This window comes from Argiope bruennichi, chromosome 4 (assembly GCF_947563725.1).
Source record: "Argiope bruennichi chromosome 4, qqArgBrue1.1, whole genome shotgun sequence".
NCBI classification, from domain to species: domain Eukaryota; kingdom Metazoa; phylum Arthropoda; class Arachnida; order Araneae; family Araneidae; genus Argiope; species Argiope bruennichi.
Genome location: NC_079154.1, coordinates 22744988 through 22817076, shown reverse-complemented (window position 1 = coordinate 22817076; position 72089 = coordinate 22744988). Strand labels below are relative to the sequence as shown.

General features: G+C 30.6%; 1 protein-coding gene across 1 annotated transcript; it reads left to right on the top strand.

Annotated features, from left to right (window-relative positions):
• The first annotated feature begins 38355 nt into the window (after window positions 1-38355).
• On the top strand, window positions 38356-69858 carry LOC129965954 (peroxisomal sarcosine oxidase-like). Its single transcript, XM_056080263.1, has 8 exons — window positions 38356-38561; window positions 50301-50449; window positions 52913-53135; window positions 56650-56838; window positions 59950-60090; window positions 65295-65450; window positions 66556-66631; window positions 68826-69858. Exons 1-8 carry the CDS (start codon window positions 38454-38456, stop codon window positions 68942-68944), a joined length of 1161 nt encoding a protein of 386 aa, XP_055936238.1. The 5' UTR covers window positions 38356-38453; the 3' UTR covers window positions 68945-69858.
• Window positions 69859-72089: the final 2231 nt, after the last annotated feature.

Below are 72089 nucleotides of genomic sequence, written 5' to 3'. Positions count from 1 at the left end.
AGTGCTATTTTAATAAATGGATAAATAAAAAAAAACAGACAAAAAGTCGTCTGCGAATAAACTAGACGATTCCCCCCCTCCCCGTAAGAGAGAGCGGGGTGAGAAAAAGGGGAGATTATTTGAAGCCTTCCCCTTCAAAAGCCATTCGTACTTTTCAATAATCCATCAGTGGGGACTTAGGGTTAGAACAGCGCTTCTTGCATCGTTCGCGCGAAAGTGTGCTTTTGAAAAGTCCTCTCTAAATCCCCTCCCTTTCGCCCCCTCCCCTGCAGATGTAACCCCATGAGATCAGAGTTTATGCGGAAGCTACATACCACATTTCGGTGTAATGTTGTAAATGTTTCAGTTGTTGAAAGTTGGTGGCTTTGGAACCAGAACAGATTTGAATTTCTTTTTAGGTGGGAGGGGGAATTTTCCGTGTCTTTTTTTTTTAAATGGGGGAAAAAAACATATTTCTTATTTACAATTTGAGACTGTAGAAAAATGCGATATTTATTAAGCAATAATAATTGACAATAAACAATAATAATAATGTTATAATTTAAATTAACAACCATAAGACTTTAAATATACACGCCTTTAGCGACTAGCTAGCTAACTGGGCTATCAATTGTGTTTAATTACAATTCAACCTCTTAGGTATAACTTCATGTCCATGATTCTATAAGCATCATATTTTTAAGTATCAAATTATAAGACATTAAGGACGTGCTATTTTAATAGTCTTGCAAATGTTCTCTTCATGTTGTAAAAAAAGAAAATGTTCTGTTCATGTTGTTGTTATGATGTAAAAAAAAAAAAAAAAAAAAAAAAGGAAAGAAAAGAAAGAAAGAAAGGAGCCACCAAGCTTTATTTCGGCATCAATCATCGTACAATCATAAAAAATATATCATTCTAAAAGAATTAACATTTTCTTGGTAAGAAGATTGGTATTTAAAAAAAAAAAAAAATTATGTTTTAAGAGAGTGTAAAAATTATTTTTGTGAAATAATATATAGTTTAGAAATTCAGAAATAACTTAAGAAAAATATGAATTAAAAATTAAGTATTTTTTCGACATAGAAATGTGCAGTGGTCATCCTCTTGCCTTGAAGAGCACGTGCGCCAGATTCCATCATGATTGGACAAAAACTGTTTATAAGAGCGTTCAAACAAAGTTTATCTTTAAATAGATTATAACTTTTAATGTCATTTTGAAAGTGAACGGTTAACCAATCTTTCACATAGTAAATGTCAACTTTTCAAAAATGAAATATTAATTTGCAATCGTTTATATTTTTCTCAAATATAGCTTTAACAAAATTGTATAAAACTGTCAATTTTGCACCAAAAATGAAGTCTCAATACCGCAAAAAAAACAACGTGCAATTAAAAAAATGGAATGCCAGTTAAATACACTTTTTAACGGTACTAAACTTATATTTATAAAGAAGGTTCATGTTCACAAATAAATGAACACGTTTAAGAATCTTGAAATAACATGGTTTTATCACAGTTTGATGCTTAACATATTTTATTCAAGGAATTATAAATATCAAACTGCGCATAAAAGATTAAATTTAAATTAAATAGAATCAATATTCCCGGCAGAGCAGATAGTCTCCAAAGGCGGCTAGTAATAGTTTTAAATCTAAATGACATAAAAATACAATTGAAAAGCAAGTTAAAATAATTGCTACTTAAACAGTAACTCTAAAAAATTCTTTTTCCGTTTAATAACAATAATGCACGAATTTATATTTTTCTTCACAAGAACCTTAATTATATCCTTGCGAATATTTCCAACTCGTAATTTAGTTCTTTCTTTTCTTTACAATGCTTCTTATTTTGTTTTCTATCATGTATTCATGTCATGCATATAAAAAAACATACACAAAAAAATCTTTTAGTAAGTCTTGAAATATAATCAAGCAAGAAGGTTTATTTCTTTTTGGAAAAAAGAACTACGAATTTTAAAATGATGTATGAATTAATGAAGGAAAAATTGCTTCTGCTGAATCATTCTTTTTCCTTTTACCTTTTTCTTTCTGCATCTTATTTCTTTCTTTTTTTTAAGTTTCAATCCAAAGCGCATTAGCATTTCCCTCATGGAAAAATCCTATCTTAATAAACATATTTAATAAATCATGAATAAAAAACATTTAAGAACGAAAAGCTGGAAAAAGAAAAAGAAAAAAAAAAAAAAAAAAAAAAGAACAAGGGAAAAAAAAAGTATGAATTTATAAAGCAGACGATTTTCTTCAGCCATCGCAAAAGACAATAAATTAATATAATGCGACGGTGGAAAAAAAGTAGGTCGAAAACTAATTTCAGATAATTGATTAAAAATGTAATTCATTTAAGAGACAAAAGGCGTCTTTAACAGGACCATTAGCTGGACGAAAGTGAAGTCTGTGGATTTCTAATGAATGAAGCCACCGTATAAAATAATTAAGAAGAGTGTGACCAAAAGTATCACCGGTGAATATTTTAGCACGGCTTTATGATGTAATTAAATTATGATATTTAGGCATTGCGTGTTGGCAACATGATGATGTATTGCTTCATTTAGCTCGTAAGCTCTTCATTCAGATTGATTAGCTTTCTAAAATTCTTTCTCTCTCTCTCTTTTTTTTTCAATATAGAACGTAATTTTATTTTTTGACGATCGATGTATTTCGCTAGTAATTTTGACAGACTTTTTTTGTTTATCTAAAAACTTATGTTTAAAATTTGTCAAAATTAAAAAAATCATTATATTTGCATAAATTAATTTAATAAAAATTATTATTAAAAATTTAATTTATATATTTTTTTAAAAAAATCAATAAATATTATTTTTTAAATTATAAAATAAGAGAATGAATTTATTTTAAAATTTGCGGATACATAGAAAATTTTTTGAAAGTTTTCTTTATCAATAAAAGAAAAAAAAACTATACATTGTGGATGGTATATAGCATTTAAAAAGGCACATTCCTATGTGTGACCTGTACACACACACACACACACACACACACACACACACACACACACACACACACACACACACACACACACACACACTATTATTATCTACTATAATATATACAGTGGCTCAAAAAATTGAGAGTACACCTTACGTTTACTTGATGAATGCGACTTTCAATATAAATAACACATTAACGGGAAGTGCAAACTTGTTTTTATTTTTACACATAACAAATGGTTTAATTTAGAGTAAAAATAAAGAAAAATCAACGAAAAACTCTTAAATTGAAAAGTTTCAGAAGCATTTTAAATAAACATACGCAGAATTTTGCCTCAAAAAATTGAGAATACACCAATGAAATTTTTGCAATATCACGCATAGAAATAAAGTGTCACTATTAAATTGCATGTCTTTTGGCTCTTATAATGGTCTCTAAACTTCATGGTACCGATTCGACCCATTTTTGGTGGTATCTGAAGATATTTTACCCCATTCTTCTTGCACCACTTGTTTTAAATGGGTTTTGTTTTTAATTTTGTATTTTTGAACCACTTTTTCGAGTATGGCCCACGAATATTCAATAGTATTGATGTAAGGGTACTGTGGTGGTGTTGTGTAACTGTTGTTTACAATGAAAACGACATCATATTTTGACGTTACGTGCATTCTGTTTGGGGTCGTTGTCCTGCTGGAAAATGGAATTTCCATCTAAACCCAAATTTTTAACACTTTCCTTTAGATTGCTGCTACCATATGGTTCATCCAACTTGTTGCAGAAACTTTTCAAATCATAGGCAGAAGTGTAAGTGCTGAAACTGTGCTAAATGCCATTAAACAAGGTGGATACAAAAGTAGTATTGTTAGAGAGAAACCGTTCTCCAGCTTGCAAATTCAGAAAAAGCATTTGAAGTTTGCAAAAACTCATCAATTGAAGACCAATAACCTTTGGAAGAAATCTATATTTAGTAATGAAAGAAACCTCAACATTTTTGGCAGTGACAACCATCTTACTGTATGGAGAAAGCCTAATACTGCTTTGTATCCAAAAAATTTACGTCCTACAGTTAAACATGATGGTGACTCCGTGATGATTTGAGGTTACATGGCTTCATCCGGGATAGGAAATTTAATTTTTATAGATGGCATTATAAATGATACGGTTTACTTGGATATACTTCGAAGCAATCTAAAAGAAAGTGCTAAAAATTTGGGTTTAGATGGAAATTTCATTTTCCAATAAGACAACGACCCCAAACAGAATACAAGTAACTTCAAAATATGGTGTCTTTTTCACTATAAATAGCAGTTACACACACCACCACAGTACCCCGACATCAATACCATTGAATATTCGTGGGCCATACTCAAAAAAGGGGTTCAAAAATAGAAGAAACCCATTTAAAACAACTAGAAACCAAACCATTAGAAACCATTAGAAACAAAACCCATTTAAAACAAGTGGTGCAAGAAGTATCTTCAAATACCACCAAAAATTGGTCGAATCGGAACCATGACGTTTAGAGGCCATTATAAGAGCCAAAAGGCATACAATTTAATAGTGACACTTTATTTCTATGCGTGATATTGCAAAAATTTCATTGGTGTATTCTCAATTTTTTGAGGCAAAATTCTGCGTGTGTTTATATAAAATGCTTCTGAAAATTTTCAGTTTAGAAATTTTTCGTTGATTTTTCTTTATTTTTACTCTAAATTAAACCATTTGTTATGTGTAAGAATAAAATCATGTTTGCACTTCCCGGTAATGTGTTATTTATATTGAAAGTTGGATTTATGAAGTAAAAGTAAGGTGTACTCTCAATTTTTTGAGCCACTGTATGCATATGGCAGATTTTGAATTCAAATACAGTACAATAAATAAATACAGTTTTAAATCTCCTTTCATTTTCCGATCAGATTTAATATATTTTTTTTCCCTTCTACATAGTCTGAGCTTTTGAAAATTGCAATAGTTATAACCGAAAAGTTGATGGTCCACTAAAGCTTTAAAAATAAATTATAAATACACTCCATTAAGCTTTAGTTGGAAAAGTTAAAAATAAATTATTAATAAATACATTCCATGAAGCTTTAGTTGAAAACATTAAAAATAAATTATTGATAAATACACTCTATTAAGTCTTAGTTGCAAACATCAAAAAAATATTGATAAATACATTCTATTAAACTTTAGTTGAAAACTTGAAAAATAAATTAATCATAATTACACTCCATTAAGCTTTAGCTGAAAATGTTAAATATAAATTATTAATAAATACACTCCATAAAAGTTTTAGCTGAAAACTTTAAAAATAAATTATTGATAAATACACTCCATTAAGCTTTAGTTGGAAAAGTTAAAAATAAATGATTAATAAATACATTCCATGAAGCTTTAGTTGAAAACATTAAAAATAAACTATTGATAAATACACTCTATTAAGCCTTAGTTGCAAACATCAAAAAATTATTGATAAATACATTCTATTAAACGTTAGTTGAAAACTTGAAAAATAAATTATTGATAATTACACTTCATTAAGATTTAGCTGAAAATGTTAAATATAAATTATTAATAAATACACTCCATGAAAGTTTTAGCTGAAAACTTTAAAAATAAATTATTGATAAATACACTCCATTAAGCTTTAGTTGAAAACATTAAGCTTTATAATTCGATATTTTTTCCCCTCTGAATTCAGAAAGGCCAAAGTCAAATTTGAGAAAATTATGTTCAGATAGTTTGATATTCATCTTTTAACGTAATCATTTAACGTAAGCGCAACTGGCAAATAGCAAATTAGATTGCTGTGTGTTTGTTTTTTCGTTTTTCGAGTTAATCTGTTTACAGACATGAAATATTTTCGAGTTTTTGTTTACATCGATTAAACATGTATATAATTAAAAATGTACTGATAAATGGAACAATCCAAATGGATGGACATTTTTCTTATCGTATTTCCTATGCTTAAGAAGTTTGGAAAAAATCCAGAATTGAAATTGAAACAAAAATTTGACACAAAACTTTTGTAGTCACAAAATCCCATATCTAATTTGATATCTGTAAGTCATTGCCTTTATGAGTTATCGAATTTGTATGTTTCTGAAAGTACAGACCGTACAAATAGACACGTTGTTGGTTTCGGTTACACTACAAATGTTAAATCTGTGTACCGAATCTTATCTATCTAGCTCTCTTCGTTTTGAGCTATCGTATTAACTTATATTCTAACAATCGAACAAACTAAATTCCCTGGAACAGATTTTACTTAAAATTTGATTTAAAAACCGTATGTTAAATTTCAACTGTCTGCCGTAAAGTGTTTTTAAGTTATCTTTGTCACAGACAGATAGACAGATGGTTATTTTCCAAAAATTTGTTTTACGAACTGTGGGAGGTCTAAAATGTGGTGATACGTCAAAATCTCGAGTTCGAAAATTTTGACGATTATTGTACTATCTCTGTACTACGTATGCGAGAGAGTACAAAAATGATTAACAAAAATGTAAAAGTTCTTTCTATTATTAAAAATCAATAAAAATGAATCACAATTTTTTTCTTCTTATTTTAAACGACCGAAATCTTATTATTGTTTTTATTTTTCCTATTTCTTTAGCTCTATTTCTTTAATTTAATTAATCGTGAAAAATTGCCATCACACTTCAAAATAAGATAACCTCTAGTGGGACTATTAAGCAAATACTTTTGTTTAAATGCGTTAAATATTGCTTTAAAGGAGCGAACAATTTTTTTTTGGACAAAAAAAAAAAATTTTTATTTTTTAAGGTAAAAAAGTGTTTTGAAAATCTAGACAAACGATTTTTTTTAATAACAAACAACGAAATTTTATAAGGAAATAATTCGAGAAAGGAAAAAAAAAAAAAAAAAAAAAAAAGGAAGGGAAGAAAAAAAAAAAAAAAAAAAGAACCCGTGAAAATTTTCTTATCTATTTCTTTGAAAATATTTATTGAGAAAGGGGGAAAAAAACTATTATGAGGAAAAAAAATGTCGCAAGAAATTCACTTTATCATCATAAAGATTAGAGTGTAATCCTTTTAAATGATACGTAACCGTGTTAAAACTTTATTTAGATTTAACATCGAATGTGAAAAACGGATATTGAATTTTTAAACAGTTCTAGCACTGGATTTGAGGTTAGCCTTTTTATTGTCTTATTTTTTTAATCGTTTTTCGAAGAAATATTACTTCTTGCTTAATCTAATGAAATTATCTTTAAATGAAGTTTGTTTAGTATTTCAGACTCTTCTATACGAACAAACGGAAGTTTAAATAATCGTCTTAAATGTAAAACGGTTTATTTTTTTAATTGAAAATTTTCTTTCATTCATTTTAAAAATCTATTTTTATTAAGATAACATTTTATTGGTTCTTTGCATTAAAATGTGCAAAAATAAATTGTATTAAAATATAATTGTTATAGAAAATATTATAAAAGTTATCTAACAAAATTAAGCGTGCGTAAAGGTTAAAGAAAGGCTAACATATCTGCATATATTGGACTTCAAAGTTCATAATTTATGTATTTTTAAATACTGACTGGCAATCATAGAATAAAACCTGCTGAATAATATTATTCAAGCTGCCTGTCCAAAATGACTTCCCAAGGGGAATGATTTATTAAGAAATCTAAAATCAAAATACCATGAACTATTTATTTCAGTAAAGGAATAAGTTGTTATACATTTAACTTTTAATAAAACTTTAAATCATTTAAGATATTATAATGCGTACTGTTTTCAGACTATATTAAAGAAACTTAAAATAATTAATAATTCTGAAAATTTCTACATTAAAACCAGTGGAAGATGTCTTCCCAAAACTGTCTCACAAATTCTGTAATTGTTGTAATAAATTGTTATTTTCTCTACTACTGGGCATAAAATAATGAATTTTGGACATGACCGGACTTCAAGAGTGCTCAGATTTTTATTTTCAGGATCCCAAGCATGAAAATTATGTGGTTCGTAATATAGTAAAGAAAACTGGTACTTATGTATAAATTGCACATGGTGAACAATAATTATGAAATATCGTTTTTTGTGAGAAAATCTAGCGTGTAATCATTGGCGATATCTTTATTTGACCATTTATTAATGACGTGCGGTTAATACACAAGCACCAGAAGATCAAATGTGCATTTATACGCCTTTCTTTCTAACAATTGAAATCTACATATGGCATAGAACTATAATTTCATTAATAAGGCCTCTTATCAAATTTTATTTATTTTAATCAAAGCATTTCCACGTATTGGAATATGCAGACCGACAACAGTCAAAGCTTCGATAGATATGGCTCAAATTTTAGTAAGAATCTGCATTTTAGATAGAAGATATTAAATATTTTCTATCTAAACGAAGCCCAAGGCAAATATCAAAACAACACCCCATCCTAATCTTTTAACTACAATCCTTATATTATCCTCCCGCTCCAAAAAAAAAAAAAAAAATTATGACAAGTGGAAGTTGAAGTTAAACCTAGTAATTATATGTAGAATTTTGAGGAAATATGCCTCATTTAATTATTCATCAACTATTTCAACAATTTATTAAAACTAAATAATATCGCAGTTACAAAAGCAATTATTAATATAGTTAAATTCGTATAAAAGTCTTTGAAACTATTTTAAAAAGCAATGACTGACAAAACAAAATGCACATAATATTAGGGACCCAAAAAAAGTATCAGCGCCAGGGGCCCTCAGAAAGCTTTTTCGGTTCTGACCAATAGAAATGCATACTGATTTTTATATATTTCTAACATCACAATTTCTCATAAATATCTGTTCAAATTTCTTAATTAAATATAATTTAATGATTTAAACTATTAATATATCAAATATTTTCTGAAATATAATTGTACAATTTCATTAAAATTGTCTGAAACTATAAAAAGTTTTTAAAAATATTGTAATTATATATTATTTGGTTTTTTTAATGAATTAGCCATCTGTATTCAACGTTCATTAAACAGTTTTATTTATTGATACTGAAATAGCAAATCTGCGTTTCTGTTGCCGCATTACAGACCAAACTGTCATACTTTGGAGGACCAACTTACCAAACTTAAACAAATATACTTAGGAGAATGGAAACATGTACCTAAAAGATTTTTTCAACTCTTAAATTAATTTTAATTAATCAAAAACCAAGCGAAATTTCGATGATTAAAAATATCTTATGAAAATATTATCTCGTACAGAGAGTTAGTCACCGAATCCTTTACCCTATATCTAAAAATTTAAATTTTTTTCTCCAAGTTAAAATTTAAATACATATCTTTTCAATGACGTATTTAGTTTTCAAGTTTCTTCCCAATTTTAACAGTCTTTTTAAAAAAATTTCTACATGTGATTTGTAACAGTAGTTGAAATTTAAACAGACCGATTTCCTTGCTTTATCGAATCTTTAAAGAATGTTTTTTTCTTCTGTTGACAGAGGTTATTGTATCTCAGATAAATCAATTTAAATTAAGAATTTTACTTTATCCTTAAGTAATGAAAGGGTATCAAATAATTTAATATCTTACAAATTATAGATTCAGGGATCTTACAAATTATAGATTCTCTCTCATTTTAAATAAAAAGTAACTTTTGTTTCTGGTTCAGATTTTTCATGTCATATGTAATAAGCGTACATAAATTATTTAAAATTTTTCATAACCCCTAAAGCTACAGATATATTTAACTATATAATCATAGTATTTGACATAAGGTAATTTGTCAAACAAGCATCTGCAATCGTATAATTTATTTTAACTCCAGAACAGAGACGAATTTTCTTAAATTCAAAACATTTCTATCTGTTAAAATTGAATGCTGAATTCCCAGTTTTATTTTTTAAATACAGTGAATTAACTCATTGTGCTCATTTTATTTCGATTAATTTCCGTTTAATTCTTTAAAAAAATTTTTAATTCAATTTTTTTTTAATAAAAGTAAGAATTTTAAGCAACATTCTTTCCTTACTTTTTATATTTCTAGTGATTATGATATCGAATACTAAATTACTTTTTTTAATTTAACTTAATGAAAAATAATTATCCGTATATTTGAAGAATATATATATATATATTTTAAATTGCGTGTTTTGAAGTGCAAGATAATATTACTTACAGTGAGGAAATATCAAGGTTTTTTTTTTTTTTTTTGTTTGTTTTTTGAAACAAATCTTACAACGAATTAAGTTCATTCCAGCTCAAAATGTAGCAAAAACATCCAATGAATTAGTTTTTTTTTTCTTTCTCTATCCACGCCTCTTCTTTCACACAAAAGTTTTTTTTTTCTTTTCTACACATAACATTTTTATTATTAATAAAATTTATTACCGGTTCTTCTCGCTCAGCTTAATTTATAGCAACTCTAAGCAATCTATTAGGAATTTAAAAACAGTAATCGTTTTTTTTTTTTTTTTGCTAATTGATTATAATGATTTTTTGAACAGAAATATGATCTTATGAGATTTATTTATATTAATACAAATTTCACGTTTATCAAATCCTACTCCATTAACCAAGCATATCATGAAGAGATATTTGCCTTTTAAAAATAAAAAAAGTATTTTTCTACTTACATGACTCATCTGTTTACATTAGAAATGCCAGCTTACGAACTTAAATAGAAGCTTGAATCTGAGGTTTAATCTAGATAACTTAATGAATGGAATTATTGAATTGAGTTCCTTTTTAAGAAATTTTATAATACTTCTAAAGAATAAGAAAGTAATATTTATTAAATTTAAATAATTTATTCATCAACTTTGCGTCAACTGGTACCCGGGAATGCAACCAAGGTACCAGGGTGCCCAGGGACTTGCACTGTCTGTCCCACTTATATATTGTTACGAATCTGCGATACGGCTTCCCAGCATAGTGGGTTCCATAGGAGGTCGCAGAGCGTGGCGACAAACTTGGCAACCATTTGGCGACTTGGCGACGAAGTTGGCGACTTTGGCGCCAAAATAGATTATACCCGAAACATCGAGAATTTTCCCGAGCCGTCCAGTAGGAACGGAGATACGCCTAGAACGTTCCTGATTGGTTGAGAGGCTTCTAGCCCCGCCTCCTGATGCCTATAAAATGAAGCACCCGCAGCTGCCGGGCAGTGGTGAATTGAGTAGCGAATCAGATCGGAGAGTTGTAGTCGGAAGCAACAGAGTGAAGAGTAGTCGGAATCGACAGAAAGAACTGGCCTTCCAGAGATGAGTGCTGAATTAAGTTGTGAGCTACGGTCTGCATTAGAGTCTGTTGTCTGCACGTTTCGGCTTAAGATAATTGTGTGCTGTATATAGTTGTCGTCCTTGTGCTGTCCTGTGTGTCTTCGTGTCAATAAACGTCGTTGTTTCATTTTCTACTGCCGCCTGGTGATTGAGTCTTCTCCACACCATATAACTCCCACTATCCAAACGAACCCCGGAAATTTCGTAACAATATTCACCTCAATTCATTGATTGTTAGAAAATTATCAAAGGTCACTTGATACATTCAGTAAAAATGATTGATTCTCGTTCAAGGTTCGTATCTCGTTACTATTGTTCGCTGATCCATACAAGACAACCACGGTCTCGTTCATGGTCCATAATGTTATACGGATGATAAGATCTTTACCACAGAGCTCGATAAAGTTTTGATTCACCACATGTGACATGACAAAGACGACACCCTCGGGTTTTCTTTCATTTTTCAGCATGACAGAACTAGCCTAAAGCCAAATTTTTACTATCGTACTAGATGAAAATGAGTGATAAAGTTTCAATTTTGATAATTTCTATTGTGTTACATTAAATAATGCACATTAATGATTCGATTGAATATACATAGCCTTTAAATCAAGACAGTGTATATTAACTTTGCGAAGTTCTGAGCGTCACAGACGAAATGTAATTTTTTTCTTCACCAGTCGTCATCGATGAATTAACCCCTTGCCTGCCGCGGTCGTATATATACGTCTCTCTAAGTTAATGTGTTAACTGCCCCTGGCGTATATATACATCTCGCAACTATATACGTGGCACTGGGGACCGAATTTCGCAAGTTATCCTCGGCAGGTAAGAGGTTAATAAATGTGTTGCAACGGGAAACGAACAAACTTGATTTTTTTTCGTAGTTTCCTGTAATTCCTTTTTTTTATTTGCTTTTATTTTTTCTATATGATGCATCTGTTCATTTCCGGTCTGGTGGCGCCAGAAGGGATCATTATTATATTGGTTTTTTTGGAATTAACTAGTTATCGGTTAGAACTCCTAAAGGAGTGCTTGTATTTTAATAATCTGCATTAAAAATGTTAAAGAAAACGTCCTCACTGCTTTTGTCATGTAGAAGTTATTGGATATTTTGGTCAGTAGAGAAGGTATTGGATATTTTTAGTGTAGGCAAGCTCTATCCCGGACACTTTGGTTCGAACTTTGTTCAGCAGAAAGGTATGTGGATTCTTTTTTGTTGATCAGTAGTAATTAAAGAACATCAAATCCGCAATAAAATGCAAATTTCATCAATATCAAACATTTCTTATTTCGATGCTAAAAATTTATCAGTTTGATATAGAATGGCATAAACGCACTGATGTTTCATCCACATGGCAATCCTAGGACCAGTGTCGAAGTCATCTATACGCTCTCTGGATGCTTTCTGTTTGATATACCACTGGGTGAGACAGAAGAGATATTGAAATAAATGAGGGGAAAAAATCGTTTCAACCCTCCTTGCAAAATGTTTAAAAAACAATCGAAAATTAAAGCATTTTTTTGTATTTTGTTATAACAACAACTGAAAAGATTTTGAAGACATAGATTCAGTGCACAATAATTTAATTAGAATGTTTAAAAAAAGTCATTAAAATTGACTTTAATGCACTATTTCGCCCTCATGACGTCACCTAAGATTACAGGGCAGAACATCTATACAGCCCCTAGACACTGCTCGACTGAGACAGTAAGAATAATTAAGTAAAAAAAAAGTTTTCACATTCCTTTCAAAATGATTGAAAAATAAACCAAATATTTCTACATATTCATTCATTCAATAATTTTTTCATATTCATTATAATAATGGAAAAAAAGTTTTAAGCAGTAAACTCAGTTAATAGGGATTTAATTAGAATACAAAGTAAAATGATTATTAAAAGAATTTTTTTTCCAAATAAAACTAAAATTTGAGAGCATTTCTTTGGAAAACACTTTAAAAAGAAAGAGAATTTAGAATAGTTACAGTAAAGGTTATCTTCATTTTTTGCTATTATAATAAATTGAGATAAAATATCGCAATATATTCGATAAAAACTTTGCAATATTCTTTATATTAAGAAATAGAAATTCAAAAAAGAAGAAATAAATAACTACGTATAGCTAAATAAGAAGGATTATCGCAGTAAATGTGCTGTAATTATCAATTAATCCAATTAAAATCCATTATTTCGTATATATTATTCATAAAATTAAAATCCTTTATTTTAATTACATGATACTTAAACTATTAAAGCATTAAAAAATAATTAATATTGCCTGACAATAATAATATATTAAAATGCCTTTGAAATGTTTTAAAAATGTAAGTATGGTATTATATTTTATAGCTAAAGAAAAAAGTTTGTAATATTTTGAATCACATTTCGATAGTACATCATTTTGGAATGATCTCTTGATTTATGAACTAAGGAGAAATAACTTTAGACAGTAGTATTTTTTGTACAAACCAGAAGAAAGATGTGCGGCCGAGTTAGATGCGTATAAACTCGCGTGTACTAAAAAAAATTTGCTTTGTTATTATATTAACTTTGTCATCATACGATAATTTACAGTTTTAACATTTTTAATTTTCTATTTAAAAAAAAAAACTTTGATGTTAATGATGCAGCATAGTGTTATACTTTTAACCTGCATTTGTATAAGCAAACATAAATAAAAAAAAATTAATTTTATTCATTTAAATGATTTATTAAATGAGCTATGATTGATTAAATCTCAAGTTTTTATACATGAAAGCTAGTTATTTACAAGAGTTTGTAGTCTTTGAAAGGCTCATTCCGTTTAAAATTTATTCATTATGCGACTATTCAGTTTATAATTTGAAAACTCTTTACTGAACTTTATAATTTGAAAAAAAAAATAGTACTTTCAGAATTTATTTTTTTAAAAACAAAGTATTAGATTATGCATGGTCCAGGGCTATTAAGTACTTAAACACGCTACGCCTATTGATAGGCAAGTTTCTGTTTTGAAATTACAAAACCATATTTTTAAATAAATTTTTATTTAATATTCACAAATTCAATTATTAAGTAACAAATGTTATTATAGCTTGAAATTACAATGCATTTAATAATGGGTTACCTTCAAAAAAATTGGTGGTATTAACAAGTGAAAAAAAAAAAAAAAAAAAAAAAATTAAATTAATAATATTTTAAAGAATGATATTAAATATTTAAAATTGTTTTAAAACATTTTAATTGAAAACTTGCCAGATTTTGATTCAATCAGTAAGCAATGAAATAAATTAGAACACACAAGCGAATTTGGAAATATAAAAGAACAAGTAACTCAAATGCTAACAATAATTTGTTAGTACATGGCTCTTGTAAACTAAATGTTGTTGTTGCTACTTATGGCACTTGTCATAGACAAGCGATTTTAGCCGAGTCTGTGCAGTAGCTTCTAAGGGCAAAGGCCCCTTAGCACCCGAGGGCAGAAGTCTGACATCTAGCTCATATGAAGATGACACTCAAGCACTCGCTTGCACAACCCCTTTTTACAGGACCAGCTCTTCCACACACCTCAGAGATAGAAAACAGGGGGAAGAACATACATGCCCGAACCAGGATTCGAACGCAGTACTCCCAGATTACGGGGAAGACGCGCTATTCCTAGGCCAGGACGCCGGCTGAAAACTAAATGAAAGCATGAAATTAAATTATCCTGAAAAAAGTAATATCGAAGTCCTCGGGCCGTAACCTACTTTGGTAATACAACCGTGACAGAATCGATTTACCAAAGCTTATTGTGGTGTTTCACATGCCCCATACAATCGCAAGCGGTGTTTCATTCCATTTAATCCACAGATCACTTTGCTCGGTGATATTTCACGACAGAACCTTAAATGACTTCAGCATTAAATCATCGCTAAACTCACAGCTACTGACTCACCCTCTCCTTTTGATATCATAATGTAATTCAAGGTCCAAAGTTTTCTCTCGGGATATTAATTATAATCTTAAGTCACCCATTCAGGGAGGAAAGGAGAGTGACCCATGGGCTTAGGAATTCCGAATGGGCATTTAGATTCGCCATTACGGACGTTTCTCGCCAATCCCCTGTGCTGTAACATAGCGCAGGTGCATAGTTCGCGTAGATAAATAGTCCCTGCTTGACAGGTTACACCATGTATCATTCTTGGCAGGAAGAGGGTATAAGTTATTCACGCGTCCCCTTCTAAAGGTTAATTATTTCATTGATGTGGTAGGTCTGCCTTTAGTTGCTTGTTTTTTCACACTCGAGTCTAATTTTGCTATTGATGGGCAGTTTGAAATATATGTAAACTGTGCTTGTTGAATGCTTATTATTTCGGTTGGATTTTGAATTCAACTGAAGATGGACTTGTGTTACTTAGCGCTTTGGTTCATTAGTCACTTTCGAGTCAGCAAATAAACTTTTATTTTGTTTTATATTGTAAATCTAATTCGCATAGTTGCTTTCTAGTTGACGAAGTATAGAGAAAGTATTGTAATCGTCGAAAATTCGAAAATCGAGATTTCCACGTTTTAGATCTCTCTGAGTTCGAAAAACATGTTTTTTGACATTATGTCTGTCTGTCTACCTGTGAATATGATAATTCAAAAACGCTTTGAGTTAGAAGGATGGATTTTGGTTTATGGACTCAAGATATAATCTGTTGACTTCCAGCAAATTTTGAGCAAATCCATTTGAAGAAATCTCTCTGTTTGGCTGTACAAAACGTAAAAAGCTAGATAGATGAAATTTAGTACACAGGTTTAGCATTTAAAATGCAGATAGCCATCAAATTTTAAATCAAATCTGACGAAGGATTAACCGTCTGCTGGTATATACTTTTCAGCGCAATAATTCAATGATGCAATGACTTGAATAAATGTAATTGGGTATACGATTTTGTGATTACAGCTGTAACTTTGTGTAAAGTTTGTTTTTGGTTTCAATTGGTCGGAAAAAAGGCGCTACATTACATATTCGATTTTCGGATTCTTGCATATTAATCTCATACCATGGATTGCCAAAACAAAATCGCCAAAGGTCGTGTGATAGATTCAGTAAAAATGCTAGACTCACGCCAAATATCTATATTTCGTAACTATGATTCGGTAATGTCATGCAAGGCATTGGCGACCTTTCTCAAGGTCAAAATTTTATGCAGGGGAGAGGAGGATAACCTCTTTCTTACAGAATATGCGTGAAGGTTTTTGAAAAACCACTCCCACTTAAAAAACAAACAAACGTGGCAGTGTTTATAAGCTCTGAATTATCAGTAAGCTTCGTGATGTGAAAATCATTCACAACTTTCATTAGGACAATTAATCGAAAATAGAATCAATTTGAAAGGTAGTCATTTCTTTGCTCCTAGGGCCTCACTAAGTAAGGATTTTTCTAATATTTCTAATTAAAATTCTGTAGAAATATTAAAATTTTTCCTTAATAACCTCTAAACATATTACTGCCTAACCATCATTTTTTAGTATATTTTAAAATTCAAGGGAAAAAAAAAACAACACCTCTTCAGTAATAACGAATTTTATTTCCGTATAATCTTTTTTTATTAATTAAAGAAACTTTACAAATTTTTAAAGGCTTATTTTACATTGATACTTTCCATTGTTTCAACTACTGCATTTATGCGAGCTATTTTGTGATATCAACTGTAAAAAAGAATTGAAATGAAACTGATATGATACAGAACGCTGGACTACGCATGCATAAATATTATTATCCCATATAAATATTTCCCTATAAATATATAAAAAATTCGTCTAAAATATTAACCCTTTAATCGCTATGGTCGAATCTCATTCAACCGAGTTATCGCTTCGTAATGATATTGGCTAAAATTAAATCATTCTAAGATACTATAATTCAACAGAAAAAAAAACCTACAAATATTCTACGATCGAATGAATCATAATTGAGTCAGTAAGATAGCACATTCCTGGAATGGGAGGCTTTATCTATTTCGACTACGAAAAAAAGTAAAACAAGTAAGGGGTAGGCATTTCTTTGTTAAGATTTTTTTATACAATCTTTAAGGTAATAATTCATTTAGAAATATTTTTATATAATTTATTTTTATTATTATGCAACTTTTATTCACTTTGTTAGACACGTAAAAAAAGTATCACTGTATAATGGCAGAAACACACATTTGTTATAAAATAGTGAAATCAAATGGGAAAATATATATAAACATTTTTAAATTTTAAACACATCAATATCATGTATCAATAGTTTTTGCCTTCCGAAACTAAATGAATTCATAACAATTTTACTATAGACACTCAGTAATACGGCAGTAGATTTCTGGACAGAAAACTCCCGGACTGAACCTCAGGAAATCAACGGGTTAGTAAATATTTATCTAAAAAATAGCAAATACTATAGAAATAGATCCCCCCCCTTCACAGATTTCCTGAAGTAACTGGATTATAAAAAAAAGGCATGATTACTGTAATTCTAATGTAATGAATAAATTAATTTGACATGTTTCTGAAATATAAAATGGCAATGTTAAAACTGCGATTGTATAGTGTATGTTTCAACTATCGATCTCTCAATTCATTTCAACTTTATACTATTTATATAAGTTTTCGAGTGTTTTAAAAAGCACTAATGATAAAAAAAAAAAAAAAAAAAAAGACCAGCTTAGAAAAAAAATGTATCGAAAAGGTGTATCTTCTTCATTACTGAGTAAAAAAAAAGAGCGGGGAAAAAAGAATCTCACAACCCGATTAATCCTATTTTGAATTTAATTTATTTGAAAGAACGAACGAGCTAATTAGGATTAATTAAACCGAATAAAAGTAAATGATAAAAAGCGAAACGAAATAAAATATTTGCATTAAAAAGGGTGAAGGTTAAAAAAACCACACTTCATTTTTTTTTTCCATGAAAAGATTATTCACTGTTGAACATGCTTTAAACTTAGTCATTACTTTTTATTCATTCGCCCGTACGACAAAGAAGCTCTATAAAAACCACAAAGGGACCCTTATTTCATCGTACACTCAGTTCAAATCTCAATTAAAAAAAAGATGGAAGAATCACGTTTTAAACAAGGTCATTAAACACGAAGTTATACCCGAGAATAGCATGTCATAAAGTCAGAATCAGGAAAATTCAAATGTCGATGGAAATTTGTTTTTATGTACGCTTCCATTTTTTTTTTCATCGTTAAAAAAACGCAGGAAAGAATGGCGCTCCATGATTAAAGAATAAAGGAATAAAAAAAAAAAAAATTCCTCGTAAAGAACACCATTAACATATGCAGGAACAAGAAAATTAGATACGACGTACATAAAAATGCATAACAGTCAAGATGGCGGATGTCCAAACGACAATTTACTCGATCGCCATAAAATGAAAACGAAATAATAATAATAAAAAAAAAAGAACGAGTTCAATTCAGAAAAGCATTTTTATTTTATCTACACCGAGTGGCATTTGTGATAAATGTGTATAGAGCTTCTGGTCTTAAATTCGTTGAGAATACAGATATTGAACTAGTGCCAACGAAGAATAAAAAAATGACATACAGAGCGATAAAAGTATGGAAAGTTTCTCGGCGGAAGATTCATCTGACTAAACTATTTATTTATTTTCTTTTCGCTGCCGGAATAAGCTATGTATTTTATCTGCGGAGTGAAAATAACGATGAATCTTCAAGAGAGATGGGTGAAACATTGCTACCATATATATGCTGCCATCTGGTGACCGAAGGTAAAAATGAGCTCAGTTATTACGAGGGGTTTTTTTTTCTTTTCTTTTTTCTTTTTCAGTTTTCAGTAATATTCAAAATAATTAAATCTTAATATTCAATAATATTTAAATCGCTAGAATGTATCTATAACATTTAAGTTACTAAAGTTAAATTTATTCTAAGTATGTTAGGAACTAATAAAAAAAATATTTTTTAAATCACTCTTCATCCACATTAAGAAGAAAATGAACGTCAACTCGAATATCTTCGATTAAAAATTATACAATAAAAAAATTAAGTAAGAAATGTAGTTTAAATATAAATAACACTATTAATTTCAGTTACAAAAGAAGAATGTTAAAATAATGAAACTAATTTCGTTAGTTAGTAATAGAAAGAAGAAAATTAACTCGAATATCTTTGATTAAAAATTATACAAATAATTTGATATGAAATGTAGTTTAAATATAAATAACATTATTAATTTCAGTTTCAAAAGAGGAATGTTTAAATAAGGAAACTAATTTAGTTAGTAATAGAAAGAAGAAAATGAACGTCAACTCGAATATCTTTGATTAAAAATTATACAAATAATTTTATATGAAATGTAGTTTAAATATAAATAACACTATTGATTTCAGTTACAAAAGATGAATGTTAAAATAATGAAACTAATTTAGTTAGTCAATAATAGAAAGAAGTTAAAGTCAATTCGAATATTTTTGATTAAAAATTATACAAAAAATTCGATATGAAATGTAATTTAACCCTTTCTAGGGCCTGGGAAGTATACTTTCCACCAAATTTATCAATCTTTGTATGAATTTATGTAGGTTGACATCAGTTCTGACAAATTTTTTTAGTAAGTCAGAAACTTAGATGCTTCAGTTCTTTATCTGAGACAAAATGATGTGTCTTGATTTGTTACTTAATTATTAATTAACCATATTAATTAATTAATCAAATTAAATTTATCTAATACGCCAAATAAATCCCTTTTCTTATTCTAATTTCAAGCCTAAAAATATTTTAACATAATATGACTACAAAAAAAATGGCCCTTTAAAGGGTTAAATAAATAACACTATTAATTTCAATTACAAAAAATGAATGTTAAAATAATGAAACTAATCTAGTTAGTCAGTAACAGAAAATTTATCTAAAATGGTGTTGAAATTTACATAAAATAGGATATTGTTTAAAAAAAATATTACGATTGCATCAAATTTTATTTTTAAAGATATTAAAAACACAAAAAAATATCCCTCAGTACTTTCTTTTTATTATTTAATACATTTTTTTTTATCAAAAGCTGTAAATAAAAGAAGTCGGTTCGGTATTCTTGTTGCAGGTCTTGGAATAAATAAATGTATTTTTATTTTTTCTTAACAGTTTGATGAAGAGAGAAAAATTAAGCAATTGAAGGCAAAAAAATCGACCGGTTCTTTCATTTATTTCAGATATTTACAAACTTTTACCGTTTTTATATTACACACACACGCACACACACACACACGCACATATAGTTTTACAAAAATATCTTCCTATTAAAAAATCAATTAAGAAAAAATAATATTTATTAATTATAAATTTTAGTTAATAATATTAAAATTTATTATTAACAAAAGTTTAAGAACGAATTTATTTCAGCGTAATCAATTTTGATATACAGAGCTTCAAACATAATTCAAGTTTAAATTGCAATCTTATCCCACATTTATTTTTGATTATTAGCATGCTTGAAAATCCAATTTCCCAAAGGCATGATCAAAGGTGCCGAAAGGCATTAAAAATTTCATTGTTTTATTTAGAAATAGATTCGTTTCTTCTTTTTTTTATCGAAAATTAGAAACCAGTTCTTTTTCTCGACTTACCCGTGGGACTTCTGTCATCTATTTAAAAGTTGACATTTCTCTTAAAACCGAAACACTGTTCTAGTACAAAATACCCCACCATGGTTATTTTAAGTGAGAGAATGAACAGTTTCGGGTATGGTGATTGATTCTCGTTCCCTGGTAGTTAGAAAAATGGAGTAGTAGTGAGTGAAACTCACTCTAATGAAAGGTCGTATCTTTGAGCGAGGTATGGTTGTATAAACCGTCCAATGCGCTCACTACAGTGATCATTTTAATTTTTGGGACGACAGAATGAATTAAATTATCCCGGAAGCCAAAAGTGAAAGTGTTTCCTGTGTAATTATTTAGAACAGCAGCTGAAACAGATAACAGACCTTTTATCCAATTTCCGCTTTTTAAATTTTTATGGAAGTAGGAATAAAAAGTCAACAAATCCTATGCAATGTTTCGCTGTATCTACAAGTAGTTTTTTAATAACTAATTAATAAAGATAGAAACAGATATTTAAAAAATGCGTCGCTTTACTTACGTTTTATACATTCATTAAAAATTTAAATTTAAAAAAATTACCACTAAAAATAATGTAATGCACCCCTAAAAATAAAAACCGTACCCCTAAAAATAAAGTGCTAGAAAAACTATTCCCCATTATTGCTGGAAAAAATCCCCCCAAAATTTGAAAAATCCTGATACGTTTGATTTCCATTTATCTCTAATGATAAAGATGTCAACAAAAATAAATGAATTTAGCCGCCTTTGGTGACCAGCTTGTTTGCCGAGATTATTGACCATTTGGAATGGTAAAAATAATTTGGAATATATATATATTTAAAAATCTTCTTGTTATTTGATTAGACAGAAAAACATAAATTTAGTTGAAAAAGTCGAAACAGACAATAACGTGCTTAAATTAAAATTGTATATACTACGAAATAAAAGCGGGAGTGAAAATTCTACTTTAAAATTAATATTTAAAGAAAGCATTTTTTAAAATTTTATTTTAACACTGGCAAAAGCACGCAGTTGAATGCTTTAATGGATGGGTTTGAATTCCATAGCATTAAAAATCGTTACAAATTGTGTACTAGGTTAAAAAAAAAATATTTAAAAAAAAAAGCTTTGTATAGAAATAAAATGAATAGAATTACAAATGTATTTTTTTTTTCCTTTGCCCAAAGTTGATACAAAAACCATTTTTGAGAGATAATAGTTGGGAAAACATGATCATCCATTTCCATTGTTAAGTCATAGCAATTCCCAGATGACAATGGTTAAGCCTATTATCGTGTCGGATTAAAATGGATTGGGCGCCTTTTTTTTAAAATTTCTTTTACATCTTTTTTTGTCTAAGTGAATAGAGTCATTGGTTAACCTTATCCAGAGCTTTTCAATACTGTGTTTAATCTTCATTAATTAGCAAAGTGTTGAATGAAGTGGAGCTGTAGGAACCTGCAATGAAGTAGATTAGTTTGAAAGGTATTTGAGATTAATGCTCACTTCAGTTCCTTTACCCACATTATCCACCTGTAAGACATTCTCTAAGTACATTTTAAATATTCCGTAAGTACATTTGGAACATATTTTTTTTAAAACAAACGAAAAAAAAAAGGGATAAAACATGAAAAATAATAAAATAGTCTGAAACGTTCGTATTGTGATTTGTTTACATTTGATTGCTACCATTCAGCGGTATATATTAAGAGCCTATTTTAATGGTTTATATATATATATATATATATATATATAAGATTTTGATAGGGATTTCTTTGATACGTGAAGACTAAGAAAGGGAATCTTAGGTAGCTTTTAAAAAAATGTTGCAAGCTTTATGAATTTTTATCTCTGCGTTAAGAATGTGAGAAAATGCTTAAGTTATCAGTTTTCTAAAGCGCATGTAGAATTAATGAGATAAAAAAGATGGAAATTGGATCAGGAAATGAGAAAAAAAATTTTAGAATGGAAATAACATGGACAATTAAGGTATGGGTAATGAAGTAACATAGACAATTAATGATACCTCTTAATAACAAATTAAGAGGTATCATTAATTACACACACATAGATAGATAGACTCTATGAATGGTATTTTAAATCTATATATTCTCGCCTGTGAATTGCTGATGGGAAAGATATATAGAATTGCCAACTGAAGATGAGTACATTGTTAAAACGCGCTTCAATCCATTATGCAATCGATTTGACTTAGATGGAAACGGACGAAAATGGATTGACTTAAATAGAAGTGGAAATGAACTTATATGAAAGACTCTATTTAATTTCATTTAAAGGAATAGTATTAAATATGTTTAATTCTGTACAGATATTTTTTTGCGCTAGGCAATTTTGTTTTGCTTTATTCTTTATGCTTAGTAAAATTTCTATCGATATTTTTTACAATTTACTTTAATTCAATTGTTATTTATCCTGGTAAATATAAATTAAAAGCAAATTTTAAGTTCAAAATTTATTTTCATCGTTGTCGAGCCTCATGGGAAGAAATCAATCGTTTACGGATTAATAAGTTCTATGAGCTAAGTCATGGAATGAGAGCAATACTAAAGCAAAGGGGAGTTTATATTCAGCAAGAAAGTTTATATTATCACTAAGCAGCACCTTAGTGTTCGAGATTTTTTTGTGGTATTTTGAATATTCATTACAATATTTTTTTTAATATAAAGGTTGGATTGAATTGATTCTTATTAAAATTATATAATGTTAAAAATAATTTTAAAACATTATTTTAGTAACATTCCTAATGAATTATTATTTTAGAGTTTTATATTATGTTACTTTACAAATAAAAATATATAGAACTTTATAATTAAAATTTTTTTTTAGTTCTATTATTAAATATTATTGAGATTAAATTAAGAAAAGTTTTGTCTTTTTTTTAAAAAAAATTATTTAAAATTGCTTTGCATTTTCTTATTGTTGTTTTAAATTGTGCATTTTCTTATACGTTATGTATATAAGCCAACTATTTAGAAATATATTTGCCATTAAACGCATTTCTATTTTAGTTTGTCAAAATTTGTTACTAATTCTTTAAATATTTAGTAAAAATCAACAAAAAATTACTTATGTTGCAAATTTGCAGGGAAAAGGTGCCTCTAAAATTTGCATTACTTATGAGCTCTTAAAAGTCTTAATCCGGACGTGATTGTCACGCTGGTATAGAGGCTGGCATAGCCTGGTTGGTTGGGCGTAGAATTCACATCCCGCTTGCCGAAGACTTTCCGTGTGTAAGGTGGCTGGCACACGTATAAATCTGTCGTAGTCATAAAGTCCTCCATGTCGAGAGTAATACCACAAGGGGTACTAGATCAAGGGTTATCGTTCTCTGATTCAGGTCTAAATTACGATCTGTGGATGAGTGAATGAAATCCATGAATGAAGTCCGCCCCGTAAAAAGGGTTGTGACGCATGAAGTAGCTAAGTCGTACTCTTGACCCTAGTTGGCGCTATTGAAAAAACAAGAGACGCTCATTCGTCTTAAATCGCTGACATATAACTGTCAGCGGGCTTGAAAAGTATCGTAAGTCACAACACACGCTGGCATAGAAAGAAAAATAGATCGAGTTACATCACCTAATTAACTTGTCGGAACAAGTATGCGCATGCGTGATCCTTTTGACATGATGGTACTGACTTTAAGCTTCTTGAGGATTATTTGACCTTGAATATCAAAAGTGACAACTCTGTTAAAGCTCGCTCTTGCAATTAAGCATAGGCACACGTGCGGCATCATTAAGAATAACGCCATCTGGTGGTTCCAGCTGTAAAGAGTTAGACTGAGATGAGATGCGAATCCGTAAACATGTAACCAAACTCTTGAATCTAATATTTTTTAAAATTATTATTGCTTACATCATTTAAGTTTTTCTGCGATCGTTTTATGCAATTGTCTAATGTTAACGCAATAAGTTTAATGATTATGATAAAATGTCATATGATTGTTTAATAATTCTACTCACTTGAGGAAACATAGAGAACGTAAGCAATGAAGACGATTAAAATATCAAATAAAAACCAGTGGAAGTGATCTCCTTGCAATAAAGGTGTTACCCCAAGAATGCCTTGCATAGCATTGACCTACAATAGTAACGAAATACAGGATGGGCAAAAAGTCCGTAAAAACTTTAAAAATTCATAAAGCCTGAAAAAATAATCAAAATAAAAAACGCCTTGCAGGTTTAGCATCGATAGGTCACGGGATTTTTATTAAGATAAGAAGAAAAAAATTCAAAAACAGCCTATAGATGGCGCTGGTACGAACAACTTAGTTGGTAATATGTAAATGAGACAGACGATTATAAATACTTAAGCTCTTGGTCTAGAACCAATCACGAGACCAGTAGTTGCTCATTTCCAGCATCGCTATAGTTCAGGGCACATCATCTGCCAGGCCACCACTGAATCAGGAAGGAGATAGCCTCGGGATCGAGGCGGGTGCTCCAATAAATCGTAAATTACTCCAGAGACAATTCTCCGTTGCATGCCATGTAAGTGAACGAGGATGCTGAGTGGGAAAGATAAAGCTTGTTGGTGAAGCTGTTTTACATGAACCAGGATTCAGCGATTGTTGCACTGCGCAAATTCCGACCAGAAAAATGTGAAGACTGGAAAAGAGCATTGAATGGTAGCAGGCCTTATAAAGCTTGTTTAGCGATTTGAGGAAACTGGGTCACTGGAGGACTGTGCAAGGTCCGGACAACCAAGTCTAAGGCTGACACGTTCAGCGCGCGTTGCATCAAAAATGGAAATATTAGCGTCAGAATCTAAATGTGGAACATACATTGTTATAATAAAGGATTTGTAACATTATTTTTATTATTTACATGTCTTTTTTTTCACTTCTGCACCAAACGCCACCTATCGGCTGTTTTTTTGAATTTTTCTTTCTTTCTTATAAAAAATTTCCCGTGACTTATCGATGCTAAACCGGCAAATCGTTTTTTATTCTGCTTAATTTTCTTAGTTTTATATATTTGTAAAGTTTTTACGGGTTTCTTTGTCCGCTCTATATTAACCTTTGGAGTGAATTTAGCATTTTTACTAAATCATTAGCAAATACTATATTAAATCATTTAGCATAATACTAAATCTGTCATCGTTCGCGTGTTATTTGGCTATTAATCCCTGGAGTCAATCAACAGAGTCAAAAAATCGAATTTATGGTTTAGATCCATTTTTCACAACCGCTTGAAATAAAAATTTGATCCGAAAATACAATTGCAGTCACAAAATCCCGTATCAAATTTGATGTATTTAGATAATCCCGGTTTTGAGGTATCGCGTTTTAATGTTTCTAAAATACAAACCGACAGACGGTCAACCCCTTGTTGGATTTGGCTCAAAAGTTGACAGGTGTCTACTCAATAGATATCAATTCTGTGCACCAAATTTTACTTATTTAGCTCTCTTCGTTTTGTAGTTATCGTATTAACTTATACTTCGAAGAGCCGGAGTTCAGAAAAACTCCCTCTGAACGGATTTTGCTCAAAATTTGATAGAAATCTTCAAATTTGGTATAAAGACCGTGTACCAAATTGCATCCGTTTAGCTCAAAGCGTTTTTGAATTATCTCTGTCATAGACTTACAGAGGGAGAGGGAATGTGTTTTTCGAATCCAGGGATGTCTAAAACGTGGAGATACGACACTATCTCGAGTTCGAATTTTCTGATTATTACTGTATTTTCTCTATATTACGTACACAAGAGAGTAAAAAGTCAGAAAACTTAAAAGTAGTTTATTTTATGCATAAAAATTTCATTTAAGAGCTTAAATGATCATTAAGAGATTTATGGAACTCAATATTATTACATTCAGATTTCTTGTATTTGTTTGAGAAGAATAAAAAGAAAAATTACATAATATATTCAGAAGCGTTCTTCTTTTTTGTTCTTTTCTTTTTTTCTTCTTCGTAACAGAACATTTTTGAAAATGAAGAAAAATGATAACAACCAGTGGATGAACAAAATAAAAAAAAAATAAAAAAACGACTTAGAAAGAGTAATGAAAGAACTTGAACCGAAGCGACAGATTAGAAGCAGTAAAGGTTTTCTTGTTTCTTTCCTTTTTTCTTCTTTTAATCTTTCCTCTTTCGAGACTTTCAGCATTCGATTGATCTGCAGAGAAGGAACGAAGTAAAAGTAAATTTAATAAGAAAAAGAGATTATTGGAAGAGAGCAGCCGTTTTATGGATATCTTCTAAGTGAGCCGCTGACATTCGGTATTGGAAGAAGAGCATTTTTCGTGATATCTTCTGAGTGAACCGCTGACGTCTTGTTTGTATGCAACGCTTTTCTGTCACCAACGATTATTGTGGTATCTTTTCAAGGAGTCTAATGCACTGAATTTACTTTATGTTCCCCTATCAGGGGATTTAGGAATAGCGATAAAAATACCCTGTAATAAATTTCATTCGCAGTGGAAAAACTTTCGTTTGAAATATCGCCTTGTATTTACAACATATTTACAGATTTTTGGAAAACAATTCGTGTGGTGAAAGTGCGGTTGTAAAGTATGCAATATATATATATATATATATATATATATATATATATATATATATATATATATATATATATATATATATATATATATATAACCAATCTAAAATAAGAAATAGTTTCAAAACGAAACTAAAATGAAAACGAAACAAAACAGTCTCGAAATCGCAACTAAAAATTATTTCCTATTCAAACTACAACCAAAAAAGGAACAGGAAAAAAAAAACCCTTCATAGTATTTAGAGAGCGCAACTGCAGCTACTTCTAAACCACAGATGAATTGATACAAAAGCATTAAAATCAAGTTAATAGGAAAATCAAATAAACCAAATAAAAATTAAACCAAATAAAAAAGAATTCGTCCTGAAGATTTTTTCAAGGGTCACCCTCAGACAGGGATTCAAAAAAAGGGAAAAAGGGATTTTTTCTGTGAAGGAAATGCAGACAATAGTCTAATAATGATTCCTCGTGACCCGAAAATCCCCTGAAATTAGGCCCAAGAGATATACCATTTTAATAGAAAGGAAAATACAAAACAACAAATTAGAAGAAGATAACCACTACTAAGTAAAAATACAATAACAAAAATAACTATAAAAAAATACCATAAAATAACACTAAAGAAAAAACGAAAAGGCAAAAACATACCATCAGCAGTCAAGGAAATTTTAAGCTATCGATTGTGATTCCCGCTTTTTAAAAACACAAAGCTAACGGTAATTTAGGTAAAAAAATTGTAGGCTCCCAGCACCATCTATTGAGTGATCTAATATGCAAGGAAAGTTCTATTTTTATTTAAGCCAAAGGATTAATCCCAAACCATACCTTGTTTAATTAAAAATTTGACATTACAGTAATTTCTAGGAAATTCATTTTTAATTAAATTTTTAATGAGGTTGTTTGATGCTTCAATATAGGAATTTTTATTATTGCAAACCCTTTTAATCCTGTTAACTTGTGAGAAAATTAGATTTTAGAAAATTTTAGAGTTTAGATTGGAATGGTAGTTATATAGTTTTGTTATTTTAAAGTTGAAATCATCCCTTTTATCGTAAATACCAACTATTGTTTTATCATTAGCAATTTCGATTTTTAAATCCAGAAAGATAGCCTCAAGTTGATTTTTATTTGTTTCTGTTAGAATTAAATCTTTTGGATAGCAATTAGTAACAATATTAGTATTGTCTATTTATTTTAGTAAAACATTGAAAAACGAAATAAAAAATTTAAAAGAAAAATTTGTTATTACAGTAATAGATAAATCAGCAAATAATTTCTGTTTAATTTGTAAATATTATTATAAAGAACTTTTAATTAATGAATATAACTCTAACGCAGCTTGTATGTTAAAGAACACCGGGAAAAAGGAATTAGATAAAAGAATTCTAGCTTAAAAAAAAAAAAAACCAAAACTAAGACTTGCTCTCTTAACTATCCTTATTTATTCCCAACAGTTAAATTTCATAAAAATCCATTAAAATTCAGATTCGTGACCTGTAGCACTGGCAGTTATAATTACTATACGGGTAAACATTTCTTTAAATACTTAAAAATTATCCTGGACAAAATAAAAGATGAAGACAACTTTATTCTTTCTAGTAACAAAAAAGTACTGGATTTTCTTAAAGGTAACAACATTAATAAGCTTAATACTTTTGATTTCGAAAATTTATACACTAATCTACCTCATGAAAAATTAATAAAGGTCTGCACTTTTATATATGACGAATATTTAAATGAAAATATCATTCCTAAAAATAACTGGCTTGAGTTATGTAATTTTAATATTACTGAAAATTACGTTTTTAATGGTATTAATTTTTATAAACAAGTTAAGGGCATTCCAATGGGAACAGCTTTCTCAAGTGCTTTAGCTGATATTTTCCTACATTACTATGAGAAAAAAATAATTTAATATAATTTAATAAACGGGTGGAGATATATTGATGACCTACTTTTGATTAACTTAGACAATACTAATATTGTTACTAATTGCTATCCAAAAGATTTAATTCTAACAGAAACAAATAAAAATCAACTTGAGGCTATCTTTCTGGATTTAAAAATCGAAATTGCTAATGATAAAACAATAGTTGGTATTTACGATAAAAGGGATGATTTCAACTTTAAAATAACAAAACTATATAACTACCATTCCAATCTAAACTCTAAAATTTTCTAAAATCTAATTTTCTCACAAGTTAACAGGATTAAAAGGGTTTGCAATAATAAAAATTCCTATATTGAAGCATCAAACAACCTCATTAAAAATTTAATTAAAAATGAATTTCCTAGAAATTACTGTAATGTCAAATTTTTAATTAAACAAGGTATGGTTTGGGATTAATCCTTTGGCTTAAATAAAAATAGAACTTTCCTTGCATATTAGATCACTCAATAGATGGTGCTGGGAGCCTATAATTTTTTTACCTAAATTACCGTTAGCTTTGTGTTTTTAAAAAGCGGGAATCACAATCGATAGCTTAAAATTTCCTTGACTGCTGATGGTATGTTTTTGCCTTTTCGTTTTTTCTTTAGTGTTATTTTATGGTATTTTTTTATAGTTATTTTTGTTATTGTATTTTTACTTAGTAGTGGTTATCTTCTTCTAATTTGTTGTTTTGTATTTTCCTTTCTATTAAAATGGTATATCTCTTGGGCCTAATTTCAGGGGATTTTTGGGTCACGAGGAATCATTATTAGACTATTGTCTGCATTTCCTTCACAGAAAAAATCCCTTTTTTTGAATCCCTGTCTGTGGGTGACCCTTGAAAAAGTCTTCTGGCCGGAATTTTTTTTTATTTAGTTTAATTTTTATTTGGTTTATTTGATTTTCCTATTAACTTGATTTTAATACTTTTGCATCAATTCATCTGTGTTTTAGAAGTAGCTGCAGTTGCGCTCTCTAAAAACTATGAAGTTTTTTCCTGTTCTTTTTTCGGTTTTAGTTTGAATAGGAAATAATTTTTAGTTGCGATTTCGAAACTGTTTTGTTTCGTTTCCAAACTATTTCTTACTTTAGATTGGTTTATATATATATATATATATATTGCGTATTTTAAGAGTGCGATAATTAAAACATTAAATTTCGGTAACACCGAATGATATTCTTGCAAATATATTCGATATTCTCTCTTTCTGGTGCAAAATGAATCAAAAGTGTGAAACCAAACGAGAAATAGTTGCGTAATCTGAAAGTTTTAATTAATTAACAGTAAGAAACGAAACGATAAATTAGTAGCACTATCTGAAGATGACGATAGTTTATAGAAACGTTGAACAAATTACATTTATTGCCACAGTATTAAAACCAAAGCTATGATTTAATTTTTCTATGAATGCAGATTTCGCACGTCATAATTTTGAAATGGTTCTTTTAAAATACGGTAATGGTTCTTTTTATATATGTATTTGAAGGAACTGACATAAATCGACGAATAAATGAAAAGACGTGTAATTGAAATGATCTATAAATAAAAATTTTAAGCATTAATTATTGCAAATTTAATGTTAATACTGCAACCTTTTTTAATAAATAATAATTAAATAATAATAATTTAATTGTTAAAAAAGGGAATGTTAGTATCATCATATAATATTGAAAAGAAAAAATAAATTTTAAAATTCACCTTAAAAGTGTGAAGGATCACTCATAATGGTATATTTTGAGTAATACTTACATATTTCTTATTTCTATCTTGCAGTAAAATTTCAAATTCCACTCCGCAGATGTACAGTGAAAACTCCAACAAGCACAATAATGAATAAACACGCTTTTTTCTTCTTTCAGTAGCAAAACACTGTCGAAATGTATACTAGACCAACACTTTGTATTAAAAAAAAGTGTTATAAAATAAACGCAGCAGTTCAAAGGTCTTTGAGAGAACTGGCTGGAGACTTCGTTGAATTACTCGTTTGAATTCCATTCAGCAAGGGCAACGCTTTGAATTAAACGAATAGAAAATAGTTATGAAACGCAACAGCTTAAAGCTTTTTGAGAGAACTGGCTGAAGACTTCGTTCAATTACTCGTTTGAACTCCATTCAACAAGGGCAACGCTTTGAATTAAACGAATAGAAAATCGTTATGAAACGCAACAGCTTAAAGCTTTTTGAGAGAACTGGCTGGAGACTTCGTTCAATTACTCGTTTTTGTTTGTTTAGTTTCGTCGCATAGTAAAAAGAGTTGTAAAATGTGTTTTAACAGTGCATTTTTTTAAAAAAAACTTGATTCAGTGCAACATTTATATATAAAGAACAAGCAAAAAATTATTTATATAACACTCATATGTATGGAATTAGATCGACAAATATTTAATGCATGGTTATATTTAATAGAAATTTTAATCCAATTCTGATGATTCAGGGCGAAATTATACACCAAATTTCACCAATTTAGCTGCTTCCCGTTTCTATTAACCGCTTCCTAAACCGGCAGACAACTTTTGTAATTAAAATACATCGCTATCTGCAACTGCTTAGAAGTTAAGGATTAAAAAGGAATTTTCAACCCTTTTTGTTTTTAATATCAACAATTTATGCCTCCACTTTAGAAAAAAAAGATGAAACAAAACTTTTGTCTTTATTTTATTTCCATATTTTGAAATTGTTTAAATGAATGTGCACTAAAAATTAAGAGTTTGAATAAAACAACTTAAATAAAAATAATGGAGGAAAAAGATTTAATGTCGACATTATGTAAAAATTTCCAGATGCTGCGCTTGTGTTAGTTTTTCTTTTTCTTTTTTTTAATATCTTTTATTATATTATAATCTTTATCTTGGTAGTGAGTATATGAACGCGTTTGCTTAATTTCTCAGATAAAACAGGAGAATCGTTTACTAGTTTTTTTCGCCAAAGAGGAAAAATTTTAGCCAAACCTAACAAAACTCGCCAAACTAAGAAAAATTTCAGAAAAAGATTAAATCATTTGGCAACTTATCGCTTAACGCTATGTGCCGCCATGTATCCGGTTCTTCTGTATGGCTATTTCTCCTTTTAAAATAAAACAAATTATTTTAAAAAATTATAATTATAAATATAAGTGTTTTCTTCGTAACAATATACATAAAAACAAAATATCGCTTACTGATCACGGAATCTTCTTAATCCTTTGGAACACACCAGAAATTTGTCAGGCGTTTGTTCTTTGGAGAGTAGATTTCTTAACGAGAGTAAATACTGTAGAAAAGATTTTATTATTATTATTATTATTGCTTTCTTAAAAAATACTTAACATGAAACTGGCTATTACAGCGATCAATCAATTTATCAGCCGATATCAACTGTTTTTCCAAAACGTAAAATAATTTGCCGCTCAAATTTTGAATTATATTTTTCCATATTCATTATATAAAGAATAATTTTTATAAAATCCTACGCATTTTGGGTAATAAATACAAATTTTGTTGTTTAAATGCATTTTTTAAATGAACCTCGTTATTCCAGAGCTTTTGTTAATTTGGCGATCCTTTAGTTTGATGTCTGCCGCGTTATTGAAAGTATACTACATTAGAAAAAGATAACCGCTATAGATTTAACACAATATGAGTCCTACTTGTATTAACTGTATAACAGCGATGAATCGCCAAAAGAAGATCACCAAAGATATGTTAATCTACTGATTATGCTCGCCAATGATATGCGATGAAGCCAACAATTCGCCAATGGCATACAGCTAATATATATCGAAATGTATTAAAAAACAAAGTATTGATATATATTTTGACTCCAATTAATAGTTATAATTTAAATATTCAAAGCTCAACAAATAAGATTTTAATCTGAATATTAATTAAGAAAAGCAGGCAATTTCCACTTCCAAAATAATTAAAAAATCATGTAACGATAAATTCATACTTTCTGATTATTTCCTGAATTTTATTGAAAGAAGAATAATTGTAAAAAGACAGATAATTTTTTCTGATATATTAAAAATGCAGAAATAAACTTTTAGTTCTTTTACCGATTGATACAAACTTTCGACATTTGCTTACTTTTCAATAATAGAAATTTTGTAACAAACCTATATTTATATTTTATTTTTATTATATTTATTGTCCTAATATTATTCATTTTGCAATAAGTACTGGATTATGCACTGTTAATAAAATCATTGTCGATGGTTACTTCAATATTTAATATTTCATTGCTTTTGTCTAAGGATTGAAAGGAATTTGAATGCAATTATTTAGATAAGAAATCTACCTTTGCTTTCCAGTTTTTGAGAAGACGCTCTTCATTTGCTACCTGCGGCATATTATTATTACAAGAATACATGTTTTTGTTACTTTCATATCAACCGTTTACTTTTACTTTCGCGTAGGGCTTAGTGACCGGGGAGCAAATAAGGTGTCATTGTCCTGGGTGCCGTTAAGGCCATTAAAAAATGACAAGGAAAAGCCGAAAAATTAATATTAAGCGAAAGGATGAATGAATGAGTTATATCATGTCACTAAATAATAATTCGCTTACATATAGAAAGAAAACAAAGACACCAACAATATCCAGGCTTAAAGTAATATTTTTAACTAGTTCTAAATAAAATAACTATCAGGTCTCGGAGATGTAGGACCACAGAGTCCAGACGCTCCGTCCAAAGCATTCATCACTTGTGCTCAAAAAATAATACTTGTACCAAGCCTCTGGCGCTGTTTGCTCTTTTAAAGTCATTGATGACGTCTAGGAGCGAAAATAATCATATTGCAACTCGGTCGTTACTTAGTTTTGATACCCAACTGTGCAAATTGATGACCACCCTCTCTACAAATTCAGAGAAATCATTCTTTTTTGGATAGCTTTGTTGAAAATCGAGAGATTATAAGATCAAATATTCTCTGTGGTCAAGATTTGATAATGATAAATGTTTGTCTATGAGGTTCTTCTCTGCTACCTTGGTAGAACTCAAAGGTGGCATTTTACTTTGTTGGAATCACCAGACATGATGCATTCAGCTGTTACATTGCATTGCGACTCTCTTTATTCGGGTCATTTCATGTGTTTGAAGTTATGTTGTACCATGTTATGTCGTATTATTTCATGCGCCATGATATTTAAATAAATAAATGTAAAGACATGTTACTCTATTATTGTCTTGCAACGTCCTCTTTTGGTATTTTTGTGATAACTTATTTTATTAAAGGGGGGGGGGGCGATTACTGAGAGTTCAATAATGCCAGTACCATTTGTTTCAGCGCATTTTCTCCTTTCAAATGAATTTTTTAAAAACTTCAATGAAATTAAACCGTATTTTGTATTATTATTTTGACCTTATAACTGGTTGAGTGTAAACCTACCTTTACAAATAATCCTGCGAGGAAGTGGTGGATGTAGAAGGTCAATAGAAGTTAATAGAAGGAAGTCAACGAAAATCCGGAGTTGCGACGTTGTATGCAAGACAAGCGGAGTCAATGAGGAACTCACTTGGAAAACCAACGAAGTCAACTAAGTATGATTGAATTTGAGACATTTTATAGCTAGAGAGTTTGATATTAATATGGAGGATCTGAAGTTACGATTGAAAGTGCGGAGACGGATGTCGGGATTTTGAGAGCTTATGTGCACATTAAAACAGATCCATTTTTAAAAAAATTTGTTGACGTCGTTTTCATATTTTAACACCTTTTTAATTAACGTGTTAATTATTTATTTTATGATAATTTTCACTTTCTCGTATGCACAGTATAGAGAAAATATAGTAATCCTCAAAATTCCAAGATTTTGACGAGTCTCTAAGTTTTAGCCCCCCCTGAGTTCAAAAATGTCCGTTGTCTGTCTGTGTGTGACAAAGATGACACGGAAATGATTTGAACTAAATAGTTGAAATTTGGTATATGGTCTTTACATTAAATTTGCAGATTTCTATTAGATTTTGAATAAAATCTATTCGGAGGAAGTTATTCAGAGGATCGAATATAAGTTAGCATGATAAATACAAAACGAAAAGAGCTAGATAGATGAAATTCGGTGCATAGATTTAACATCTATAGTGTACACACTTATAAAATTTTGATTATCTGGCGGCCTATATTTTCAGAAACCGGCCTATATTTCATTACCTGGCGGCCTATATTTTTTTATTTATAGTTGGTTCCATCATCAGAAAGCCTGTTTTATAGTCATCTGTATTCGATAGAGTCCGGGTGTCGCGTCGGAGGTCCCAGAGCTTGGCGACAAACTTGGCGACCATTTGGCGACTTTGGCGCCAAAATAGATTATACCCGAAACATCGAGAATTTTCCCGAGCCGTCCATTAGGAACCGAGATACGCCTCGAACGTTCCTGATTGGTTGAGAAAACTTCTAGCCCCGCCTCCTAAGACCTATAAAAGGAGGCAGTCTGTAGCTGCCAGGTAGTAGTCGGAATCGACGGTAAACAACGGGTCTTCCAGAGATTAGCAGAGCAGCGACGGAGTCAAGCTAGTGCGAACTAAGCTGTGCGCTACTGTCTGCAGTAGAGATTTGTTGTGTGATGCTGTGTGTACGTCTCGGCTGAAGATAATTGTCTTCTCTATGCTGTATATAGTTGTCGTCTTTGTACTGTCCTGTGTGTCGTAGTGTCAATAAACGTGTTGTGTGCTCGTCTACTGAAAGGATTGATCATTGTGTTGTGTTATCTTCATACCATACACAACCACTAAATACACACAAGTAAACGAACCTGACGGATTGATAGTGATAGAGGGAAATCCGTAACAATAGCTTCAGTAAAAGTGCTAAATTTACGCCAAAAGTTATTTCGTAATTATTGTACGCAAAAGCCATGCGATGTGTTCTCTGACATGACAAGTTTATTAGAATGCATGCGAAAAAGTTTGGGGACACAACTCTTACTAGTTTATATATACATTGTGCACTTTTATTTAATCATAATAGCTCTTAACTGCATGGCGTTTACATTTATAATTGCACATACATAATTTAAGCAAACCTTCGATACTTATAAGTACTGTAAAAACTATGTGAAAATGAGGAAACATTTAGGATTCCGAAGGATCGAAATCAAAATTTGATACAGAACTTCAGTTTTAGTAATAAGTAACGTTCACTCAATTTATTTTATACAACTCATTTCGTTTACATGCAAGTAAATGCATAGACCTGCAGACGGTGAACCCATTCATAGTTTTCGTTCATAAAATTATATGGATCTACAATTTAGGTGCTAAAATAGCGAACCAAATTTTATCCATCTAGCTTTTTATGTTTTGCATTTATTGTGTTTATTCGCGCTTGGAGAGTCAGACGAATGAAATTATCTATAAATGCAGCTGAAGGCCCCGGCCTTTGGCCAATGAACTGAAATAAACCTCTATAACGTTGATTGGATTCTGTCAAAAATTTGATAGAAACCTACAATTTTGTTATAAAGACCACTTACCAAATTTTATCCATCTAGCTCATAGCATTTTTGAATGATTGTGTTCACATGTAAATAGACATGATTTCAAAAATATGTTTTTCGGACTCAAGGAAGGCTGAAACGTGGGTTTCTCAAAATCTCGACTACTATTTTTTTTACTACATTCAATTTCACTTTGTGTACTTTGTAAGAAAAAAAAATTAAGAAAATAATTGAAAAAAAAAAAAAAAAACTAGCGGATGTGGTCTCTCTAAACCTTTTATCCATAGTTTCTAGTAAATATGTTTCCCCCAGCTACCCTATAAAAATTATGGAACTTGAATGAGGCAAAGGCGTACGGCAGTTACAAAATATTAACCTTTGACGTGAATTTAGCATTTTCCTGAATTTGTTATGCGATCCTTGGCGAGTTTTTTGGCGATTAGTGGAACTTGAATTAGTTATTGGAATTGGAATTACTATTAGTAGAATTGTTATTAGTGGATTTTGGGTGAGGCAGAGAATGTTTTGAATTTGACGTACGCTATTTACAAAATATTAACCTTTGGCGTGAATTTAACATTTTCCTGAATCTGTTATGTGATCCTTGGCGAGTTTGGCTACAAATTTGGCAAATCTGCATAATTCTTCTTCTTAATGACTGTTTATGCTTATCACTATCACTATTCTATGCTTGCAAATAAATTCAAATATTTCTCAAAGGAAGTAATCATACTATATGTTACGCAATAATAATGTAATATAATAAAAATGTGTAGTCGTAAAAATAAACACTCTAAACTGAGAAAAACGCGGGATGCAACAACAACAAAAAAATGGACATTGCCAACCCGCGGAAATCGTGGGATACGCATCTGGAGGCTTAAGCAAATTTAAGCACCTTACAGCAAATTTAATCCATCTAGCTTAGAACATTTTTGAGTTATCTTTGTCACAAATAGATAGAAATTTTCCAAAAATGTGTTTTTTGACCTCAGGGAATCTGAAACGCCGAGATTAGTCACTTGCAGTCCTAAAATCCCATACAAAATTTGATATATTTAAGTTATTATGTTTTTGAATTATCTTATTATTTACATGTTCTTGAAAGTACAGACCGACAGACAATCTATTCTTGTTGCATTTGGCACAATTATGGCAGGTGTGCATGCCATAAGTGTTAAACATGCTTACCAAATCCCATATATCTAGCTCTCTTTTCGCTTTGCTGTTTTTGCGTTAACTTATATTCAAACAGCTGGAGTGAACAAAATTTATTCAAAATTTGATAGAAATCTATGAATTTAGTGTAAAGACTGTATACCAAATTTCATCCTTCTAGTTTGATGCTTTTTGAGTTATTTTTGTCACAGACATACAGGTGGACGGACATTTTACAAAAATGTATTTTTCGAACTTGTGGAGGTCTAAAACGAGGAGATTCGTCAAAATCTCGAATTCGAATTTTTGGACGATTACTACATTTTCTTTATACTTCGTATATGAAAAAGTAAAAAAGGGAGGAAAGCTTGATAGTTCCTATAATCACAACAGTTACTAAAGACGAACCCCCCCCTCCCTTAAATGAAAAAAAATTTGAAGGGCATTCAATAAATTTTCCCCAAGCGTCATTTTTTATCATAAACGCTCTCATTTAGTAGCTATGTCATCTGACCTTCAAAGAATCCGAAAATTTCGCAATGCTTGCTCTTCTCCGTGCTGCCGCCTGTCTTTGAAGATAAGCAGTTACAAAATAGCAATTTAGCATTTCACAGAAGGTACATTGCTTCTGTTGTTAAGCTGTACGATTTCTTGCCTTCCAATTCTAATTATTTCTATTAATAACGGGGATGCCTGAATTCGAATTCGAACATGCGGTTGTTGGAGGCGGAATTGTGGGCTCCTGGACAGCCCTGCACCTGGTCAGAGCTGGGAAAAAAGTTATACTTCTAGAGCAAGTAAGTGTTTGGACTTCTGACTGATAGATAAGATACTATCGTTTGGACTTGAACTAGATTAAAATCAGGCTTTTATGAAGTAATTATTAATGCTAGTAGTCTGTTCTTTTATTACTGATATTTGGTATAAAAAATTCGAAAAACATTTTTTTTCCATCGCTTTTTAAAAATTTAATTTTTAGCTAAAAGTGATTTTCTTATCAGAAATGTGGTGATTGTTAAATTATTAAAGTGTAAGACGCAGATAATAAAATGGTGGAAAAAAAATGTTAAATCCTCACATGCAAGCAGAAGTACATAATTGGAAATTTTTGTCATATTCATATTCTATAAATATATAAAATAAAGAAAAAAATTTATAAAATAAAAAAAAAAATCTATAAAATAATGAGTACAAAAAATAACCATAGAATAATAAAATAACTAAATATTAATAACTACAAAAAATTCCTCTTTCTGCTCATCATTTTCGAAAGAAATTACGAAAAAAAAAAAAAAAAAAAAAAGAAGGAAAGTCTTATTGTATACTTTGCATGGAAAAATCCTGCTGTAGAGTTCTCCTGCCACAACCGCAGTATTGACTTCAAAATTTTTTATTCCGTATGAACGCTCATGAATCCTAATACATCTTTTATCACCTCCTGTTTCCTACTGTCTTAAGATTAAAAAAATAACTCAAAATCAAACTAAGCCCTCAGATTTAACAACCAGACCCCTTTCGCAATTTGTACATATTTCTAAACAATAAGAATGTTTTTTGTTAATTATTCTAATTTAAAATAGTATTATCTTTCATTGCGATAAGACGAAATTGATCAAAGATTACTATCATGACTAAATTAATTATATTAATATAGCAGATGTGCAACTAGTCGTTGGAGGCGGCTTAGTATATTTTGATTTCTAATTAATATTTTCTTAATTATGATACTCTTCGCGGCTTAGTTTCCTTAAAATGTTGTCTTCAACGCTTCGCAATTTTAAAATCTTGTTTTGATGTCTATGCGTGTTTTTATAAATTATTTTCTACTTTTTAGCATATTAATATGTAAAGCCGGTTTAACAAATCTGATTACCTTGGGTGTAAGTAACTTGACGTCTTATCAGAACCTTAACTAGAAATTGCAGCACCTATGTTGTTCGTGGAAAATATCATCTAATCAAATAAATAAGGGAAAAGTTATATTCTTCGATTAACGTCTTACAATGTTAAAAATCGTCTGCTTTTCAAAGCAGGAGTTTAAAAGTCAAGTTTAAATATATACATGATTAATTTGTATTGTATGAATCTTTTTGAGGTGATCTTTATACTTTTGTAGCATTATAAAACAGATGCTCATGCAAGGTTTAATCATATTTTCCGCTTCACATATTTAAAATTATAATTAAATAAATTTTTGGCTCAAAATTGAAATGCCGTACATTTTTAGACACCGCGCGCTATAGCTCAGTTAAGTCACTGTATAGCGTTGTTCAATTAACATAAGTGTAATTTTCATAATTTTTTTGCAACATTGTTTCCCAATAACTCACAGTTTCCTGTCAAATTATTTTAATGCTGTTTCTAATTTTTGGAGATAATACAATACTAGATTTTTTCAAAAGAATGCAAATTTCAGAACTGTATGTTTTGGGATATTGTATATTGTTATATATTTGCATCTTACTTAAAAAAAAAAAACACGTTTTGAATATATTATAAACTAGCCGTTTTTGGCTACCAGCTGGTTTGTCGGGAGGAATTAATGGTCTCTACAATTTTCAATTAAATATTTTATTAACTTTTACAGCAAAATATTTTTAAGGTTCAAATTTTGATACTCATACAACTTATAGTATTTCAGGAGCCTTACACCTTCTATTCTTTGTACTATGAAATATCATCATAAACTATCATATTTCCTAAAATATAAATTTTAATTTGAAACGGAATTGATTAAAAATTATAATAATTTTTTGTAGTTTATGCAATATCTCAATGGATTATCCGAAAGAAATTTCTCTCTTTCATCGTAAAATCCAGTTTTATTTTTAAAAGGATTTAAATGACGCATATCATAACGTTTGATTTGTTTCTGTCAGTTAATGTACTTCTGAAACAATTATGAAAACGAAATTTTATACAGTCCTTTGGTCCTGTGAATCTTATTTTATCTAATATTCTTGGTACTTCAACTTTTAAATAGAAAAAAAAATTTCATTCTTTTACGATCAAATGAGACCGAATTATGAAGAATATCATTATTTCAGAACGATCTATAAATTCATTATTTAACGTCCAATCAGCCTTTGGAAAACTCTTCTGGGCACAGTTTCTTCCAAATTGTCAATAGAGAGTTTTAAAATCCAGTATTTTTATAAAACAGTAATTCAAATTACAATATAACTCAATTTCAGTCACAAAAAAGTGAAAGTTTTTTTTTAAATTTAAAATATTAATGTCTTAAAAATATTTTATAAAAGATGATTCATAAGACAAAAAACCAGGATAAAAGTTTAAAATTTTTAATTCATGACACCATTTATTGACTCAAACTATGTAAAGTATCATTCTTTAATTTATTCAGACCATTTTTACAACTAGATATTTTTTTAATACTTATTGTTTAAAAACTCAGATGTTTAGCTCCGATTAAAATAAATATAGATATTTTTAAAGATTCTAGATTTTTTTTTGTTTTTCTAGAAAATATCATGGTTTATGCTTTTTTCATTTCATATATACTGAAAAATTACACTTTCCTAGATTTTATTTGCAGTAGGAGTTAAAATAATTTTTTAATTTTAGTTTTGTTCAAGGTACTTTTTAACCGGCTGACAAAATCTCATTTTACTCACGAATGCGTAACGTGCGTGTGCAAGTTGAATTTTATTTTTATGTTATGATAGCTGCTTTTGCCGACAAGGTGATGTGAAAAGAATATCATTTGTGTTTCTTTTCGATTACATTTTTCATAGAGGATTTAATATTCTTGATTCCCACAAGAAAATATTGTTAAATCTATTCCAATATTATTCTATCACCAAATTGTGAGAGAAATTAAAGCCGTGTTTTTAATAGAATAAAACTTGCTTAGCGCAATATAAATCACCTTAATAAAGTCAAGTCCTGTAACATGATAAGGTTCTTAAAAATGTAATTGATCGTTTCATCTCTCTTAGAAATTTTACTTCACTTTCATATTAATTATGTAAACTACACAGACATTATACAGATTTCTTATTCTCCTGACATCAAATCATAAAATATTTAACTTTTGAATTTAAAGCAACATTGCATCATTATTAATTTACAATTTTGGTGTTACAATTAATTTACAATTTTTCATTAACAAATTTGTATCATTATAAATTCAGCAACATTTAAAAAGGTTTTTTTTATTTTAAGGTAGTTCAAAAATTATTTTTATTCTGTTATTTTCTTGTGAATTATTGCAGAACAATTCCAAAATTCATTTAATTTGTAATAAATTAAAATTTTGAGAAAATTTCTCAGATGTGCATATTTTTGACCTTCAAAGTATATATCTGTAACCTAAATTTTGCAGCTGTTAATACACCACTCCTATTTTTATTATTAGTAAAAATAAAAATCGAAATAAAAAAATATGTTGTTGGAAAATATAAGAAATTGGATATTTTCTTAAATACGTCTTATTAGCATATTTATTACTCTTTTCGTTATTGTAATTATATACGCACGCGTTGCGGCGAAACTGAATACAGTCTTCATTCTGTATGTTACCGTTGTTATACTTAACCGTTAACTTTATGTTACCGTTGTTATACTTAACCGTTAACTTTATGTTACCGTTGTTATACTTTACCGTTAACTTTATGTTACCGTTGTTATACTTAACCGTTAACTTTATGTTACCGTTGTTATACTTAACCGTTAACTTTATGTTACCGTTGTTATACTTAACCGTTAACTTTATGTTACCGTTGTTATACTTAACCGTTAACTTTATGTTACCGTTGTTATACTTAACCGTTAACTTTATGTTACCGTTGTTATACTTAACCGTTAACTTTATGTTACCGTTGTTATACTTAACCGTTAACTTTATGTTACCGTTGTTATACTTAACCGTTAACTTTATGTTACCGTTATATTACTTAAGAGCAAACTTTAAAAATAAAATAAAGATGGGTGAAGCATGTTACTATATTTTGGACAAGCGGCTCAAAAAAGTTTTTATTTACTCCATTCGTGAGCATTGGCTTACCCAATAAGTAGGAGCAAACAATTTTGATAACATATAACATAATGAGACATATGTTATAACATAACATATAACATAATGAGTTGTTGTTGGAGATATGCAAAAAAGTGGACAGGGGAGAAAAATTTTCTGTCGAAACTGCTTTAGAATTTAAAGGGGAAAAAAAAAAAAGCTTTACATTTTTTCTTTTTTTTCTAAGAATCAGTTTTACTTACTAAGCTGGCAGCTTGTCTTTCACATTCACGTGATTAGTAGCTGAGAATTTACAAGCGACAGATTTCAGATGGCAGACAAAGATAACACTGTTATATCATTGTCTATTATCATTTGAACTTGAAATTCATTATCAAGTGAAAGGCCACGAATGTAGGAACAATGTTATCGCTCTCAATATTATTTACAACTTGACAACCGAGCGTGTTCCAATGCATGTTTAGAACACGCCACTTCCACGTTGTCTTTCTAAAAAAATTTTTTCCAAAAACGATTTAACCCTTTAAAGAGCCATTTTTTTCTAGTCATATTATGTTAAAATATTTTTAGGCTTGAAATTAGAATAAGAAAAGGGATTCATTTAGCTTATTAGATAAATTTAATTTGATTCATTAATTAATTTGGTTCATTAATAATTAAGTAACACATCAAGACACGTCATTTTGTCTGAGATAAAGAACTGAAGCATCTGAGTTTCTGACTTATTAAAAAAATGTGTCAGAACTTATGCCAACCTACATCATTTCATACAAAGATTGATAAATTTGGTGGGAAGCATACTTCCCACGGCCTTAGAAAGTGTTAAATGCCTTAAAAATAGCAAACTCACTGGTTGAACCTGCAATGCAATTTTTTAGGATCAAAGGGCAAATTGATATGTATTTCATTGAAATGATCTTATGTTCAATACAGTCAAAACATCTGATATCATAGGCACGTTACTAAAATCTTGAGGTAATGCAAGATGTAAAATTTATTCCAAAATTCAAAGAGCGCAGTGCATTTGGTGTGTATCACGTGAATACCATTTTGACTTTGCTGGTTTAGAATCGAAAAATGTTTAAGGGCATTGAAATGTATTGGGGCTATATTTTTATTGCCTAATGTAATGTGAAAATGAAGCATTCCTCCAAAAATTATAAACAACTTTTCTCCCCAGCATGAGCGGCAATATTTAATTGCTAATTTGTCCTGTCTTTCCGGGCTTTTAAGTATAAAAACATAAGAAATAAAACAATCTATTTAATCTTTTCTAGGGCCGTGGGAAGTATGCTTCCCACCAAATTTATCAATCTTTGTATGAAATGATGTAGGTTGGCATCAGTTCTGACACATTTTTCTAAGAAAGACAGAAACTTAGATGCTTCAGTTCTTTATCTCAGACAAAATGATGTATCTTTATTTGTTACTTAATTACTAATTAACCAAATTAATTAATGAATCAAATTAAATTTATCTAATGAGGTAAATGAATCCCTTTTCTTATTCTAATTTCAAGCCTAAAATATGACCAGAAATATGACTAGAAAATAATGGCCCTTTAAAGGGTTAATTTGGTTTTGTTATTTCAAGTTTTAATACGTTCTTGCTATTTCAAAGTCTCTTTTATATATATATATATATATATATATATATATATATATATATATATATATATATATATATATATATATATATATATATATATATATATATATATATATATATATATATATATATATGTGTGTGTGTGTGTGTGTGTGTGTGTGTGTGTGTGTGTGTGTGTGTGTGCGTGTGTGTGTGTGTGTGTGTGTGTAATGATATTTCTTAACCTAATTTAAGTCTTAGTTAATTTCCTAATTTTTATCTTCATTTACCTCATATTTTCATTCTAAAATGTTCTCTTATTTCCTGATTCAATTCCCACTTTTTACTTTAATTAATTATATACGCTCTCTGTAAAACTGCTAATATTCAGCAGGTTCTCACGTTCCAAGTAAAGGGTTAAAAATACTTAATTTTTGCAACATTCTTTTAAAGATACACGGGCCAAAGAAATCCGTGTCAAAATATCATAGTAAAACCACGGAAGGAAAGAATTTCGGTCTCTTCAGCTCTACTGTCGTGATGTAGACTCATGTATTTCTTATCGTTTTTTATCTGTAGATATTATGTCTCCCGGGATGGAATAAATAGTTTTAAGAATTTCAAAATTTTCTTCTTCTTGGCCACGCATTTGCAATTTTATATTGTATATATATATATATATATATATATATATTCGTCCATGCATCTGACACAAAATGATGTGTCTCGGTTTGTTACATAATTATTAATTAACCAAATTAATGAATGAATCAAATTAAATTTATCTCATAAGCTAAATGAATCCCTTTTCTTATTCTAGTTTCAAGCCTAAAAATATTTTAACATAATATGACTAGAAAAAAATGGCCCTTTAAAGGGTTAAATAGAGGAGAAAAAAATTGTGATCTGAAATCGAGGATAAAATAAGAGAATAAAATAAAATATAACAATGGAAAGAGTACAGTGCAATAAATAAATAAATAAATAAAAAGAAATAGAGATAGAAGCTTGTGTATCACATTTTTCAAAAACCCTCGAAGAATTGTATCCTGATGAAAATTTTAAGTCTATATTCATTCCTTTCGCTTTTCAGTATTCGCGTTTAGAAGGAAGCAGTTACAATCACTTAAGAAAAATTCCGATTCTGAACCATTTTTAGAAACGTCAAGCTATACGAAAATTCAATTTAATTTGTCCTATTTTGCTCTTTTGAAGTCCATTTTATGAAAATATTCCTTAGTTATTTTTCATTTAGAAGAGTTATTTTACCTTTTTTGCCATTATTTCCTATACCGGCTTAAGCCCTGTATTAAGCCTTTAGGCAATTGAAGTCCCTATTTATTTCTCAACTTAAAAAAATATTTTTTATGGATTTTATTTTGATTTTTTTTATAATCAGTGACAAATATCGTGACAAATTGAAATAACAAAACATAATAGAAATGTCATGAAATAACATGACATAATAGAAAATCAGTTGCCAGAGAATTGGTTTTGGTATCTCCCTCATAAAAATGAAAAATTTAAGTAATTTTAATCAAAATGAAAGAAAATATAAATATTTTTAATATAATATTACTTACTTAATGCAATGTTTGCCAGAGCATTTGAGCTTTAAAAAACTAGGCCAAATACAAAAAAAAGAAGTTTTTTTTTTTTTTTTTTAAAGAAAAGTAACATAACCACACTGAAATACTGGAGAATTTGAAAACATGAAAAGGAATGACAGGATAATGATATGAAATTCAATCGATCTTTGATTGCATCTTCATTAAGTTCGAATACATGATCTTTGTAGTTTAAATGGAAACACAAAATAAAAATTACTCTAAATATATCTCAAAAATATATCAGGTCTTCCAAAGTTAAAGATTTTTGTATGGTTGCCTACTTCGCTAATTTGACAATCTGGCACAGATGATTGCATAGCATTCATTTAACGGAGGAGCAACTTTTAATCTAAGAGAAATACAAGAGAAGACCTCCCCACCCCATTGATATAGGTTGAGAAATTGTTCTATGATTTTATGATCGTAATGAGTGTTTCAGTTCATGTTATGATTGAAAAAGTATTTTAATTGAATCAATAATATATATATATATATATATATATATATATATATATATATATCCTATATATTTCCGTGTGGCTACATTTTCTTTTCTCTGATATATCAATTTTACACCCTTTGCGTATCCATTTATTAAGCGTTATTTTTATTTGTATTTTTTTAAGTTATCGTGTTTACAAGCAGGCGAAAGTACAGACCGACAGACGGTAAACCTTTTGATAGATTTGGTTCAAAATTTGTTATGGACCTATGATTTAGATGCTAAAACTATGTACTAAATTTCATTTATTTATACCTTTATGTTTTTGAGTTAACGTGTTTACGTGCATACGAAAGTATGGACCGACAGATGGTCAACCGCTTGACGTTTTTTTTTCTTAAAATCTGATATGGAGCTTCACTTTAGTTGTTAAATCTATGTGCCAAATTTTATTTTTGAAGCTCTTTATGTTTTTTTTTTTAAATAGCATGCTCACTCATACTCGCCCTTTCACTCTTAACTTCAAATATCTTATTCATTTAAATTTTTTCTTCTTATATTTAATGTATGATAAAATAATAATTCTTGGTAGTATATCTTTCTTTACTTTTTTTTATAGAACAGCGGAATGAAAATCCGTGAATATGTTTAATAGACAGTTTACTCTAGTTATTAATTTTATGCGTTAATTCAATGAATAAATGACTTTATTGTTTCGTATAATATGTTTACCAAAATCAGTGAAAAGAAAGAAATGGCTTCATATATCTTGTTCATCTACCATCCAATAATTCAGCCGGCAATTTACTTAATTTGCCATATATATTTCACCTGCTGCTATAATTAACATTTTTTCGCGAACAAAAACAAACCTTCGAACACGCCTGATATAAATCAGTTTCTCTTTCGGCACGGTTTCTCGCTTTTTAAAGAAATTCTATCCGGAATTTGTCTTATCTCCTTTAAGCACTTGTGAATGAAATGAATGGCTCTGAATCATTTTCTCCTCTGTGCTTTCTTTCATTCCTTGGCGGTTATTTGTTCGACGCTTCATTTTTCACGCAAGATGAGGATTATGTTTCGCCAAAAAGAACACACAATCTGAATCGTATTCATTCAAGATGTATTTGGCGAAACTTATTTTTTTCATTTAATAAATACCATTAGAGGAGTTCCGTGTCTTAATCTCTTTTCATCAAAATTGTACATTTTAGTATCGTTATCGCAGAAACCCGTTGGAGAGGAAACTGAAAGATATTTAATTTACTTGAATTTTAAATTGGAAATGTCGGTGAGTCTCTAAATACAACTTTTCGTTTCAATTTACGTCGGTTCTATGTTAATTAAAACTGTTTAACGGAATAACATATTGTTAGAGGCAAAATTAATTCTTCTAAACTCAAATGAGTCGCTGTAGTGGTTGTATGGTGATACAATCAGCAGACCTCAATAACAAATAACGACGTTTTTTAACATGAAAACATGAATATCCAGACGACAAAACACCGCCGAGACGTACACTAGAAATACGTAGCAACACTTACAACAAACAGTAGCCCACAAATAGTAATCGGTAGTAACAGCACAAAAAGCGGTCAGACCGAACTCAGCAGGAGGAGGGAATCTATGCAACTATTTACTAAGGTCTCTCCAAACGCCTGCTATTCTGGACTGTCTTTTCGCTTTAGCTGCACCCAATTGTCGACTCACTTCTATACGACTGGCAACACCACACACGACTGGCAACACCACACACGACTCAATGCAGCTTCAATGCTTGTCTCCAAAACTCAGATTTCGGTACCAATTCTCAATCCACTGATTGTTTGAGCTCCACTCAAAGCTTGCACTTCGTTGGACTGATCCAACTAATTCGTCGTTGTCTATCTATACGACCAACTTCTGCTTGCACTTTTGACCTTTTATAGCTTGCGGAGCAGGGCACAAAAGGTTCTCGAACAATCAAGCATAACTCGTGTCCTTTTGGTCCAATAAAAAAAAAATCCTGAACATTCTAGCATCATCCTGCTATCTATCTAGTATCAATTAATACTGTCGCCAAAGTTGCAAAATGGTCGCCAAGTTTGACTCCAAATCTGATCCGGTATCCGATTAGCATTCAATATTCCGTGAAATTGTCTTTCCTACTATGGAACTACCTGTGCTGAGAAGCAACATTACAGATTAGAAACAATAGTCTGTAGATTTCAATGTCTTTTATAACAGTGACTTTTCGAAACTAAGTTAATGAACAGCCGTCGGTAGTAGTCAAGTCAGGCTGGCGATTTTAAAAAGGTTCAAAAGAGCTGACCAAAAACAACAAGCAGTTCTGAAATTTACTGAGAAGCTACAGCAAGCAGTCGGCTTGAATTTTTTAATGGCGTAGTGTGATATAATGGCTAGATAATATCTTTTCGCACTATAGCATATTTGATAGAGAATGAAAACTATCTTTGTAATGAATGATCAAACTTCCATTTGATTGTGATAAAAAAATTACTAATTTTTAACGAATGATATAAATGCCCTATTTGGTAACAGTACAGCCAAATATTTATTTAAAAATGCACATTATAGAAAATATAATTATAATACCACATGATACAAAATTAATACAGTGGCACAAGATAAAGAACATCGAATTTCAAACTAAATATGCACACACAAAAATATTTACACCTCACGGAACAGTGCTACCGTCAATCAAAAGAACATAATAATGATTTATGTGTTAAAAGTCGTAGACATTTAATTTTTAAAAGATGAAAAGCCATATTGAAAACATGTAATTCTTCAGAATATTTATTAAAAAGTTTATAAATTTAAGGCCATCTATTAAACAATAACTGATTTAGAAAATTATGATTAACTTAATAGTTTAATCAGTTACTGACAGCCATTTCAATTGAATTTCATCCTAAATTTTAGAAATAGATAATTAGTTTCATCCTAAACTTCAAAAATCAGTAATTAATGTCATCCTTAGCCTTAAAAATCAATGATTAATTTCATTCTAAACCTAAAACATCAATAAGTAATTTCATCGTTAATCTTAAAAATCAATGATTCATTTCATCTTAAAGTTTGGAAATTAATAATTAATTTCATCCTAAACTTTAAAAAATCAATAATTACTTTCATTCTAACTTTTAAAAATCAATGATTAATTTAGTTCTAAACTTTAAAAATCAATAATTAATTTCATCCTAAAAGTTGAAAAAAAAAATCAATGGTTAATTTCATCCTAACCTTTAAAAATCAATGATTAATTTAGCCCTAAACTTTAAAAATCAATAATTAATTTCATCCTAACCTTTAAAAATCAATGATTAATTAAACTAAACTTTAAACATCAATAATTAATTTCATCCTAAACACTAAAAAAAATCAATAATTAATTTCATCCTAACCTTTAAAAATCAATGATTAATTTAGCCCTAAACTTTAAAAATCAATAATTAGTTTCATCCTAAACCTTAAAAAAACCAATAAGTAATTTCATCCAAAACATTGTGTTGTTGTTGTTGTGACTTATGGCACCTAACAAGACCGCTGACAGTTATCCGTCAGCGATTTATGCCGAGTGAGCGTCTCTTGTTTTTTCAGTAGCTCCAACTAGGTCTAAGAGTACGACTTACCTACTTCATACGCCACATTCGTCAGCACAACCCCTTTTTATAGTGGGGGGGGGTACATTCACACACCTCACAGATAGAAAACAGAAGAAGAACAACCATGCCCTTACCGGAATTCGAACCCGGGACGTCCAGATCACGTGGAAGACGCGCTAACCCTATGCAAGGGCGCCGGCATCCTAAATTTTAAAAATCTATCATTCATTTCATCCTATACATTAAAAATTTATAATTAATTTCAACCTAAACTGTGTTTTATCTTCCAGTTCAGTCATCCCCACACCCGGGGCAGTTCGCACGGTGAGACCAGGCTTATCCGATCAGGGTATGAGGAGCCTTTCTTCTGCGAGATGATGCCACATGCTATCCGAATGTGGAGCGAACTGGAAATAGAAGTGGGGAAGACACTCATGGTGTGAGTATTCTTTCTCCTCCAGTAAAGTTAGTTAGTAGGGTTGTTTGGAGATGAACCTCGTAATTTTGAGCCGCCATTGGATGAACTAGGACGGCACCTGAGTCGGGACTCCTTCTCCAAAATCCCGCACCACATTAGTGGGAGGACATTTAGCCCTAACGGATGTAATATGCACCAGTCCTGCTTGCATGACGGTTCTTCAGTGGAATCGGGTCTCGAAACTGAAACCCTCCGTCCGCAAAGACGAAATCTTTCAACCAGACTACAGCGGCTCAATTTCATCTGTAATTCTGATTATAAATCTGTTTAGCACTTCGCATTTCTGAGTTATCGTATGCGTATACATACAGATGGACAAATTCAATTGATAGAAATTTATTACTTTGATCTATTGATTAGGTGTTGAGATTTACAAATAAAATCTTATCTGCCTAGTTATGACCGATTTTAACTATCGTATACACAGACAGACATAATTTTAAAAAATATATTTTTGAACTCAGAAAAGTTTGAATAGTGTGAACTCGTCAAAATCTCGAAGTCAAATCTTTTGATAATAATTTCTGTTTGTATACTACTTGTACGACAAAATAAAAACAGCTATTTGGAGAACATTTCGCAACGAAATTACCATTTACTTTGGCAAGACATTACGAAGCCAAGTTCATAGATGATTTAGTCATGTGGTACATTTGAAAGAAAACAATGAAGTAAACTCATGGCCTCGTCACACATGTCGAGTGAACAGCTCTAATTTAATTTTGGAATTCTCTGCTTTGCAGTAGTAAAAAAGAAGTCACGTCACATCAAAAGTCAAACAACCTGTTTCGAAAGACAAATTTTCGACAACGTGTGCAAACATGCTTTTTCAATAACTGTGTGTATCAAGAAGACATTTCTTAAAAATGTTTGCACATTTTTCTTAACCTAACTTTATTCCTTGCCCGCAATAGTTGTTAAATCTGCTATTAAATCAATTTTAAAAGTGCTATATTTAGATTAAATGTTTGAAAAACAGGTCCAAATATTTTAAAATATAAGTTAATTGTTATTTATATGCAACTTCGTAATGATTTAATACTATTCAATACTTTAATGGTAATAGATAAATATACACATTTAAAAAATAATAGTCAATGAATAAATTAGAATATGAAAGTCTCAAAATGATGCATCGAAATGTGTTTAGTTTTAACGTAACTTTACATAGTCAATACATAGTTACTATTTGTACATACATAGTAACATATACATAGTAACTTTATATAGTTACTATTTGTCAATATATCAATGAAATCGGATATCGCCGACTAGACGAAAAGGTCACCAAAATAAGCTTGGCTCTTAATGTGTTAATTATGTACCATTCGCAATTTTCCCTTACTATAGCGATTCGAAAATACAAATGTGAACTTTCCTGCACCATTATAATTGCTCATACGAAGAAATTTCAAGATTCTTGGTGATTAAAAAAGAATATTTCGTTCGCCAAGTTATGTTAGATTGTCTCTTTTAGAAGCTCTATCACTTTGAAGAAAAACATTTTACAACGAAATTATTTTACTAACCTTCTTTTCCTAATCTTTTTTCTTCTAACAATACTATATAAAGGAAAACTATACTATATAAAGGAAAACTATACTATATAAAGGGAAATTGTCGATTATTGTAGTGGAGAAATGTCTCTTCTTAATGAAGAAAGATTTGATCACTTCCTGATAAAGGGTGTCCTAAAAATAACTCAAAATTTTAATTTGCAGTGAAGTGTTGGCAACCTTATTAAATGAACCATTTGATAGCTGATAGTTTAGGGTTAGTGAAAATGGAGTTCACGATAGGACAACGTGTTTTATTGTCGAACAATATTTTAAAAATAATGTAAATCTGGTGGCCACAGTTCGAAAATTTGAGAATTGGCCCCCTAGATCGTGTGATTTAACACCATTGGATTTCTTTATACGGGGTTATTTGAAGTCAAATGTCTATGCCACCAAGCCCACGAGCGGGGGTGAATTAAAGGAGGAAATTAAATGCTGCGTTAACGAAATTCAGCCACATTTATGCAAAACGGTCATGGAAAATTTCGACAAAAGTGTCTGTACATGCGATCAAAGACGTGAGAGAGTACGTATTTGCCTAATGTTTTATTCCATACATAACCCTATCATGTGTATTTTACGATTCAATAAAAATATAACAATTTAAAGAGAAAAAAACAGTCTTAAACTATTTTATTTAATTCAAATCTTGCATTAATGCGTTGTTCTATCGTGTAACGTTCCATTTTTAGTAACTCTAAACTATCAGCTGTCAAATTATTTTTTAATACTGTTGCCAACACTTCACTGTACGAATGGTTGCAAATTCAAATCTTGCATTAATTTTGGGATATCCTTTTATATATCTTATGTACCAAGAATTCAGATTTTTGACGTCTTCTTGACGGCAGATTTGAATTTTCAGTAACACTGGTGTGATTGGCATAGCGAAATCACCTGGCGACATGAAACATTACCAGGACACAATCGACAACATGAAGAAGTATTGCCCCGAAAGTTTGGACATGACGGATCCGCGGATCGAAACTTTGTTCTCGAGACTCCTGAAGTTCGACAAAGTCCATGGAGTTCTTATGGACAGCAGTGGAGGAATATTGCTCGCCCAGAAAGCTGTTCTTGCAATACAGGTAGGTAGAATCTTTAGCTAAAGTTGTTGGCTTTGTATTTATTTATTGAAACTGATTTGCAAGTAATGCTACGCGAAATCATTGATAGTGGTCTCCCTGAAACTTTCTTGCACCCTCCCCTCCCACACACAAAGGTATAGAAATTGTAGACCTATAGAAAAATCGTGGATAATCGTGCTCAGATTATTGTTTTTAGAGTTCCACAAATAACTGTGTTTTACCTCGTAGTTTAGTAAAGAAACCCGAATGTGCGTTTTGGACACCTATTTTATTTCTCCGAGCAAATTGATATATATATTGTTACGAATCTGCGATGCGGCTTCCCAGCATAGTTGGTTCCATAGGAGGTCCCAGAGCTTGGCGACAAATTTGGCGACCATTTGGTGACTTGGCGACGAATTTGGCGACTTTGGCACCAAAATAGATTATACCCGAAACATCGAGAATTTTCCCGTCCGTCCAGTAGGAACGGAGATACGCCTCGAACGTTCCTGATTGGTTGAGAGGCTTCTAGCCCCGCCTCCTAAGACCTATAAAAGGAGCTGCAGCTGCCGGGGAGTAGTGGTGAACCGACGGTGAATTGAGTCGCGAACCAGTGGAGTCGAAGAGTAGTCGGAAGCGAAAGAGTAGTCGTAGTAGTGAACCATAGTCGTCGTCGTGAACCAGATCGGAGAGAGTAGTTTGAACCAGTGGTGAATTGAGTAGTCGGCAGAGAAGAGAGTCGCGAACCAGTGGAGTCGAAGAGTAGTCAGAAGCGAAAGAGTCGTCGTCGTCGTGAACCAGTGGTAGTCGGAGGCGACAGAGAGTAGAATAGTCGGAATCGACGGTAAAGAACTGGCTTTCCAGAGATAAGCGGAGCAGCGACGAAGTGAATCTAGTGCTGAACTAAGCTGTGAGGTACTGTCTGCAGTAGAGTCTGGTTGTATGCTGCACGTTTCGGCTGAAGATAATCGTCTTCTGTGCTGTATATAGTTGTCGTCTTGTGCTGTCCTGTGTGTCTTCGTGTAAATAAACGTCGTTGTTTCATTTTCTACTGCCGCCTGGTGATTGAGCATTCTCCGCACCATATAACTCCCACTATCCAAACGAACCCCGGAAGTTTCGTAACAATATATACGACACAGATCACACACTAAATTTCATTTATTTAGCTCCATTTTCTTAAGTTACCGCGTGCGAAAGTACAGACTAACAGACGGCAAGTCTTTGAACATATTTGATTTCCCACTTTTGATGAAAATCTCTTCTTTGGATACTAAATTTTTGCAACATTCATCTAAGTCGTTATATTTTTGTGTAATCGCCTTCATATGTATGAGAAAGTGTTGACGAACACTTTCTCATACATAAGTGTTGAACAGAAATCAAAGTGTTGACGAATTCAGTTCAATGTTTGATACAAAAGCTATACTTTAGATGCTAAATTTAAGAACAAAATTTCATTCGTATAGCTTTTTACGTTTTGTTGTTATCGTGTTCATTTGTATTTGGACAATCAGGCAGGCAAACTTCATATTGTTACGAATTTTACGGGGTTCGTTTGGATAGTGGGAGTTATATGGTGCGGAGAATGCTCAATCACCAGGCGGCAGTAGAAAATGAAACAACGACGTTTATTTACACGAAGACACACAGGACAGCACAAGACGACAACTATATACAGCACAGAAGACGATTATCTTCAGCCGAAACGTGCAGCATACAACAGCATACAAACAGCACACACAGCAGCATACAACAGTATACACAGCAGCTCTACTCCGTCGCTGCTCCGCTAGTTCCTGGAAGACGAGTTCTTCACCGTCGCTTCCGACTACTCTTCGACTCCACTGGTCCACGACTCAATTCACCACTCAGCATCTGCGAGCCACTCCTTTTATAGGTCTCAGGAGGCGGGGCTAGAAACCTCTCAATCAATCAGGAACGTTCGAGGCGTATCTCCGTTCCTACTGGACGGATCGGGAAAATTCTCGATTTTTCGGGTATAACTTATTTTGGCACCAAAGTGGCCAAATTCGTCGCCAAGTTGCCAAATGGTCGCCAAGCTCTGGAGCCTCCGACGCGACACCGGGTTTCGTCCAGTACGGATGACTGTAAAACATTCTTTCCGATGGTGGAACCAACTATGCTGGGAAGCAGCATTACAGATTCGTAACAATATAAATGGATTTCGTTCAAAGTTTGGTACATGTTTGTTAAGAGACCTCATACCAAATTTCATTTATCTAGCTCAAAGCGTTTTTGAGTTATGGTGTTCGCAGACAAGGAAACAATTCCAAAAATGGGTTTTTGAATTAAGGGAGGTCTGATTGTCAAAATCTCTAGTTCGAATTTTTTGACGATTACAGTGCTGTTTTTCTTTTCATACTTCGTGCATGGGAAAGTAAATCAATGGAAATAGTCTCTCACAAAGGTTTCCGTATACTTTCTAATAAAAGCGTTGTCCTCCTTCTTCTACTAAAATATGGATATTGAGAAATGCCATGGGCGCCAATAGTGCTCAGATTTTTATTTTCAAACTCCCGCACATAAGAAGTGAGTGTTTCAAAGCACAGAAAAAAATCCAATATTTCCTGTACCATTCACAAATAATAAAAGAATGAAGGAGTTTATTAGTTATTGATCCTCGGCTATTTCTGGGAGGGGGCAGCGATTAATCGCTGACATGTGGTTAATACACAAGTGAACTGAGTTTAACAAGTTACACAATACACAAGTGAACTGATTTCAGTCATTTTGTTTTTGAATGACCTTTTTTTCATGTATGTAAAAATTACACTGATAGACAGTCATGATAGGATATACATTTTAGAGCGGGGCCTTCGTATAATGCTTCATCAAACACGTCGCATGATTTTACTTATTGTTGGAAGCTTAGAAAGAAGCTGTTGATTATCTGTATAGTTTACTTGAGAAATCAGAAAGTGAAATTACATATTGCAAAAGAAAAATTTCAGTTTGAAATATAATACCCACTATGAGTTCATGTATACAATAAACAAAGCAGATGTAAGGCTTTTAAAATTATAAGGCTATTTTAATTATGACAATTTGATGCTCAAAAATGTTTTTACAAAGTTAAGCATGCACATCAAGTAATGATGCATGAAAGATTTAATTAATGCAACATTAACCACCAGCATATATTAAATATAAATAATATGCTCGAGGGACCATCTGGTTGTCAAAGGTGTCAAATTATAAACCTTATAGAACCTTAAATCTTGTAGAAGAAAATTTATATAATTTGCTGTAATGTGGCGCCACTTGTTTGGAATCAAAATTTAGTTAATCGACTTATTGATAATTATTTTCTGAAAATATTAAAATTATATAATATTATCGATAACACACAAATGTGTAAGATTAAACACTTGTTCCTAGCGAGTGACAAATCGATAATAAAATTCTGTCCATACACACATGAATCAAATCCAGTTAGATAAAAATATATGAAACATGTTTTTTTTTCATTATTTACTTAATAATAATTTTTTTTCTAATTTATTCACAGGCTCTCTTCCGAGAGCGAGGGGGTACCCAATGGGACAACAGCCCGGTGCAGAGGATAGAACACATTGGTGAAGAGGAAGTGAAATTGTATGTAGATTCTCAGAGAGTGGTCAAGGCAAAATCAGTGGTCGTCTGTGCAGGAGCGTGGACTCCGAGATTGCTATCGCCTTTCGCGACACTGCCTTTACAAGTAAAAAAGATTTTTATTTACAAGTTTAATTTTCTATTTTGCAATTGCATAAAAAAAGTAGAAGCAGAATTTAGGTATTTTGCGATCCTATACAGTGCACATTATCAGACCTCATTTTAAATAACGAGTCAGTATCTCATTTCAACATACATTTAAATTAATAAACATATTATTTATTTTAATAATTTTGTAAAATATATACTTTTTTAAAAAATATATATATGTCATGGAAAAAACGATCGATGAAATTCTTGAAAAATTAACTATAATTATTAACTAAGGATTTCCTTACATATTAATAAAATTACCTGATTATAATGAGGTATTACTATAGAATAATAAATTTGAAATTAATATATTTTTTAAAATTATTCTTTTACACGAGATTATTCTTTTGCAGTATACCATATGCCCTAATTTAACGAAATGCGCACTCAAATATGAATTTCTATAAAGCAATAATTTACTTTTTTAGAATATTACGCTAAGCTTTGATTTGCATTCAATTAAAATATTTCGTGATAAATACATTTTAAAAAATTATTCTTTTATACGAGATTATTTTTTTGCAGTAGTAAATGCCCTAATTTAATGAAATATTATTCAAATATAAATTTCTGTAAAGCAATAATTTACTTTTTTAGAATATTACGCTAAGCTTTGATTTGCATTCAGTTAAAATATTACGTGATAAATACATTAAAAAAAATTATAACTTTACACGGGATTATTCTTTTGCAGTACCATATGTCCTAATTTAAAGAAATACGCACACAAATATGAATTTCTGTAAAGCAATAACTTACTTTCCAAGAATATTACGCTAAGCCTTGATTTGCATTCAGTTAAAATATTTCGTGATAAATACATTTAAAAAAATTATTCTTTTACACGAGATTATTCTTTTGCAGTACCATATGCCCTAATTTAACGAAGTATTATTCAAATATGAATTTCTGTAAAGCAATAATTTACTTTTTTAGAATATTACGCTAAGCTTTGATTTGCATTCAGTTAAAATATTACGTGATAAATACATTAAAAAAAATTATAACTTTACACGGGATTATTCTTTTGCAGTACCATATGTCCTAATTTAAAGAAATACGCACACAAATATGAATTTCTGTAAAGCAATAACTTACTTTCCAAGAATATTACGCTAAGCCTTGATTTGCATTCAGTTAAAATATTTCGTGATAAATACATTTAAAAAAATTATTCTTTTACACGAGATTATTCTTTTGCAGTACCATATGCCCTAATTTAACGAAGTATTATTCAAATATGAATTTCTGTAAAGCAATAATTTACTTTTTTAGAATATTACGCTAAGCTTTGATTTGCATTCAGTTAAAATATTACGTGATAAATACATTAAAAAAAATTATAACTTTACACGGGATTATTCTTTTGCAGTACCATATGTCCTAATTTAAAGAAATACGCACACAAATATGAATTTCTGTAAAGCAATAACTTACTTTCCAAGAATATTACGCTAAGCCTTGATTTGCATTCAGTTAAAATATTTCGTGATAAATACATTTAAAAAAATTATTCTTTTACACGAGATTATTCTTTTGCAGTACCATATGCCCTAATTTAACGAAATATTATTCAAATATGAATTTCTGTAAAGCAATAATTTACTTTTTTAGAATATTACGCTAAGCTTTGATTTGCATTCAGTTAAAATATTACGTGATAAATACATTAAAAAAAATTATAACTTTACACGGGATTATTCTTTTGCAGTACCATATGTCCTAATTTAAAGAAATACGCACACAAATATGAATTTCTGTAAAGCAATAACTTACTTTCCAAGAATATTACGCTAAGCCTTGATTTGCATTCAGTTAAAATATTTCGTGATAAATACATTTAAAAAAATTATTCTTTTACACGAGATTATTCTTTTGCAGTACCATATGCCCTAATTTAACGAAATATTATTCAAATATGAATTTCTGTAAAGCAATAATTTACTTTTTTAGAATATTACGCTAAGCTTTGATTTGCATTCAGTTAAAATATTACGTGATAAATACATTAAAAAAAATTATAACTTTACACGGGATTATTCTTTTGCAGTACCATATGTCCTAATTTAAAGAAATACGCACACAAATATGAATTTCTGTAAAGCAATAACTTACTTTCTAAGAATATTACGCTGAGCCTTGATTTGCATTCAGTTAAAATATTTCGTGATAAATACATTTAAAAAAATTATTCTTTTACACGAGATTATTCTTTTGCAGTACCATATGCCCTAATTTACCGAAATATTATTCAAATATGAATTTCTGTAAAGCAATAATTTACTTTTTTAGAATATTACGCTAAGCTTTGATTTGCATTCAGTTAAAATATTTAGTGATAAATACATTTAAAAAAATATTCTTTTACACGAGATTATTCTTTTGCAGTACCATATGCCCTAATTTAACGAAATATTATTCAAATATGAATTTCTGTAAAGCAATAATTTACTTTTTTAGAATATTACGCAAAGCTTCGATTTGCATTGAGTTAAAATATTTCGTGATAAATACATTTTAAAAAATATTCTTTTACACGAGGTTATTCTTTTGCAGTACCATATGCCCTAATTTAAAGAAATACTATTGAAATATAAATTTCTGTAAAGCAATAATTTACTTTTCTAGAATATTACGCTAAGTTTTGATTTGAATTCAACTAAAATATTTCGTGATAAATATATTTTTTAAATTTTTTCTTTTGCAGTACCATATGCTCTAATTTAACAAAATATGCACTCAAATATGAATTTCTCTAAGGCAATAATTTACTTTTTTAGAATAAAATGAAAGGCTTTGTTTCTACATTCAATTAGTTTATTTTGTGATTCTTTCTTACACATATTGAGTTTGACGATTAAAATAATCGAACAAACCTTAAAATTAGGCGTAAAATAATTGAAAATAGAAAGTAGAAATAGAGAAAATCATACAATCTTTTTAAAATTTAAGTTAAATTCTTACTCAATCTGGTTGAAGGAAAGTATCTGAATAAAGCAAAATTTTTTAAAAAATCTTTTAATAGTCTTCAATGTTTGCAAGTGTATTTTCCCAATTTTTTTAGCCTTCCGCAGTGAAAGTTTATTACTGGAAAACTAAAGAAAAGGGAGCCTACACCGAGAAATCTGGCTTTCCTTGCGTCCTGGATTTAGGTGAGCCCTGCATCTACGCCCTACCTTCCTACGAGTACCCGGATCTAGTCAAGGTAAGTAAGAAATGTCCTCCTTTTAAGATTTTATAAATAAGGGTCGCACCGGCATCTCGCATCTGGAAATCATTAATTTCGGTTTTATTGACGAAGGCCTTGAGAAACAATTCTCTTGTTTGTTTTTTGCTTGTATTTCTCAAGATTGCTCTTAGACAGCTTATTTCCTTCCTCGAATATGAATCAAGCATGCAGAAAATATAGTAGAACATAGGTAATTCGAATAATAGGTATATAAAATTTCAAATAATAGTAACTCCCACTTACTTCCTGAAAGTTTTTCATTAAAGCAGACGAGGAGGGAGTCTCACCAAATATTTCTCTCATACTCTGTCATAAAGGTAGGTGTTAGTTCCCACTCCTCGCAAAAAATTGTAGACTTTGGGTAAGGCAGATGGTATTGGCATTCAATAGTTACGAAATATTAAAATTTGGCGTGAATTTAGCAATCTGTGGTGTCATCCTTGGCGAGTTTTTTGGCGATTAAACACTGGCTTGCGGTTAAGGTATATGTACACACTTGAAACTTCAAAAATAGTTCAAAGTATCGAATATTTTTTTTATTGCTTCAAAATGTTCTCTGATTCTTTAGCTTTCAAACGATACCAAAATATTGTCAATATTCGAAATATTTCTGGAGTTATAATTATTTTCTTGAGGTACTTTCACAAAAAACTCTAGTTTCGATGTTTTTTAAACTCATTTTATGAAGAATGATATGTTTCCACTATGTTGCTTCATTCAAACAATCATAACTCAACAAGAAATGAACCAAATACAATTATTTATATATAAAAATAATTTTTATGAAACAGTGGATGATTTTTATGAAACAGTGCCTCATTCAAAGTTATATTTATAAAAATACATTTTTAGTGGCTATTTAAAAGTTAAAATTACAGAAAAAATCTCGCTTTTTCTACTCATCTTTGATGAAAAAATTGTTAAAAAAAACTATGTATTTTCATAACTTGTTTGAGGCAGACAACATGAAGACTCATATTAGGCATCATTTCCAACTAAAATTGTGTATCTATACAAATTAGGATTTAAGATATCACGTTTCAAAAAATATGCTAATTAGCTCATTAAATATTAATTAATTAATTAATAATTAGTGTAATATGGTTTTTTCTCACTGAAATGAGTTTAAACATATATTAATGACCTACTGTAAAAAAACTGGATTTTTAAATTTAAAATTTAAAAAAAAATTTCTAGTGTGTACGTACACCTTAATAGCATTCGAAAATCAAATTGATGTTTTAGATGCATATTTTCCAACCGATTCAAACCAAAATTTGACAAAGAGCTTCTATTCTACTCGCAAATCACATATCAATTTTGATAAATTTAAGTCAGTAAGTTTATAAGTTAGGGCATTTACATGCTTCTGAAAGTGTAACGGCCAACAGATTGTTAACCCCTTATTGGATTTGACTCAAAATTTGGCAGGTGTCTTCAGTACAGATATTAAATATGTGTCCGAATTTTATTCATCTTACTTCTTTGGCTTTGTATTTATCGCATTAATTTATATTCAAATAGTCCAGCAGACAGAGTTCCTCTGAATGGAATTTACTCGAAGTTGAATAGAAATCTACAAATTTGGTGTAAAAGCAAAACGATAAATTCCATCCTCTAGCTTTGATTGTCTTTGTAATATCCAGACGGATATAATGCCAATTTTTTTTTCAAAATACAGGGTGGTCTAAAATTTGAAGATTCATCAAAATCTCGAGTTCGAAATTTTTGTTAATTATACATCATCTGTACTTCGTATATGACAAAGCAAAAATGATGGGTAAATAACAACATATTAGAAACAAAGCTAATGTTTCTGCCTAATTTAAAAGAAATATTTAAATTGATAAATAAGAAAATCAGTTATTTCCTTTTGATGTAAGGAACTGTACTTTGTTGATAGTCTGCAGACAGCAGCGAAAATATGCTGCTTTGCGGACCGTAGTGACAGCTCAAATCAATAGCATAAGCGTCTGATAAAAGATTTGTTGAGAAACCGCCTTCATTTTCCTGGAGATTATCTTGATTCTTGAGATGGAAACATTTCAGGTGGAAGTGGTGACACGAATATGAGAATTCTTGTATTTCAAAAAGGATTAATTTATTTTCTGTATATTTACTACACGATCCGCACTTTGACACATCGCATCTATGACAAACTGGACAAGACAAACAGTCCTGAAGAGATAACCAATGAAGACTTTTACAGCAGACAAAACCATCCTAACCACTATTAACCCACCACCTTTTTTCTTTCTCGTATAAGTATAAAGAAAATTTTGTAATCGTCGACGAATTTGAACTCCAAATTTCAGACTTCACTGAATCCTAAAACATACATTTCTCGAATTATATCTAGTAATGAGCAGGATAACTCAAAAACGTATTGAGTTTGACGGATGAAATTTGGTATTTATAATTTGAGACCAAATATGCAGAATTTGGTGGACGAAATCCATTCAGTGGAAGTTTGTCTGCCTGGCTGGCTGCTCGATTACAAGTGAGCTCAGTAACTATAAAACGTAATGAACCAGGTAAATAAAATTTGGTATACAAGTTTAGCTTGTAAAATGCAAATACTTATCCAATTTTAAACGAAATCCAAGCGTCAAATAATTGACTGTTTGTTGGCTTGTACTTTCGCATGAATGTACACGCACTAACTCATAAAGTCACTCAATGACTTGAATCAATGAAATTTGGTATGTTGCAACTGCAAATGTATTTTCGTGTCAGATGTTGGCTTCATTCTATCAGCAAGAAAGCTTTCAAAATACGTATTCGCACAGTATGGCCAGTAAAAATGTCAGATTCAAGCCAAAGTAACTAGTGTAAAAACTATATTGTAGCTATTGTTCGCTAATACGATACAAGCATTTGCGGCCTTATGCACTATTATTATGCACAAGATGCACTATTTTATGCGGAAAGAGGGATAAGATCTTAATTGGATAGCATGCGAGAAAGCTTCGCAGAGATCCTTCACGCTGTTTTATCTATATTCAGCGCGCGTTGTTGAAGTAACTAACAATCACTCCAGCTCAAGATAACTATTCTCAACTTGTTTACCTAAGTCTCCACTGTATATTGCTAATCTTTTTTCCTTCCTTCTTTTAAATTCTTAAATATTCTTTCTGATTTGATTATTATAGTAATAAAAAACAACAGGAAGAGTCTCTACAAAATTTTCTCACATACTCTCTATTAAACTTGTCAGGCCAGAGAACGCCTTACATGACAATGGAGTACAATAGCTACGAAATATTAACTTTTGGCCTGAATTTAGCATTTTACTGAATCTATCGTGTTATCCTTGGCGAGTTATTTGGCGATGAATCCCTGGCATGCGATTAATAGTATCCGAGAATCGTATTTTTGTTTTAGACACTTTTTTCTCAACCAATTGATACAAAAATTTGACACAGAACTGTACTTTTAGTCACAAAGTCCTGTACCGAATGGCATTTGCTTGTTTCTGAAAGTACAGACCGACAGACAGTAAGTTAGAAGTTAGGTTTGGCTCAAAATTTGTCTGGCGTCTTCACTATAGATATTTGAATTATCGTATTTCCTTGTTTCTGAAAGTACAGACCGACAAACAGTAAACTAGCAGTTGGGTTTAGCTCAAAATTTGACTGGTGTCTTCACTGTAGATTTATTATAGATGTTTGAATTATCGTGTTTGCTTGTTTCTGAAAGTACAGACCGACAGACGGTAAACTAGTAGTTGGGTTTGGCTCAAAATTTGACTGGTGTCTTCACTATATATGTTAAATCTGTGTACCGAATCTTATCCATCTTCGTTTTGCAATTATCGTGTTAACTTATATTCGAATAACCGGACAGACGGACTTAATCTGAACAGAGTTTATTCGAAATTTGACAAACATGTGCAGATTTTGTTTTTAGACCGCATGCCAAATTTCAACCATCTAGCTGTAAGAGTTTTTGAGTTTTCTTTGCCACAGACAGACAGACGGACATTTTCCATAAAAAGTATTTTTCGAACTCGGGGTGTTCTAAAACGTGGGGATTCGTCAAAATATCGAGTTCGAATTTTTTAAAGATTAATATACTTTCTCTATACTACGTATACGATAAAGTAAAAAAGACAAAACATTTAAAGCGTTCATTCGAATAATCAATGATTCGTTTATTCATAATTTCAACTTAATAAGTGTAATCAAAATTTCATTAAACTAGATAAAAATTGCTATGGAAAGTTAATGATTTATAGGTAATCATGACATGTACTAATATTCATAGAGCACCATTTTATTGATGGTTTTTATACATAAATATTTTATAAGAGAAGAACATAAAGTCTGTAATCAAGCTTAGATAGATTAATAGAGTAAATTCACAGGTGAATGCTTTTCCCATATAAACTTAAAAAAAATAATAAAAAAAGTAATTATTTGAATAAGATGATAAAATAAATTGATTAATCGTTTGCTCCTTAATGGGAAAGATCTGATGATAATATTTTCAAAACCTTGTAATTTTAAACGATTCATCTTGTTTTATTCAATATCCTTATGTAATAAATTATTTTATGCCTATTAAACCATTAAAATGAAATATTTTTTTTCAGTACGTATACCTGAGAAATATTTGTAAAAGAATATAATATTATTAGCATTTGTTCCAATTATTTTATAAAATACACATCATTTTTCCGCTTTCTAAAAATTTTGCAAATATAGAGAATTTTCTTAGTTTTATTTGTTGGCGTGTATTGGCGTTCTAAAGAATAAATCACTTGACGTAGGGCAAACAAATATGAAAGAGTCATTAAAATAGTAACTTTTCATACCAGTATTAAATAAACTTTGTATTGTTGTTTATAATGGCACTTGCTATGGACAAGCTCGCTGTCGAAGTCAGTCATTTTAAGCCAAGGGAGCGTCTCTTGTTTTAGTAGCGCCAACTAGGGCCAAAAGTACGCCTTAGCTACTCACGCATCACATTCGGCTGCACAACCCCTTTTTACAGGGGGGCACATTCACACCTCTCACAGATAGAACAGGAAGAACAAACATGCCCAAACCGGGACTCGAACCCAGGACGCCCAGATCACGGGGAAGATGCGCTACCCCTATGCCAGGATGCCGGCAAATTTTGTATTAAATAAGTTAAACAAGCTTCATGATTATAATCGGTTGCTCATTTCTTTACAGATCTGCATCCACGTGGGGAATGCTAACTGCGATCCGGACGCGAGGGACAAGGCTCATTTCGACCCCAAATTCGAGAAGAAGCTCAAGGAGTACGTGAGAGAACACTTCCCTCTTTTGGAATCGGAGCCGTCCATTGTCGAGACCTGCATGTACACGGTAAATAAATGGATTTGATAGTGGTAATATATTTAGCTTTAATCATGCTTTATCATTCATGCAAAATTGATAATATTAAATGTTAAAATTGACTTTTTAACGAAAAACACTTTCTTACTTAAATAGAGCTCTGATGCGAAATAATACTTTTAACATTGAAAATGGAATCTTGAATTTTTCTTTTTTTAAATTAAAATTAAATTATCTAAAAGTATCATTGTTAAATTAACTTCTGAATACATATAGCGTTTTTATTTGAAGTCAAAACTGTAATGAATAAATTATTTAAACAATAAATTAATTAGCTAAACATTTGAAGAAGTGTAGTCACTAAATATTGACAGAAACAAAGACTGCAAATTAATGTAGCAAACGATAAAAGCACGCGAAGTTTTGCAGCGTGTTTTGAGGAAATAGAGTTTGGCGCTATTGAAGTTCATTTAATTCGCATATTTGAGTGCTATGCTTGAGATTCTATTCCAGCAGGAACAGTGGCGCATTTTGATTATATAAGACCTCCAGCACGAAATTATTTTGAAGTATTACTGCATAGCATATAAAAGATAACTGCATATAAAATATGAATTATTCTCTTCTCTATTTATTGTCACAAATTCGCTGTCATTTCAGAATTTCGATGTACTTTGAGTAGATTTTGAGTCCTTCTTATTATCCCGAGATATGAAGCGAGCGTCTGTAACACTTGTGCGAAAAACCATCACTGAGCGGAAAAGAGTAAAATTAAATTTTCTATCCTGATTATGTAGTTCCTGTTCACTCTAGCTGAGCAGAAAGAGAGTTTATTTTATTAAAAATAATGTACAAATGTAAAAAAAAAATGGTCTTTATAATAATACCTTTGATAAATTTGAAATTTTCATTAAAGTAAAAACGAAACCAACACAATAAAATTGTTCTAAATTCATTTTCAAAACGCACGAATGTGAATTTTCCCGAATTCGCATTATTGTACAGTAGGAAATGAAATGAGAAATATTGTACGAATTATATACGAATTTGTATGCAATCTATTAAATAAATAGAAATTCATGATTTTTGGAAATTATTTGTTTTGAAATTTCATGTTTTTTTTTTTTTTTTTCAGTTGACCCCTGACGAAATTTTCCTCATCGATACCTTACCGCAGCATAAAAATATCGTAATCGGGAGTGGATTTTCTGGTAAGTTATTTAGCAATAACAAATATGTCTGTTTTTAGTCATTTATTTGAATTGTATTCTATAAATATAAGTTGTTAAAATTTAAAAACATCATCCTCAATTTGCAAGTGTGGACATCATTAAAAATACTCTTTGTTCCTGATATTTCTAAAATTACTATTGTTGCGTCAATTATCATTTTAATTATTCGTATAGTACAGCTTGAACTAAGACATTTTTATCTTGTCAATGCGTTTAGTATAATCTAAATGGTAAATTTAATGGTATATAAAATATAACCGGAGATCGAATCCTAAGATAGATTTAAGGATACTTTGTCATCACCAAATTCTTCCACAAAGCTTTACATCTTGTCATCGGATAGGGGGGCTTGCACTATTATTACACCTTTAATAGAAGCGAGAGCCTATCACTTATCCGAAGATTTCTCATCCACGTGCTCGTGGGATAATAAGGGACCCCGGCGGCTATAATTTTTTTTAGTGTAAATTAAAATTCTGAATGATTTACATAAGTCTCATGCTCCTCATTCGATTAGCCTTGTTTTCGTGAGTTTTCAGAAGCACAACCGTCGGCGAATCAACATCCGATTCATCGAATCCTTTTAATAATAGAAATTATAACAAAATACTTTGTGATTGCTTTAATTGCTCATCCAAACAGCTGAAAATAAGCCAAGAGGTGTTTTAAATAAGGGCTTGGAGTTTTCTGATATAATGTGAGAGATTTCTTTTTTAAAATATGATATCTCGATAAAAGATTTTTTATACAATTGCATTGGAAAAAGATAGAGCGAAAAGTTTTAAACACTAATTACAAAATAAAAGCTACTCTATGCAGTTATATAAGTAAATATGAAAATATAACACTAAACTATCTCGATCATTAAGTTCTTTTCGTGCTTTTAATATAATGGAAATATGAATGCACCGAAATTTCCATACATTTCTGCCAACAGTTTCGTACAGATTAAAATGCCTTATACCAGAGGTAGTGGTCTCCCTAAAACTTTCTCGCATACTCTCTAATATAGGCGTTATCCCAGAGAATGCCTTGCATGGCATTGGTGTACGATAATTACGAAATATGAACTTTTTAGCATTTTTGCTGAATCTGTCGTTGGCGAGTGTTTTGGCGATTAATCCCTGAATGCGGTTAATAGAGTCCGAAAATTGAATTTGAATTTTAGACACGTTTTCCTATTTGACACAAAACTACACTGTAATCACAAAATGCTTCGCTATGCTACGGACTTCACGTTATGTACATTTACGCTATAGACGTTAAATCTACGTACCAAATTTTATTTATCTAGCTCTTTTCATTTTGTAGCTATCGTGTTAACCTATATTGGAACTGGACAGACAGACTTCCCCTGAGTGAGTTTTGCTCAAATTTTTATATAAATCTACAAATTTGCTGTAAAGACCATATGCCGAATTTCATACATCTAGCTCAAAGTGTTTTTGAGTTATTATTGTCATAGACAGACATTTTCCAAAAATATGTGAATCGAATATGGAAGGCTAAAACATAAAGATCCCTCAAAATCTCTGGGCTTGGTGGTAAGGTCTCGGCTCTTGAGCCGTGGGGTTTCAGGTTCGAGACCCGATTCCACCGAAGAACCGTCGTGTATGGGGGTCTGTTGCACGTTAAATCCGTCAAGGCCAAACGTCTTCCCACTGGTGTGGTGTGGTGTGGAGAGGAGCGTGCCAGCTCAGGTGTCGTCCTCGTCATCTGCCCGCGGTTCAAAATTACGAGGTCCGTCCCAAAATAGCCCTAGTGTTGCTTAAAATGGGACGTTAATATAACTAACTAACCCTCAAAATCTCGAGCTCGAATTTTGCTCGAGCTCGAGCTCGACATAGTATACAAGAAAGGAAAAATAAGAAGACTCAAAATGTTTTGGAGACAACTACAGCCTTCTTATTGGATGATACCGATTAAAACTTGATTCAATCAAATATTCTCTAAGTATTTGTACCTGGTTTTTCTTTTTTTCTTTTTTTAACAGTTTTGAGTGGAGAAATAGGGACAGTTCATGTTCTATCTTAATTACCAGATCAATTTTCAAAATAGTGAATTCCGCTCCAAAATCCCCCGTATCTTCCATCAAAATGAGAAACTTTTCTAACAATTCAATCAATTAAAAACAGTGAATATTGTGTTGCTTCATCGTGGTTTATATTTACAGGAACTGGATTCAAGACATCTCCTGCTGTCGGCAAACTCCTGAGTCAGATGGCCATGGGTACCAAGACGTTTCTTGACATTACTCCATATCAACTCTCCAGATTTCAACGACGCAAGTAGCTTTATATGAAGGCAGCGGTCACTGTAGATGGTCAAGAAATTATTTTCAATAAAATTAGCACAATAAAAAAAATTTTTTTTCACAGAAATAAATAAAGTTTGGAGGGAAAAAATGAAGTAAATCAATGCGTTGATTTTTATTTTAAAGTGACACATCGTCGTCCAAATTGTCAATTTTTTAAATTTACGATTTCCGCTTTAATGCATTTTTGATCCGTCTATGTGTTACAAGGTCACAATGACTACCACATAATGCCACACTTATGCCAACGTCACTAGACTGATTCCACATTGTACTCATTGTACTTGCTATGCTAAAAAACTTGTACTTGCTTTTCAATATTGTACTACTATGCTAAATCAAGTGAGATTAGATCAGTTAGGATCGTTCAGATATACAAATCTAAAACTAACAAAAATACTTGAATTTAAATTTTTAATTTGCCCTCAAAAATAATTTTTTTTTTCTGAAGATTCCCAATTTAGGCGTGGTACAGACGACATATCACCAATAATATAAGTTATATATCAAGATTTGATACCAAAATGTAAACAAAGGACCACAATTCCTTTAATATTTTGGGTCAAGTAGTAAGAAAGAGCCACACAAAAGGACAGCAACGTTTTTATTTCACTTTTTCAAAGTAAATGCGATTAATTTAAATTTTTTGAAAAAAATCTGTCATTATCAGTTGTAGCACCTCTTTTTCCCCTTGAGCAGAGACCGCCCCCTTGTGGCATTTACAGACAAGCAGTTGATAGGGAAACCTGCATCCTGAGGTCGACTTTTTCCTATGCGCAACCCTTGCGCTAACACCGATTGCTTTCGGTTGGAAACGGTGGAATCCCTCCACCATACTGTTTTCTATAACTTAATTGTTTATGTGTTTTTGTAAATTTTGTAGTGTAACTGTGTTTGTGTAGATTAAAAATATTATATTTAAAACCAGGCAGTTCATTAGAAAATCACAACACACCCACTATACAGTTACATATTTGATTTTTAAGAGATTCTACTAAATTTGGAGTTCAATAAAGAAAACGCAACAGCATTATGTACATGTTTTATTAAATACTATGCACTAAGCTGTTTTCATCTTTTTAAAAAAAATACACAATGCATATTTAAATTGGTAAACAAATAAATTTTTGAATTTTAAAGGGTTTCATGATTTATTGATTTCATACCAAACTTTTTTTGTTCTTATACTGCTTCTTGAAATGTTCTTTTTTCATTATTGACGGTATAAAAGGTCAGCTGGAGCTTTCCACTATTTGTTTAATTATTTTCACTCTTTACTCTGCACTATATGCATGTAATTATTCAATAATATTTATTACAAATTCTTACTGTTTGTTATAATAGTGAAAACTGCAGAATACAATATACCTGTTGTACAGTAATAATGATCGATGGCAAATTATCATTGAGGAAATAAAAACATTGCTTGTGACTTTAAACATTCTTTCAGCAATTTCATTTGCTACATACAAAAAAATATAGATGTTCCTTGACTCCTGTTTATCAGGCTCGAATTCAGTATTCATTTCAAGTTTAGAATAATTTTAAATATGCTTTGCGTACTGACTTGGAAAGATAGACTGTAAATAAGAAATTTAAATTCCTTTCTTAAATATTGCTGGTGATAAAAAAAATTAGGAATTTATTGATTAATGTCTTCTAATGTATATTTGAAATGATTTCTAAAAAATCTCAGTTTCGTTTCAAATTCGGGTAGTAAACCATAAAAAATTGCTGATTTGGTGATAATTTTATTGGCAACCATTTGCTTCTTTTATAATATATCAGAAGACGCACCTTGCAAGTAAAAGCTTCTTTCCAACAAGAATTTTCTATTACTGAGAAAACATTTCACAATTAAGAGATGATTACTAAATAAAATGAAATAAAATTTATATACAATTAAAATACAAATATTTCACATAAAAATAGAATAATCACTGAAATTTAACATACATAATATAGACCTTTCTGTAACATAATTTTGCTTCCATTTTTTTTCTACCTTATCAACTTAAATGTTTTTATTTTATTTATTTATTTTTACCACATGAAGTATACAAAAAATATAGTAATAGTAGTATATATTAGCAAAAAATATCGAATTCGAGATCTTGACGAATTTCCAATTTTAGACCTCTCTGAGTTCTGAAATTACATTTTGTGAAAATGTCCGTCTGTCTGTTACAACTCAAAAATGATTTGAGCTAGACTGATGAAATTTGACACAGGGTCTTTATGCTGAATTTGTAGGTTTCTATCAACTTTTGTGCAAATTCGGTGCAGCAAAAAATCTCACTGCCCAGGTGTTCAAATATAAATTAGCTACAAAGCGAAGAAAGCTAGATAAATGAAATTTGGTATGCAGATTTAATATCTATAGCGTAGGCAATTGTTAAATTTTGAGCAAAATCTAATACGGAGTTGATTATCTATCGGGCTATATTTTCAGAAACATGTAAACACGATGTTTACATGTTTTTCAAACACGTAATAACTTAAATATATCAAATTTGGTATACACGATTTTGTGATTACAAGTGCAGACTTGTGCCAAATTTTTGCTTCAATTGGTTGAGGAGAACGCGCCTGAAGCCCAAGTTGTTTGAGTTTTGGTTACTTTTGATAGCATTCCAGGGATTAATCGCCAAATTACTCGCCAAAAATCATATGACAGATTTAGTAAAAATTCTAAACTCACGCCAAAAGTTACTATTTTGTAACTATTGACAATATTGAAACCAATCCCATACAAGGCATTCTCTGAAATAAACTTTATTAGAGAGTATGCGAGAAAGTTTTGGGAGACCACTCACATTGGTTTAAATTCTGTTTTTAAAAGATATATATCAAGAAATACATAGGCCGTAGCTTTCTGCTCTGGAATAACTGGAATTCGAACTATCATATATAAATCCTGAATGATTTGAATACAATAATCCTCTGTGGATGCCTTAATAGTTAATTTTCTTATGTTATTTTGAATGACGATTTTATTTACGATGATGTTTCTAAAAACTTTTTTTTATTATTATTAAATCGAGCTATCATTTGTCACTGTACAAGGATAACACATGATAGTATGACACATTGAATAAAAAAAATCCAGCACTACTAGATGAT

Coding starts and splice junctions, on each gene's coding strand:
- LOC129965954 (XM_056080263.1), top strand. CDS start 38,454: ATGCCTGAATTCGAATTCGAACATGCGGTTGTTGGAGGCGGAATTGTG. Junction 56,839..59,949: donor TCGCGACACTGCCTTTACAA/GTAAAAAAGATT, acceptor CAATTTTTTTAG/CCTTCCGCAGTGAAAGTTTA. Junction 66,632..68,825: donor AATCGGGAGTGGATTTTCTG/GTAAGTTATTTA, acceptor TTATATTTACAG/GAACTGGATTCAAGACATCT.